Source organism: Amblyomma mixtum, chromosome 2, assembly GCF_055824585.1.
Source record: "Amblyomma mixtum isolate Tamu chromosome 2, ASM5582458v1, whole genome shotgun sequence".
Classification (NCBI taxonomy): Eukaryota; Metazoa; Arthropoda; class Arachnida; order Ixodida; family Ixodidae; genus Amblyomma; species Amblyomma mixtum.
Genome location: NC_143013.1, coordinates 290,663,584 through 290,724,531, shown reverse-complemented (window position 1 = coordinate 290,724,531; position 60,948 = coordinate 290,663,584). Strand labels below are relative to the sequence as shown.

General features: G+C 46.2%; 1 protein-coding gene and 2 non-coding genes across 3 annotated transcripts; all 3 read right to left on the bottom strand.

The window, feature by feature from the left end:
- Window positions 1–8,200: 8,200 nt before the first annotated feature.
- On the bottom strand, window positions 8,201–29,399 carry LOC149364421 (uncharacterized). The gene is made up of 16 exons (XM_089570111.1): window positions 29,277–29,399; window positions 28,984–29,136; window positions 27,126–27,392; window positions 24,092–24,204; window positions 22,077–22,538; window positions 20,672–20,846; window positions 17,332–17,425; window positions 16,106–16,142; window positions 15,850–15,960; window positions 15,077–15,175; window positions 13,120–13,200; window positions 11,138–11,209; window positions 10,602–10,761; window positions 9,713–9,883; window positions 9,484–9,621; window positions 8,201–8,323 (listed from the first exon to the last, which is right to left on the bottom strand). The coding sequence occupies exons 1-16, from the start codon at window positions 29,397–29,399 to the stop codon at window positions 8,201–8,203; spliced, it is 2,379 nt and encodes a 792-aa protein (XP_089426237.1).
- TRNAL-UAG (transfer RNA leucine (anticodon UAG)) lies at window positions 14,541–14,622 on the bottom strand. The gene has a single exon. It is a non-coding gene; the product is annotated as a tRNA-Leu (tRNA).
- Window positions 18,946–19,027, bottom strand: TRNAL-UAG (transfer RNA leucine (anticodon UAG)). Its single transcript has one exon. It is a non-coding gene; the product is annotated as a tRNA-Leu (tRNA).
- Window positions 29,400–60,948: the final 31,549 nt, after the last annotated feature.

The following is a 60,948-nucleotide window of genomic DNA, read 5'->3' as shown; positions in this document are numbered from 1 at the left end:
TTTCCGACACTTGATACCCAGGGGTCAGAACGATGTCTGCACTGAAAGTTGTTGTTCCAATGCCTACGGAAACGCAAGTCAGGTCAGAGCTCTTTGTGTGCAAACACATGCCAGACACCATCATATATGCGCCTTTTCTAGCATGAGGACACCGAAAGACCACGGCCGGCCGCATTCAACGGATGGCGAAATCAGCACGACTTCGCACTGATGAATTCATTTCTTCAACTTTTAGTACGGCGCTGACCAGACGACTTGGAGTGAGTCAAATAACAACAGCGTGTTGTGGGACGAAAAGCTATCTAGAGGATCTCCAACTGTATAAAGAAGGTCACTGCCTATTTTGACGCCTACAGCTAGATAGAAGTGAGTCAAGGCGCATTTCGGAGACGCTGTACAAGATCAGGACACAATGTCTGGAGAAAACTTTGTGCAGCGTGGGACGTGTTGATACATGGCGCGCTTGTTTCGCTTTAGCTGCAAAAATTCTTGTTGGCGGAGCTTTAAATTAAGCACAAAAGAAAGGGGAATCTGAATCCCGCGTCTGGGCTCTGATGGCTGCTTGCAGGTCCTAGGCAAGAAGGCGCCGATGAGATCTTTGCCCTCAAATGGTTTCGCACAATATTGCCTCCGATGTGAACACCGCTGAATTTTTTTTTCTTCCAAGAGTGAGTGTTTCAAATGCAGTAGCCTTCAGTTTTGACACTCATATTCCGCTTCGTTTCTTTCCTTACAGCACAGTCAAAGTGCTTCCCTTGATGCAGCCGTCAAAACACGCCGGAAAGTTTGCAAGAGGCCCACACTGGCTTGACGACCGGGGCTGCGATGCAGATGGTGTTTATGCGAAACTGGAGCTCGTGTAGCTACTGATGCGAAAACCTGATCCTCTCGACCGTGTTTTTGACCTCTCGCTTCCTGTTTTTATAGGCGCAAGCTTTTTTGCGCTGTTTGGATTCCAGTCCAGCGCAAAATGCGAAAGAAAATCTCAGTGAGGAATATGATGAATAATGGTGATCAGGAATAATGGTGTCGACGACGGATAGTAGGCGACTCACAGAAACAACGAAGTATTTTGGTTCATTGGAAGACACGTTGTTGCCGTTAACGAGTTCCAATTCCTGCTGGCCTACTGCACCTCTTCGTGACTCTTCCTTCTTCCTGTTGAGAAAATAGGAATCAATATACTTTTATAAACAAAGGGCTCTTTGCAACATGATTGAAATTCGTATTCTCTCCGTTTTAGCTCCGCAATGCTATCCTAACTTGTTTTTCTTTGCCTTTCAATTATAGCTCTCACGTGCTGAGAAATGTAGTGGAGTGTACAAATAACCAATCGTACGTTAGGTGGAGAGACTGCCTTAAGAAGGAAATGGGACGCAGCCGGGGGAACGAGAGAGTCAGGTGGGGTCACAAGATTAGGAGGTTAGCCAAGATAGTGACTGCGGCTAGCGCAAGGCAGGACGCTAATTGGACGTTATTGGGAGAATCCTTCGTAGTGCAGTGGGCGTAGTTTGGGTGATAACGATGTTGATTTTGTCATGACACGCTAGCCGCTTTTTGCTTCTTTTCGAACTGAGTGAGGTATGACCATAAAACTGTTACTGCTGTACCGTGTCTTCCTGTTTTGAACCTACACGCCGAAACTATACGCCAGACTCTGATGTGGCCTGAAAGCCCGTGTACCGGATTTAGCCTCGTTAACGCTAACAGGCTTGAAAGCGCTCGGCCGAATCGATACAGGAACAGAACAGCCCAACATCTTGAAAACAATTGACTTGCCAACAGTTTTACGTTTATGAACCACTGCAAATAACTCCATGCTGTTCAGCATGATACCGCATAATTAGTTCTGGGAATCAGCCCGCAGATGTGAGCTAGAACGTCAGCATCCAGCCGTGAATCTCGCCGCGGCGTCCTCTAGTCGCGTTTTCTAAAGCCGTACGTAACCCATGCTCTCTAATTATCCCAAGACAAGGTGGTGTTGTAGGCGCGTTAGAGTGGAGAACGGGGGTTTTAGAGTGGGTAAAGAGATGTAGGCTGTCCGAAGCGTCTATTTTGGGTGCCTGTCAAATTAACTGCCAGGACTACTCCAGTTTTCTCTGGTTGGCAGTAAATTCGCGCTGAAGCGCGATAAAACTGTGGGACGCGTGAGCAAGCGTTGAGACCTATCACGAGCACACGTCTGAGCGAAAACTGCTAATTCTGAGTCAAATGCTTAGCTGCCAGAGAAATTATTCAGAACGCCGACGGCTTGAGCGGTAGTTGTCACGTATAGTGATAACAGAGAAACTAAGGCTCTCGGATGTGGTACCATACTGATGACACTGTACTCCCTGGTCTCGTATCAGTAACAACGAGTGTAAGAATTGAAAGGGGAGCAAGAATAGGGCTACTTTAAAAAAAATAACGTTGTAAAACAAACGTTGTCCTCAGGAGACACCTGAACTTAGACCTTAACACTACATTGATGCTATTAACAAAGTATTTCTGTGGAGACCGTGTGCAATGCTTCGCTAGACCACGAACGTCCCGTTTGTTAAATGTAATGGTTTCCGACTAAAGCAACGAACTGCTTTTTTGGGATTTCATAACTTTTAAACACAAATATAAATGCCTTACACGTAGGCGTTTACATGAGAGAGAAGTAAAGCTTTTGCAAAATTACATCATGTGCATTTGTGAAAAGCGGCAACAACCAAACCAACCAAGCACGTATCACGTATGCATGCACATACAAAGCGTAACCACGAGTCAAGTGCACGCAGGCCCTACAAGGCATGCTGTTGGAAGAGTTTGAATGGCTATACGGATGCATATTACAAAAAAGTCACAACACTCGAAACCTCACATGATACTTCAAAGCAAGAACATGGGCGAGTTAGGGAAGCGTTAGGCTAGCGACAAAAAAAAAAAAAGCTTCTGGAGTGGATGGCTTCCATGAAAAATCTTCCCCGCAGCGAAGCTGGAGCTATCAGGGCATTGTAACTAATTTGCGAACAAAAACAGCTCTAAACCTGACACCGAAAATGGCGTTCTCTCATTAGTTTTTATTTTTTTTTTTAATTTGATGTGGCTCTCTTGAAGGATGAAGCATTTTCTCTTCAAACAACAATTTCCGCTCGTCGGCAAATCACCGGCCTCCCACTCCGATACTTTCTCTTGCTGCGCGAAATTCCCCCGGTTAATAATTTCCCCCTGATAACAATAATTGATTACAATGTTATCAGTCTTCGAGCACGATAAGCTTCACAGGATCACACACTATTCTCAAAACGAGCTCTTGCTCACCACTGAGTGGTGATGGTTTTGCCGGAAATGAGCAGGGAAGTTGTGAGTCGTCAAGCGAATGTACCAGGTGAATGTACCAGCGAATGTATCAGGAGAATGTAATAGGTGGAAACTAAGAGCTACGCTGAACGGCCTTCAGGAAGGTCTCCTAATTTAATTTCTTCATTGGCTGTAAACCCTCCTAAGTCCTTGTCAATCAAATTATAACTGTGTATTGATAGGAGATAAAACTGGACCGGCTAAATGTGAGCCAGTGCAACGAAATTATTGACCTTCGGTCCTGGCATTAAACAGACACTGATCGCAAATGCATAAAATATTTGGTTGGTTGGTTTATGGGGTTTAACGTCCCAAAGCGACTAAGGCTATGAGAGACGCCGTAGTGGAGGCCTCCGGAAATTTCGACCACCTGGGGTTCTTTAACGTGCACTAACATCGCACAGTATATGGGCCTCTAGAATTTCTCCTCCAAAGAAATTCAACCCCCGCGGCTGGGATCGAACCCGCGTCTTTCGGGTCAGCAGCCGAGTGCCGTAACCACTGAGCCACCGCGGCGGCATAAAAAAAATATTTATTTTTGGGAAAAATTGATGATGCCTCTTTTTCTGGCTATGTAGATGTTTGTCCGGCAGCTAAAGACGCATTTATTGCTGAGAAAATTTCATTTAAAAATTGACCTGCCTCAGGGTTAACACTAGAGTATCAGCACCGGAAAAGACCAAATGGTGACTGTTCGGACGAAGCCTAGCCTCTGAGATTCGTGTGAAAAAACTGCCATGACGTGCCGCAGATTGCTTGCGGAAACAACGGCCGGTCTAGACGATACCTGATACCTGTGTTTAGTTTGCCTTGACTCTGTATTGACCCGTTCTGTAGGAAATTAGGTGTCACTGGCGTTGTGAGCGAAAGATCAGGGAGAAGCAACCGAGGTTGGCCATGTAGGCCACGTGACATTGTGACGTCATCTCAACCTGCGCATCGCACTGTGATCAAACTGCCACCATGGCAGGTGGCAGTTAAAAAATGATTGGTTGCGAGTCGTTGCTCGGGAAGATGGTCTCCTGGGTTTCGAAAGCTCCACCAATGGCAGCACATACCATCGCAGAGCAGTGACGCACTGCTTAACCGCTGCATGACTGCGCGAGATGTGGTATGAAGACTACCGGTACTCTACGGATGCAAAGTAGTGAATGACCAGTTCTGTATATACGGATATTATACCATTAACGCTATCGCGTCATACCCTTAAGTGCCTCCTCCAATTTTTTTCAGCTGCTGTCAAGCGCTGACCTATTCATGCTTGCTAGGGTACTTCGGGCTTTCGTGATATATTCCTAATGCCTCCAGACCGTAAGTCGAAAGCTAAACAGGTGCAGGGCTTTTGCAATGCTTCCTGAACGGTGAAACAGAAAGAAGCTGAGGACCACGCGTATTAAAAAGATGTTAGATGTTCTTACGAAACACATCACTGGATTCATAAGAAAAAGAAAACAGTGGCAACGGTGGGATTCGAACCCACGCCTCCAAATAGCCTCCGAGATTTCGTCAATTGGCTGGAGGGAAGTGACGCAACCAGATCGGAGCATTCCCATTGGCGAGAAGTGACGCCACCCGACCGGACATGACGTCACTTTCGGTAAAGGCGTCAACAGCTGCTAACACTGTCGCATTAAAAACACATAATGGTGTTTGGTGTCCGTGCGAATTTAATTTTTAAGTTTCACAAGAAGTCCTTTCGGTGTTTATCTTCCTTAGTCCTACAAAGAACAATCTCCCCTCTCTTAATTTTCCTGTTTTTTTTTTTTTCAAAACCTAGCTCTTGCGGAGCACGATACTATTCATTGCAGTGCTCGCATGTGGAACGAATGCTCCATACATTGTGTCGTGCTTTTGAGCAAGATTGCGTTACCTTCAAGTTTTTTTCGCTGCTCTTCCTTCGAGACCCTACCTCCACTGTTTGTAACTCTTTTTATTCAGAACACTATTCAGCCATGCTACCTACATGCGACGCGAACGAAGTGTTATATATTTTAATAATTACTAGCGACATACTCGATACTGCACAGAACAAAAAACATTTTCCAATAACAATCAGGTCAAGCTTGAAAAAGACGAAGGCGTCTCTCACTCAGTACACTCTTGCATATCGCTACTGTCGGCAGTTGCAGTGGTCTTGTAGAAGAAAAAAGGAAAGAAAGCGCTCCAAAGGGGCTTCAAGAACAGGGCTTCCAGAAAATACACACACAACTCTTGACAGTGTTGGGATCTCGGTCAGCGCCCCCTAAAAGGGTAATATTGATCTCATTAAAAAACTAATACTCCTATAAGTCGGCTCATTCCTTGCACAGAGTGCCTCAATCGAGCAAAAAACTAAAGGACATGTTTAGAGTGGCTGAGTGTTCTAGTAAGCTGGTTTAATGCACCGTGCCCTACCGATATGAGTGTTCGAATCCCACCGCTTTCATGTGTTCCTTTTTTTCCGCGTGCGTCTGCTTTTTAAAAGCGCTATCCTCGAAGGCCGCTTGGGCTCAATCCTTACATAGCCGGGTCGTATTATGCGATCCCTTCGTCGTATTTCCTCACTTCTCCGCCGGAACGCATATCAATCTCCCTTGAGACACATTTGTGGGTCAAGAAACGCCAGGCCTTCGGGAGCTCGTTTTTGCCCCTCATAAAGGTTCCGAAAGCGTAGTGCTTTCGGAACAGAGATTTCTTCGAACGTAGCGGCTGCGTGTGTCGATCCATCATGGGATTCTTCGACAGAATGGAGATTATAGGACTGTTCATCCCACCTACCTTTTTTTTCCCTCATTGCCGGCTTGCACAACTGGCATTTGCTGCGAATCGCAGACTCCTTCTTTCTTAGCAATGATGATGATGTTCTTGCGGCCACAGATACAATGTGAAATTGATTGCTCGGGCCTGTTTTTCCTTTTATCCCTGTGATTACCAGCCGCTGCTTATCGTAACGTGCTTTCCTGCTTTTTTTTTTTTTTGAAGCATTGCGAAGGGGCATAGGAACGATGTCTCCCGTTCGTGTTACCAGCCGCGCGCTAAAAATGCGTGTCTTGAAGAGGATGTCAAGCAAGATCAAGAACGCTAATGGGAGCTTATAAATTTAAGCAGATTATTTTAGTATATTTGTATTGAAACCTTGGATCCATACTGGATGTCGAAATGTACACATCTACACTAGTACTGTATGTCCTCGTACCAACAAAGAAAGCAAAACACGCCATTCTGCTTCCCCCCTCCCTCCGTATGCTCTTCTAGAACACTGCACCCATGAAGTGGCCATGGAAAGTTTTTTTGTCGATAAAATTTGCTTCTAAGGGGTTACGATACACCAGTTGTGAAAACGCTGTCGAGTCACGTGGGCTTCTGGAGCACTGAAATTGGAGTAATCATTTTAGGTCTTATTTTAGCTAAAATATAGGCGCTTGTCTGCATGAGTTTTGAAACATTTGTAGGCAGTGACATCAAACACGGGCTTTTGCATATGCAACCCCTAATTTGTCTTTAAATCTTCGAAGGCCCCACCATGCCGCTCGCATATGGGCATGACCATATGGGCATGTGCGTATGGGCATTTGCATATGGGCATGTGTTCATGGCGACAAATGACACCATGCTCCCAAGAGCACGTGGGAACTTTGATTGCACCCAACCAGAGCATGCAAGCATACATGTGTACAAGCAGAAGGGTGTTTAGTCGGCGTGCACTGTGAGCCTGTCAGTGACAAATCACACTTTTTCGGTTGCTTCTATGTACCAAAAGCTTTTGCACTTCCTTTAGGCTGTCCAGTTAATCCTTTCATCATTTCAAAGCGTGGTTTGGGCGACCTCTCGGGCAATTAACACGAAAACGAAAACATTTCCACTTATTCTTACAATTGTTAATTTTCCAAGAACTTGGGAATTACTAACTGTGCAGATTTCTCAAGGTTTGTCCCCGTCGAGCGTACCAAAAGCTCGAGATTACACGTGAGTGGTCGCGTGACTAAGCGGGATATCTAGCACGTCCATTAACACTTGCATCGTACAACTGCGTCCACGTTGAAATGAAAGCCTGAAATTAGGCTTAGTAGATGTGCGGTTATGTCAACCATCGACATATGTATGGCTTTGGTAGAACACCATACATCTATACACCTTTCAGCAGATTAAGAACTTTGCTGCCAATCAGGAACATTTTTTTAAGACCGGATGTAATTAAGAACCAACATGTAGAAATGCACAAGAAATTCACAAGTAAATGCGTCGCTAAAATTCCACTGTACAGGCAGGACGACACTATGTAATGCAGTACTGCACATGACATGCGATGAGCTCAGATTTGACTCGTATCACTGTGCAATACAAAGGCGAGTACAATGGCGTTAATCGGGGTATCATGCGTGTAGTAGACACGAATCCGCTGCCACGCTTAGGCACACACATGCGCATACTAATACGGCTGGGAACGCGACAAAAGCGGACGCAGTAGCAAAGCTGTACGACAGTCCCTCGCTGCAGATATTTCGAGGTCCTTGTGAGGGAGCAGTGACTTCCCCTGCACAACTCGTTATCCTGAGCGCCGCCGTATCTGGCACAGTCTTCGCTTTCGATGAAACCGAAGGAAGCGAATCCGGCATAGCAGCCCAGCCTCTTAAAGAGTTAAAAACTATTGCAGGACGCCAGAAAGAAAACAGCGACAGGCGCGAGGGTGTCCAAGGCTAAGTCGCTTGTGTCGAGGGGTGACCCGGTTAAAGACACCTCGTGAGATTACGTTGAACGCGCTCATAGGCAAAATTACAAAAGAAAAAGACAGCGTTATTATGGAGGAGTCCCAAGAAGCAAGTTCCGATGCGGTCGTTCACTAAACAGTTGACAGGCTTTGTCGCCATCGCCCATCGCTGCTGCTGGTCGGAGCTCAGAGAGGGGTGAAAGTGGTCTGAGTGTCGTTCTCCGCCTCCGGTTGGAACGAGAAGAAAGCGCTGGTGGACAGCGTCAGTGCGATGGTCGTCACCACCTTCAGAAACAGGCCGAGCAGTGCCTGCGAGAGAGAACGCAGTGCTTCCATTACACGGCGACAGCTGTTGAAGGCAAGTTTCCTGGTTCTGAAGCATTTGCGTATGCCGCGATCCGCTTATTGGTCACATGAAGTGACGTCATGCATACCGCCCCACCGACGTGGCGTTAACGCACCACGCTTAGTCGTTCGACCACGGGGATGGTCCAGCCTTCCTTGTGTGCTTGTAGCGGACGGCGATGCCTCCCCTGACTCCGCGCTTCAAGTTTTAATTTTATGCCTCAGAAGTTCGTACGAAGTCAGGCTCCTGTATTCACCGCAAACGCCCATGCCGCTTAATATTAGTTCGTTCTTAAATTTGAGTACAAAGGCTGTTAGGCAGTCCGCTTGCATCCAAATGCACCAGCTGCGACCGAGATCAAGCTCTCAACCTTGCGCTCAGCATGAGAATTTCATACACTGTAAACAAAAAGAAGTTAAAAGGGAATAAACTGTACCCTAGCGCGCTAACGTTTATAAAAAGGGAGTAGGCCAGATGACAGCTTGCTCCTTTTTTACTCCCATATGGGCGCATTGGTCTTTAAGCTAGTGCAGCCACTCAGCCGCCTCTACGGTCTTTCATCTGGTAAAGGACTGAGGTTTAGCACGTGCTCTTGTCATCTCCGACAGAAACTCCAAATATACGTTTCCGGAAGCTTGAGTCCCCAGACGCCTGACGGCAGCAACAACAGTCGGAAAAGCAAGCGACCAATCAGCTACTGCCTATGTAGTCGCGGCGCCGTTGCTAACCATTCTGCTGCCGCCATAGACAGCATGGCCAGGTCACAGGAATATATGTCCAGTCAGTTTTTTGCGCAACCACCGCCCGGTCTCTCCGTAGATGGAATCAGCGCAGATATCGCTAGTAAGGTGCGTTAAACGCATAATCACTCCTCCTTCAATCTTCGCCGTAGGCGCCGGTCCACCAATGCAGCACTGGCATGGGCCCGATTTGTAACCAAGTGGGCATCATGGGAATATTTTTGCCATGACCAGCGGGACGTCATACAGTACTCCTGACAACGTTTCAGTGCAGTGAAAAAGGGCCGAAGACTAAACGAAGGGAAAACCAACTGAAATATTACAAAATACGCCCTCCGGTTTCACCGACCTCCATTCGACTGAAGTGCTTATTTCGGCCGTACCATCTCGCTGAAGCTCGCAGCGGTGTGCTCGTAGATGAAGGTGAGTCCCAGGTGGCAGAAGGGCGTCATCACGGGCAGGTAGCACGCTGCGGCGACGGGGACGGCGAAGTACAGCGGGTTGCCCTGTATCTCGAGGCCCTGCGAAGTGGCGAAGCACAGAAGGAAAGGACGTTGCCGTTCAGCGCTCGTTCAGAAGAAGACACTTAAAGAAGTAGCGACTCTCCCTAACCATGTCGGAGGTGGCGGGCACGAGCTGCGCGCTGAGTGCGCTCGGCTCCTGTCCGCCCTCGTTGACGAGCGAGACCACGGCCAGGATGACGAGCAGCTTCCAGATGTCCGTCATGTCGCGGAATCGGTCCTTTGTGTAGCTGCTCACGAGCCACAGCGCCAGTCCAGAGTCCTGCAATTGTACAGCGGAGTAGTTTCAACACAGCTCGCTGAATGTCAAGAAGCGTGCGACTCTAAACCGTACTTCTACTGTTAATCTAGGTACAGTGGTTATAACTGAATTTTCGACATGTCTAGCATTGGTTTAGTTCTTTTGAAGAACCAAAGAGCTGAGGTGGTCTTTTCTTTATAGTCGCCATTTAGGGCATAAGACCTGTAGCCATGTAAAGGAAGGACTGCTGGGCAGAGGGAGGAGTGGGTGGTGCATAATTAAATTTGTACAGAGTGGAAAATGCTTGTCGAGAACACGTTCTGGGCGTGTTCCGGGCTGAAAACGTGATATATACGATAACATTTGGTTCAAACGTGTCTGGACGTAAACATGTGCAGATAAACTCATAGGATTTCATCGTCATTTTTTTTTCGCCTTCCTGACCTTCTAGACATGTGTTTTGCCCTCTGTACAAATACTGCGCAGTTCTGACATTCAGACAGTATTCCGGGAGTCACGACTGTTTTGTACGACCGACATAGTTATTATCTGGTATTCCAACCTAGTACCCACAGAAGTATTCGGGAGTCGAAAGCCACGAAAACAATAAACTTTCAGACTGCTCTAAGAAGTGATGGGGCGTTGGTGGGTACACTGCATGTAGCACAAGGGAGTACAGAGCTGCGCAGAGTGCATTGTAGCTAAATGGGTTCATCATCAACGAGGAGGACGCGTTTACCCTGACGGCGGCCGAGAGCCACATGCTGCCAGTGTGGATGAGGATGATGTTCCAGGGCAGCTGTGGGACCACGGCACGCAGGGGTACGCCGCTCATGCTGGGCACGCCGAACACCAATGCCAGCGCCACCAACGTGACACACGTGACCAGATCTGCTTGGCTGCAGTCACGGGGAAGAGTTTGTGAGACGGGCAGAGAGCAGCCGAGATATACAGAAAAGTCAACTGTGTACGCGGCCCATACAAATTCATCGATTGCCTGAGTGTTCACAGAGAGGACGTTCGCTTTTGGTTGAAGGCAGTTTTTTTTTAAATTTTGGATTTCAATTCCAATTCCAAAATTCCAATCCCAGGAAAGGACACCGCATCTGCGAAAGTTTCGTTTGAGAGTGCATATATTAGAGCCTCAAAGAGAAACAAAGTTATCGCTATACTTTAGGAGCTATATACCAGTTTAATTCATGTTGTGAATAGCTTAGTACTGATACAAAAGCAAGAAAAACATTGACAACAAAGAGATTCGAAGAGACCACTTACTTGGTGAACAGCACGGCCGAGCATGCCACCGTGGTTACGACGCAAACCGCGAAGCAGACCAGCTCTTGTCCCCTGCAAGAAACATGCTTTGAGTTGGTCGTTTTCAATTAAGTCTAGAAAACGGTTCAGATGGCGTTAAGTTGTTCTTTTAGCTTCGGATTTTTTCTTAAACTCCCCCTATGAAGAAAAAAGCGCCTGTATAATTTTGTTTGTTTGGAAAAGAGAGGATGAAACGTGGCGTGACCACGTGCACAATTATTGTGCGGTTCAGGCCAAGCCATATACTTCTCACGAATTTGGAGGCATACTCAAGACTAGTTTTCTGAAAAAAAAAACAATGTTATACATAGCTCATTCGGCTTTCCTGTATTTCATAAGTGCAGCTTTCTAGGACACAACTTTAATTATGAGGCAAGTGTAGAATATCATAAGATGTTATGAACATATCGAGGGGAAAGGGCTAACCTTAAAATGCCTAGCAGTACGTGGTTTTAAAGTTCGTTCTGCGCTCGCACTGAGTAGTCAAGACTGCCATAGGAAACCAATGCGTGGATTTTCTGACGATGAATAGCAGAAAACTACAAGGTCTCGAGGGGTGAGCTGCGGATATATTGATTGTTACAGACCAATCTTACGATATGAAAAATAATTGCGTTCATAAACAACTTCCCGTGAAATAAAGTAGCTTGTCCAGAACTTCTGGACACGATTTCCCATTTTGTCTTCGCTTAGCTGAATTTTCGGCTATGATATTTTAGCAAGCATTCTCAGTTAACTTTTTCCTGGAACCATGCTTTACTTTTTATACGATGTAGCTCCTTAACAATTGCGTAAGCCGCCGCGGTGGCTGTGGTTATGGCGCTCGACTGCTGACCCGAAAGACGCGGGTTCGATCCCGGCCGCGGTGGTTGAATTTCTTTGGAGGAGAAATTCTAGAGGCCCGTGTACTGTGAGATGTCAGTGCACGTTAAAGAACCCCAGGTGGTCGAAATTTCCGGAGCCCTCCACTACGGCGTGTCTCATAGCCTTAGTCGCTTTGAGACGTTAAACCCCATAAACCAAACCAAACCTAACAATTGCGTAAATATGCGAGATTCTTGTTCAGTAGCTTTCCACTTGTGTTGATAAAGGGGAAAACAATAATTTCTTATAAAGGGCCAAACGTTGCACAATGCAACGTATCGATATCTATGAGGTGAAACACATATTTACTTCTATTTTTTCCGCAAAAAAATCTGAACTGGTTTATGGCGGTTCTAGACATGACGTCACTACAAATGTCAATATTACGCTTCTCTGCTTGTTACTTTGTTAATATGCTTCTGTGGCCTCCTTTATGATGTGTTCTGCGTCTCTCCTATGGCCTACTTTCCATTGCGGTCCACCTCACATAACCGTTTCACAATAAAGTACCCCGATTATGTCCCTAATGCTTGCTGATATCACAGGGATATTGTCACGGACTAGAAGACGACCAAGTGTGCAGTGGCGCGGCAAGGAGCGCTCGCGGTAGGCTCGCCGCCATTCAATGATTCCATCACCATATGTCATGTAGTCCTGTCATCATCGGGCTTACCGTCATGTAACAATATTACTGGAGATATCACAGAACGTTAACTAGGGCCACGCTGTCATAATGATTGTGGGCGCTGCGTCTAAGATGATAATTGGGAGACGCGCATTCTACGAAAGGCATTGTGTGGTGCATGCTACCATACGATGTGGTTAGAGGCTCGCTGGTCTTTTGCATTCGCTGGTAGAGGCACTTCCTGTGCAGCTTGACTGGGGTTAGTTGCTAGAAAACAGTTTTTGCAGCCTGAAGAATTGACTGCGGCGAGTTTTTGCGCACCGAACACATATTCTTCATCCGGTCTTTGTATGCCCGCTAAATAAACGCTGAGGAGCTCAAAAGTGTACCTTCGCGTTCAGGCGTAAAAAGGAAATAGCTTAAATTCATTTACAATGCTCTCCACGAGACTTACTCAATCCTGCCCATGCTGGAGAGCTTCGCTTTCATTACGTCACGAATGGCGAGGGCAGATGATCGCTGTGCAAGTTCGTCACTGCAGGAAAAAGGGGTACAAACTCAAATTATCAAATCTACTCTTACACAAAATCTACTACACCTTGGGGGATTCCCCTAAACATTTGACCAACACTGTTCCCACTTCGAGTTATTGATCAATTCGCTCTCGCCCTACCATAAGCTTGCCGTCCCGGTTAGCTCAATTGGTAGAGCGACTGCTCCGGTGTAGCGGTGGTCCCGGGCTCGAACCCCGGACCAGGACGAATTTTTCTTTAACTACGAAGTTTCTGAGAAAGCTGTATAGCTTTCCTTTGTAGCCGTATGGCTGCGCTCGGGTGGATGCCAATGAGTAATTACTCCCTTATTACAAACTCAAAAGAAGAAAAAAAATAGACACTACATCAGCGAATAACGTAATTGGATTGTCAGCAAGGTGGTGTAGGGGCACTTACGAAGGCAGCTTTCTCGTGCAGCTATTTTACATTATGAGAATACGCAAGCATCTTCTGCCTTAAGAAACACGCCACTTAAAAGCTTGGAACTTGCGCCCGCTAATCAAAGATTAGTGTAGTCATATTTTCACGTGCGTGTCCACCCGTCAGTCACCAGCCGATACTAAGCGTGAATTACTGCGTCAATTCATTGCCTATTGCCGCCTCTAGAGCAACCTAACCGGCACGGTTTTAAACGTGAACAGAAGTGGCATGAAGTAACAATGAAAGTGGCATCCCCGCTTGAAAACTCAGGTTGTGTTGCTACAATTACTTCCCTTAGTTGCCGTCGAGCATGCCAAGTAACCACTCATTTCTCGTCAAGTTTTTTTGTTTTTTCTTCAGATAGAAAACAAGGGTGGTGATTTTAGACACTGTATACCACGAGGGCAGACACGACTGGAGATGCTCGGACAAAAACGATAGTAAGAATGCAAGTGCTTTGTGCCGATCACCTCTTCTTTTCTAGCGGCCGCCCCTATAATGGCGCTTTGAATCGTGCACAGTAAGCTACCAACCGTCGCACTCACATGTGCAAAAAAAAAAAAACAAAAAGCAGCGTCCAAAGCTACCGCAGTGTTCGCACGACCTCAGCGCATCGAAAAATCTCCAGCATGCCCAGTATGAACAATCAAAGTTTGGTGGACCGGAGCACGGCTTTATGATAGAATCAAACAGAGCCTAAAAAAAAGGGGGAAATTATTGGAATCATATTCAATTAAGTTCAGCGCAACACCCAAGAAAGCAGTCTTTTGAGAGCGGTTTCTGATGCTTTCCTAAAAAATCGCAATGACCCTAGTTGCTTCATTCGAAGTTCTGAAGGGCGTGGTAAGTCACGAAAGTAAACAAAAAAAGTGATGGCACTCTATAAAAGAAGGAAGGGATCTGGCAGCGGTGGGATTCGAACCCACGCCTCCGAAGAGACTGGTGCCTAAAACCAGCGCCTTAGACCGCTCGGCCACGCTACCCACATCTCTCCGCTTAGTTACCCTGAGATTCGTTCCACGCTGCCGAAGCTGTTTTGCCACGCATACAGGTTAACCATGCTCTGCGATTCAGAGAGGAACACCACGAACCTGAAGGGATTGAGGGGTAATTTGACAATGTGTTCTGAGTGGAAAGAGTGGGCCACTGAGTACACTCTTCCTAACAAGTGACCATGATTACTCGAGATTTTAACAAGAACTGAAAAACTTGCGCCAACGTCAACGTAGCCCAGTCGAAAAATACTCGAAAAATACAACAGAACATGTTCCGTTGACAAAACTGTTAGTAAGCATGTGAAGCAGTGAATAGTGAGCGAGTGACCGAGCGAGACACTGGTGCCACTTTTTGGTGTAATCGTGGCAGCAAAGCGAATGTTTCTACAAGCGAAAATAATCTTCAACGCTGCGCTAGACGAGTGGTCAGTGCTGTACTTACTATTCGCTGAGGTGCGCGAAGTACAGCGCCGCCCAGCAGAGGATGGTGGTGAAGAAGGCCACGGGCAGCACAATCAACGCGCTCACCTTGAACGAGTACCTGGGCCACAGAGAGGAGGGCGGCGCATTTTCCTCCTCATCCGTGTGACTCGTCATGCGTCGCCATGCTGCTGATGTTAGAACAGTTTTACGTGATAAACCACGCAGTATCGGCAAGTGACAGACGTGAAGGATGTAGTAGTCTACGCCCACTCTGCGTTTTAAGTGGGCATAAGCCGCTTGCCTTGATGTTGAGCTGAAGGGGAAATGCGAAGCTCTAAACACTCTAAGCTCTAAGTAACAAAATTTATACACCGCTGCATTCTATTATCATCCAAGACCTCTATAGAAGATTTCCGTCGCCACTATTCAGCGAGAATTGGGAGTTCGTCGTGAAGTGGTCCTGAAATGCTGTGCTGAAGACACGAAAGGCATAGCGCCAAATTGCCGCTATGTTTTCCAACTTGCCCATACGTATTTGCTTCTGCAAGAGACATACATTTTGACCTCAGACATGACACATTAATGATATGTGCCCTTGGAAGCGCTCAGTTTGTGCTTAAAAAGCATTATGAAATGTTATCACTATAGTGGCGGCATCTTCATTACATTACATTATATTACATTAAACACAATGCGCCTAAATACGTATTACATTAAGTGCACGAAGTAGCGGTGCTCGAGTTCGTTTTACAAGAACCATCCTCATACTTCCGCACTACCGCGGGCTCACACCTGGGAATGCCTGTGGCGATGAGTGCCATGGTGGATTTGCCGCAGGCCGAAGCGAGCGTAGAGGTCATGACGACACCGATGATGATGGTCTTTCGGATGGTGAAGCACATCCTGAAGAGAACCATTGGGCACAAAGACATGCGCTAAAATATGTTTTTCAATAAATTTATCTGGTATTCACATTTGCGGGAAAATACCCAATGCTCAAAAATTCTATGCAGAAATTTATTGCTTGAGTATATACAGTGACACTTACTTTTCAATTGACAGCGCGTCGATGACCTCTGAGTTGCCTGTAAAAGACAAAATGAAGCTCGAGTTGGCGGTCTTGTCTATTTTTTCCGCCTTCTTTATTTCAAAGTAGCCAGACAGGACTAATTTGTATCCGTATTCCGTTTCGAAAACTGCTCCCTGTTTTATATACGCTCCTAACACATCTAACATCACATACAGGCCCTAATGCAGTGCATTTTCCCGGCAAGCTGGAGAACGCAGCAGAACGACGACATGCTACAGCGCAATCACCATTTACCCTGAGAAAGTCCTTTCTAAATATGTGGCTGCAAAAATGTTTCAGTGCACGCCCTTTCCATAATTATGGAATCGCCTTCTTCGTCACCTTTTGCTACATAAGGAGGTGTTGCAACCATTTTTTTTTTCTAAAAGCAGAGTGTAGGGGTGCAGCTTCTGTATTTCCTATGGTGGTCAGTGTTGACATGGTGACGCTGAAGGTACCATCATGCAAACAATCAAGTGATGTTACGTCGGTTTAAACCCTTTGTGTTTGCTTAAATGACGACCACTGCCGTCACTCTGTGGGCGGAAGAGCAGCATTGAAGAGCTAACCTGACAGTAATGAAAACTTCTCCGTTGAAATGTGAGTCATGCATGGCCAAAGCTCTGACGCCGAGTTCTGATCCCGAAGTTTAATTTTGGAGTCCACAAACGCCATGCAAAGGTGCGCTAGATCCTTTCCAACAATGGCTTCTAATTTGAGTTAAAAAAAAAGAAAAAGGATGCAGAAAGAAGAATATAAAATTCCTAGAATATACGTATGCAAGCCTGCAACCTTTTACTCGAGATTATATAAAGACATATTTAGTTTTATTCTGGAAGAAAAGGCTGTATGTATGCTATAAACGAGAACATTAGGAAACGCAAAGTGCTCGAAGACTTTCTACTGAAAACCTGAGATCACTGGCTTAAAACGCCTTGAAATACTTCCTTAAAGGTAAGTTTTCGGAGTAGGTTTCAACCGGTGCGCCGGCGGAACCATTCCATTACACAACATGTATACTTTGCGGTTTGTGCACTCTCAACGACCAGATGATGGGCATTTCGTCGCTTTTGTTTTCACATAATCGTATCAAGCTTAAATATCAATGCGCTCATTCAGACGTTTTACACAGAGCGATTAACGATGGTAATTGTTTAAAAAAAAACAAAGGAAAAAGATTGCAGAGAAAAAAGCGTTACGCTTACGATGTGACATGCGTGCTAGGTCCTCGCGGGAGTAGTTCCAGGGAATTCCTTGCTTCCGCGTACTCTGAGCCTCTGTCGTGTCCCCGAAGTTCATCTGAAGGAGAGACGGCGAACAAGTAGCCTACTCACTTCTCATACTTTCAGTCACTAACCTACCGACGACGGGGGCTACTTTGAAGCTGTACAAGAGTTATTATACGTGCCACACAGGCATCTTTATTGTAATTAAGTGCTTAATAACTTAAGTTTTAATGCTATTCTTACGGTTCCAAAGGCACACATTTAATGACATTAGACCTTCTGCCCTTGGCAGCGCGCAGAGTTCGTCAGAACCCATTCACCCAGTAAATACTTTGTCTCTTCTGCATTCCACGCACAGAACAGCATCCAACTTTGTTAGAAACAAGCTTCTATGAAATAAAAATCGAGTTATTCAAAACTCTGTCCCACGAGACACGAGACAGCTTCAGATAGTTTTCGCAGCAACTGGTGACATTTCTACCAACACTTACGACGCTTGTAACCCACAGACCCACATTTGCTAATACGTCAGATTGTGCAGGGAATACTGTTTTCGAGTTGTCATTCAAAAAGAGCAGCATTTTTGCGAAATAACCTTAAATATTTCAGCCGTATTGAGACATTCTGTGTCCACGAACACTTCTTATAATTATGTCAAATTTTTTTTTGGCTGGTTTCCAAGTGTTATCATCACGGCCTGTCATGACATCAGGAAATGTAGCATTCGCTCCTAAATTAATGGCGTAATTAAATATAAGGCATTAGACACAATGATTTCTCGTGCCTGCGGCGCACATGCGTCGCCGGTTTGATCCGGTGGCAGCACATTTTCGCGGAGCCGTAATATAGAAACCTCCCGTGCGCTGAGACTTCAGTGGGCATATATAGAGTTCAAGTCCTGAGACCAATACGTGTCTCGTAACACACATTGTTATACTGGGACTAAATCCAATATTAATTAATCTCAGTGACTCCGTAATTAGGCAGTTGTGCATGAGCCTTGCGGTCGGTTCCTTAACAGGCTGCACTCACTGTGCCATGCACTTTCCAGCAGAATATAGTGCCGCCTCGGTTCAAGATAAAAAATGTGGTCACTGACTAAAACAGTCGCTGGAGCAGGGCAAAGCAGCTATAGACCTTGAAAAAAAAATGGTCATCCCAAATCAGTCGACTCTGGCGTGCATCTCAAAGCGACATATAAAGTTGTCAATATGCGATTGCACAACTGATTTAACTGGGCACAGAAAATCAGCAACTAAAATACAATTTCGCATGATCCTTACAACAGGATATGCAGAAAAAGGAATGTCAGATTTAGCCAGACTTATATAGCATAGTTCAGTCTAATTTGTGGGTGTTTAACGTCTCAAAGTGAGTCAGGCTATGAGGGCAAGTCGACATTTCCACAGCCCTCCACTACGGCGTTCTTCATAGCCTGAGTTCTATGTTAAGCCTGCTACACAGATGGTAACTGCACCACACTGCATCAAAATTGTCAAACGCATCTAACAAACTATTATTGTTACCTGCAATAAATGACTATTTAATGCCACGCAAGTGCAGGCCAAAAAACAAAAACTGCACGCTGTGCTGTGGCAGCGGTGGGATTCGAACCCACGCCCCCGAAGAGACTGGTGCCTAAAACCAGCGCCTTAGACCACTCGGCCACGCTACCGACGACTGCTGCCGCGTTCAGCATTGCTCCTGAAATCTCACAGTAGTTCCAGAGCCGCCAGGAATAACATCATTACCCGAGCAAGGGAAAAGAAAATTGGCTGAGGTTGAACCCGGCTGAACCTAGCAGGCGAGACCACAAATGCCTATCCTGGATATGCGCAACAAGACACCTAGTCATATACTGTTAGTCTCGGGGGTGTGTGCCGTGTTTGACCTTGGCCGGTCTTCAAGGTCAAACACGCAAAACCAGTCGCCACTCTGAGTTGTACCTCGAGTAGTAGAGCCTTCGCTCTAAAAGCGAGTATTTAGCAGACCTGCGACTAAGCAAAGCGATCCAACAAGGGTAATCATTATCCCATTAGGAATGCGAAATTATTTTTCACTTTAAAAGTGAAAATGTCGCTCCTTTGATGCGAAAGCATAAATAGTTTAGTCACTATGAGAGATCGCCAGAATCTTTTAAAATAGCTCTACACCAAGCCGAACTATAAGCAGAATGTAAAGCCCTTTTTCAAGGAAATGTTGGACGAATGACAAAATTTAAACCGTAAATATGTCTGAGCATCAATGCGTAAGTTTGAGCTTGGGGTTCCCTCATGTTTTATTAATAAGCATTACCGGGCTACGAGGGACGCCCAGAGTTGCGGGCTGTGCGAAACGCGAACGCGTGCACGGCAACATATCGTCATAGCGAATGAGTCAGCGCGAAGGGCAAGGTTCCCGGTTGTTGACTGTAAAAGTCGTCATACGACATAGCCACGCTGCCTCCAGCGCGGTGCCTCATCGTCTAAGGCGTTTTTCAGATAAGAGATCGCGGATTTGTTCCAACCTGCGGCCGCCCGGCAGCCAAACTGCTTCGCTGGGACATTTTTTTACTTTCTTCATGGCTTCTACATACGGTGACGAGGCAGCTGCCATCAGCCACCTCAATCAATCAATCAATCAATCAATCAATCAATCAATCAATCAATCAATCAATCAATCAATCAATCAATCAATCAATCAATCAATCAATCAATCAATCAATCAATCAATCAATCAATCAATCAATCAATCAATCAATCAATCAATCAATCAATCAATCAATCAATCAATCAATCAATCAGCCAGTCAATCAATCAATCAATCAATCAATCAATCAATCAGCCAGTCAGTCAATCAATGAATCAATGAATCAATCAATCGAGCCTTCCACTACGGCGTCTCTCATAGCCTTAGTCGCTTTGGGACGTTAAACCCCATAAACCAATCAATCAATCAATCAATCAATCAATCAATCAATCAATCAATCAATCAATCAATCAATCAATCAATCTGCATCAGTCAAAGGGATGTTTGGAGCGCGACGCTGGGAACCTGTTCTGGAAGACTAGAAGCTTCATCGTGTTCGCGGTTATGCCCCAAAGGTGACCGAGACGCAAGCATCATGAAGCATTGGAATTAACTGCACTTTTTTTTTCTTTCGAGAGGGTGGGGTGGGAGGAAATATTTGTGGTTGGGATCAGAGTTAGTTTTCCCTAATTCTACGTCCTTTTTAATGCGCTAAGCAGAAAGTGTGCTTATGTGCCTATACAATAGCTTAGTTAACTAGAAGGAATGCAGCCATCACACTGCTCCTGTCGTTTCGCGTGTGTTTGCACACCTGCTGGAGGCTGGAGGCCCGGTGTCCCCTGCGCCTGTAAGGTGTTGCGCTCTCCGCAATGACGCTTCCCGAATCGTGGTCCTCGGGACCAGCCTCTCCGGGGAACACGATGCTGGTACGCGGGGCCGGGGAAGCTACGCGCCGGGAGCGGATGGGACTAAGCCCCGAAGATGTCCTGGAGACACGAGAGAAAAACAGGAGTTGCAAGGCATAGATCGTGAAAGCGCTGTAAAAGACAAGGACACACAGTAAGCTTGTGCCCGTCTTGTGTCCTGGTCTTTTTGAGCGCTTTCGCGATTTAAATACGGTTAGCAAACTGCCCAAAACGCTGCCATTGACAAGGTTAAAGGTAGGGAACAGCGTACTAAATGAAAAAACAAAAAATGCCGGCGTTCACAATAATTGAACGCGATCATCTTTCGACGATACCAGTGTCCATATGGGGAAACTCAGCATGATCCTGCACTGCGAGCACATTTCTGTTGTACGTAAGATATCGGAAGCAAGCAGCTCGAACACGAGGCTGGTTTCTGTTTTAACGTGCGGCAGCGTTCGCGACAATGTGCCTAATCTCAATTTTCTATTGGAGTACAGTGCAGCGTTCCCGAGCTATGTACTGCCATGCACACAAAGCGCAAGTGGACAGCAGCTGTATGCTGAAGGTACGATACCCGGGTTTGAGGGTTTGTACGGCAATGTCCCTGCTTTTGAGCTTAAAGCATTGCCGCTGAGCACACATCAGTACGTTTTCTCGCACCACTCCCCCCCTCCCTTTTTTTTAAGGACGAAATTACATATCGTGTGAACTGTGGTTATGTTTGACCACGATGGATGAAAACTGCGTCAAGTACTACACGCCTATCACTGTTCATATTGTTGAAATCGCGCCGCATCAGGGCAAAACATCCACCATGAAATATTTGAGAACAACAAACCTAGTGCTTTGCAATGATTTTGTCTTCCCCAGCTTGTGTACGTATACGCTGCATAAAGACTAACAATAAAAAACCCGAAAGTAACATTTTTGGAATAGCCTTCTTTGTAAGGAATGACTGGAAACAGCTTGATACCATACGTGCAAAATTTTATTTCTGCCAAGAAATATTTGGAGAATTCAACACGAAAGTCTGTCTACAAGAACTACCCGCCTAAGCGTACAGTGATGTGTTAACTGATTCGAAATGCGGCCATTTAGACATCACAAAATAAACAAGATGCCTATCCCACAAAATCTTTGAGCAAAATTTGCAAGTTTATATCGGAAGCACCAATAATGATTACTAATAAAGTCCATACCAAGAATATTCCCAAGGTACTTCACGGCGTACTTAGTTGGACTCTCCATGCACGATCTTTTTCTTTTTCGTGAATAGCATTGTCTACTCAGTAGACTCCTGTGTCGCACCTGGCAGGGATCTGACTAGGGTCCCAGGGTTCGAGCCCGAGTCTCCTGCGCTCAATCGCACTCCAGCGTTCGGTCGGCCGAGTGGACCGCTCGACTGCGGCGTCGCGCTCTGTGACCGGAGGACACGATGTTTTCCGTATCTTGCGGCGCGGTGAGGGCTTCCGGGGAGTCGTTGGAAGGCTGCCACGGCGCTGCCGGTCGAAAGGAGAGGACGTCGACGGGGAAGGCGAGGACTTCGCGGGCATCGTCGTTGGCGTCGACGACGTGGCGCCCGAAGGAAGCTCTTCAGCGCTAAGCGGTGGCGTCGTGCTAGGCGACAGCGAGCCGGGCGTCGCGACTCCACCAGGAATCCACGAGCCCCCGTACGCCACCTTGCCGCAGATGTCCGACATCAGGGACGCCATCTTGCGCAGAGATTTATGCTCGCTCCGGCCGTGCGAGGAGGACACTGCTGCCCGGGGACTAAAGGGGAAGTGAAACGACAAACTGTGTAGAGAAAGTTTTAGCTTGCAGTGCAACATTTGACACTATACCGCTTACAGTGACCTTAGGTTCCTAGCGCATGCGCAGACAGAACCGAATTAAGGTATATAGGCTAGCTGCGGATGTACCCGGCGCCTTGGGGATAGCTGCGCATGGGCGTCGGCGGCTGGCGGTCACGGTAAGCGATAACGCTATGGGCTATACGGCATACCACATATATCGCCGGGCTCTAATATATCGCCCGTTTTACCAGCGTTAATATTGACTCCTTATGTAGTAGAAAGCTGTCAGTAAGACAACGTAACCCCAAAAAATTGCATATTTTTGTTGGAAACATTGATAAGGGCAAAAATAAATATCGCGATAATGCACGCCTCCTGACGGTCTCCTGCCAGTCGCTGTTAGCTGCTTAGCCATGCGACACAATTATTCCGGTAATGAAAGAAACGCCGCATTTATAGGGGGGGGGGGGGGGGGGAATCTTTAGTGGGGTGTGTAGAAATTAGTGTGTCGTCTGCCTGGGAAGTTGACAGCGGTCATGAAGTGAAACACTCAATACATAACATATGGTGCATGTTTCACTCAGGACCGCCATGTACCACAACGAAAAAATTGACAACATTTAGGGATGTTATCCATTCACATAATTCAGTGAGATCCAGTGTAAAGGTTTTCAATTTGTAAAATTTCTCCCCTTTTAACCGGTTCCTCGATTCCTTTCTTGATGGCACGGCACAGGAGTGTAGCTACTGTGACAGCGCTACCGTGCATTTGCTTTCGACTATTTATGAACTGCGTAGGTGCGCACACAACGTAAGTGTTCTTACTTTGACGCTCGTGCCTCGAGCTATGCTATGAATCAAGTGCGGCGCGCGGCTATGCACTTCCGTTGAACGTAACACAAACAGCGGAGGAAGGGGTAAGGGGAGGAGGTCATAACTGGGCGATTTTCTTGGGTAATGAATGTAGAGGAATTCAAACACCTGAAACGATGGCGCATATTCCAGGAGTCGTATTGGCATTAGGCGGCTGTTGTATTTACCCGTTTCTTTAAACGCAAATAATTATTACTTGCCCACATTGCTATATCTTGACCAAGAGTGTGTGAACCGGTTTCACGCCTGAGAGTGATTTATATGTCGTAACATCTCTTCGCACAAGACACAGGTTTGTAAACGCGACAGGATGTAAAAAAGGATAATTTTTTTCTTGGCTTTTTTTGAGCGCAGTCTTACTGCTTAAGTGCAGGGCTATATGGCGCCACCGCGGAACAGGTTTAGAGATTGTGGATTCAAGCTTTTCTATCCACGACTGCAATTCGAAGCACATCCACACGCTTAAATCTGTGCGTATGTGGTACAAGTAAAGCGTTGTGTCTTTCGCAGTGTTTAATTAAAAAACCGTATTCCAACAAACATATATACGAGCATGCCATATCGTGCACAGTGAAAAGACACATAGCAAAGTAAAAAATGCTTTCGTCTTTACGTTCAGGTACGGGTTTACCAAAGACCCAACTATATTTGACATACCTCGCCCTCTCCACCGGAGACGAGCACTGGATCTTCCGTTGCAGAATGCTGTCCATCTCCTGCACCAGGCGCTCGTAGTGGGTGGGCGACAGGGTGGCACGACGCTGCGGGCTCTACGACACGGACACAAAAACCAGACTGCATTCTCTTTATAAAATAAGTGTGTTCGAAGAGACATTCTCAGCTTGATATTACGAAAACAGGCAGTCAAAACGCTGCTTGTATGCGGAGCACTAATAAACGGACACTGCCGTCACAGTGCATGTCTACAACTGCGTAGGTTTCTTTGAAACGAGTGCAACGCATAGCCTCGGTGTTGGTCGTGTGTGTAGCTTCAGTAGTTTGAAAAAAGCGGAAAAGATGTGAAATCCACATTCCACAACCTATGTGAAATCAGTTGCCCCGAGTTGGTAGCACGGGTAAGCAGTCTTAAAAATGTGGCTTAGGGCACAGGAAACTAGAATAGAGATTGTAGCGGGAGGGGGTCACCGCGTGACCCCAGCGGCGTCGCCAGTAGTGGCGCGCTTTCAACAATATCCGATCGCAGCGCCCCCAGAAATGGATGGATCACCACGACGTTCGAGTGGTTTCGAGCGGTCGCATTCGCCTAAAGGAATCTAGGAGTGACTACGCAAACGAAAATGAATATTTTGTCATTTTATGCTAAAGGCAAGCGGCGCAACGCAAGCTAGTACTTCTGTTTTCAGACGAACTCACCAACGCCCCAGCAGCGCGTTTACGAGTGAGTGACTGCAGCGCCTCTGTTTCGGTCACCATTGGCGGGGTCATGCATGGCGTCGGCCGATTATCATGACCTTGCTAGCGTAACAATGCAGGGAGTGGCAGCTGAAAGGGGATAGTCCCCTCCCTGCATTGTTGTGCCGCTCCCTGCCTTGTGAAGCTCACAAAGACATCAGAATGGGCCGATGCCATTGGCTGGAAAAAGGTACTTTTTGACAAGGAAATAGCGCGGCTTGAGCTGTATGCGACTATAGTTTGGTTTATTTGGCTTTAAGTCCCAAAGCGACTCAAGCTAGGAGGGATGCCGTAGTGAAGGGCCCCGGAAATTTCCAGCACCTGGAGTTCTTTTAACGTGCACTGACATCGCACAGTACACGGCCCTCTAGAATGTCGCCTCCATCGAAGTTACTCTTCTAAGGGCATAGAGCCCCTATGTCGTCTTAGGCCTGCTGCGAAAGCTACAGAATCGAAATAGGCTTTCTTTCTACTGAGATGTATAAGATCTAGGTTGCAGTTAATGGTTTATTCGGCCGAACAGTGTGATACAACTGCACATTTTCGACGTTAGAGTCATGGCTGAGAACAGTCTCTTATCGAAAGCCTCGACAGATTGCGCCAGCTACACTACCGGCGGAGCGAAGCAAACATTGAGCGAGGAATGGACCACGCGGCTGTACTGTGGTTGAACTAATGGCGGAGTGATACACCTACACACAATCCTTCCCTCCACCTTTCTGTTCGTTACCAAAGAATGTTGGCGCCGAGTATAGGAACGCGCAGGCTACGGAGTCTATGGAAATGCCAAGCCCCAAACACATGCAAATTGCCGACTCTCAGGCGGGAACAATGCGGCTGTTGGCGACCTGTTTTGGCGACCTATTTCTAGTGGCCTCACTACACCATAGAATGACGTCTTTTTGAGCGCACTCAAACAAATCGAGTGTGATTTGGCGTTAAACTTGGGTTTAAACTTGGGCATTAAAGCTTTATTGGCATTAAAGGAGTAGAGACATGAAGTTTTCTAGTCTGTTTTACTCTGAAATGATGCGCACGAGATTAGAAAACGTGGATCACCACACAACAGTTGTCAGAGCACAATAATTTTTAATTTAATTTTTTCTCCCTCTGTAATTTCAGTTTTGGCTTCAGTGGCCAAGACGGTTTGGTTTATTGGGATTTGCCGTCCCAAAACAATTCGGGCTATGAGGGACGCCGTAGTGGAGGGCTCTGGAAATTTCGACCACCTGGGGTTCTTTAACGTGCTCTGACATCGCACAGTACACGGGCCTCTGGAATTTCGCCTCCATCGAAATTCGGCCGCCGCAGCCTTGATCGAAGCCGCGTCTTTCGGGCCAGTAGCCGGGCGCCGTAACCCCAGCCACCGCGGCGGGCCAGATGACGGTTCCGTCGTTACAATTGAATATGAGATCACGTGACGCATGCAAAAAGAGCAGCATAACCACTGCTTTGTCGTTTTATTCATTAATATTGCAGCGCTAAACTTCTCCAGAAGCTGGAATGAGAGAAGTTGAAAAAATATCCACTATATTGCAGTTATTGTATGCCTCATGTGATGTGGTGCTCATGTGCGACGTCGCCGCCGTCTTTCGACTGCTGATATCGAAACTGAAACTGCCAGGAGAATTGCATTATAATTTAGGTACAGGGCGTAAGAGAATTTGGCGTTGTGATTGATGTTTACTAAAGACTGCGCCTCATACGGAAGCAAAAATACACTAAGAAAATGTTTAGGCCTATACCCCTTTCAAGAGAGCTGATCAAAGCTCGAGGATATAGATGCGCGATGACTAGTAGCGTCATTAGGCCACTACGCGGCGCTAATGGTATTTCCCATACTTTGTTGGCCAAGCATCATGGCAATGTTTTCCTTGTACCAGAGCTGCTAGTACCATCAAACATCTACAGGATGGTTGCCAACGCGTAACTCGATATACAGTGAAACCTGTTTTTGCTGATAAATATGCTTAATCATTATTTGTCCTCCTCTGCGAGAGCGCGCTTGACGCCACAACGCCACACGCTGCCCCTCGTGGCCTCAATGTGTTCCGACCTGTCATCATGACGCGCTGTCACGGTGCTTTGCAATGATGTTATACGTGACGTCAGCTGACGCTGTCCAATCAGTGTGGCGCATTGCAGTGACACAATGCGTGAGGCCTCTGAATGCTGATCAATTAGTGTAGCACGGTGTTACACCAAGAACGTCGACACCCAGAAGCGAGAAACGTGGCATTAACAGCTGTCGCTGTTAGCGAAAGGTACGCACCCTGGCCTGACTCGGTGCTCTGAACTGCTTCGAGACGAACTTAGAGCGCAGATGCAGCACGGCCTTCTCGAGGACGGAGCTGAGCACCAGGGCCACGAGGAAGTCCGGCAAGACCAGGGAGCCCAGAAAGGAGGCGGTCATGAAGGTGAGCACCAGCGGACGCAGACGCGCCCCGGACGCACCCAGAAGCCACAGCGCCATGCGCAGCAGAAGGCTCGTCGAGTCGGCGGCCACGAACAGCGAGAGGGACGCGATCAACAGCACAGAGTCCACCTGGAAGTGGAGAAACGCCGAAGCGCCCGAAGGGCTCAAGTCAGTCCCAGTTCAGCACGGGCCAGGCACTTGAGAGTGCATACTGGGCCTCAATAATAACGATTTTATCCTTCTCATCCTGCGCTGCTACAGCGAAGCTCTTAGTGGATCACTGCTGGCGAATTCGGCGTAGGCGTCGTCGGCGTTAAAGCTTATCACCGGACTTGGGGCACCCACGCGATAAGCGTTGGTCATATAACCCTTGAGCATGACGTCACCGCAAGACCAGGTGCTTCCTTCTCTCAGGTCAGGCGATTACTCAATGCTTCTGATTGGTTGCACTACGAGCGCCCTCATTGAAGTTGGCAACAGTAATTAAAGAGGTGGTGGTCAGTATGGGCCAGAGGTCAAGCGGCGCAACGGACGTTAAGTGCGTCAGAACGCCAAGATGCCACAGAGTACGTGCCAGAATTGGAAAACCTTACATGAGCCTGCAACAGCTAAGCTAGAAAAACGCATTACGGAGGAAGCATAACCATAGAGATAATTTTTGTAGGCTGCCACTGTCGTCGCCATGTTGTCACTGGCTCCAGCGACGCCGTGCAAAGCGTTGTAGCAATGGGGAATTCGAACTGGCTCATGTCGCCTAGCCAGTGAAAAACGCCAACGAGAAAGAAAAGCATGACGGTTGCGATGGAGGCGAAACGCAAGAGGCGCCCGTGTGCTGTGCATTGTCAGGGCACGTTAAAGGTCCCCAGGTGGTCGAAATTATTTCAGAGACCTCCACTGCGGCACCTCTTTCTCTCTCTCTTCTTTCACTCCCACCTTCCCTTACGGCGTGGTTCAGGTGTCCGCCGAGATATGTGAGAAAGATACTGCGCCATTTCCTTTCCTCAAAAACCAATTTATTATTTATTATTGTGGAATATTCCTGGCGACGTAGCCGCGACAACAATAACGACGACATGTTGTGTAAGAGGAATCTGGAAGAAGATGGCACAGATAGCGAAGACTGATCAGATTCATTGCTTAATTTATCCTGAAAATGTTCACAATGCCTGCAGCTACCACGGTGCCGACTCATATGTATCCTGATGTTAACAGCGCAGAATGTAGACGGGACACGAGAAAAGAAGCACACAACGAGCACCCGTTGTGTGTGCTTCTCTTCTCGTGTCCCGTGTATAAAATTATTCAAATACTCAACTCCTTGCACATGAGTGAGTTTGTATCCGCTATGCACCATGGCCAATCCCCCGCCATGGGTAGGCACCATTAAGCCTGGGGACATCATCATCTATATTCTGCGCTGTTAACATCAGGGTGGAAAACCAACAAGCCCAAGTCACTGTTCTGGCTAACTATATATACAGCACTCTAGACTATTAACTGCCTTTCATATCAGACAAGCTTGTCGGATAACAATCATATCGGCATGTCCTGCTGGCAACGTCCGTCGTTTGGCTAAAGGATTAATGTGAAGCTGAACTATTTTTCACACTACAAAGTCTTGCGTACGTGTCGCCGCGTACGTGCGCGTTTAAGCATGAGGCAAAACACCGTGGCATCAGCCACGTTCCTTGAGGACCTTAACGTTTTCCTCCAAACTCACCCCGAAGCCCCGCACTGCCTGGTCCTCTTGTGCCTCGGCACCCACCAGCGAGAGCAGGAGCAGCGACAGCAGGCACGCTGACACAGGAAGCGGAAGCAGCCGCAGCACCCACATACACAGCACCACCAGAAGGCAGTAGGCGCTCCCAGACTTCTGCAAAAGTTGAGTGGCGTACGGGTTCGGCGCGTCAGTGTTCAGCGCGCCGTACAAGCTCGAGACGGTAACAGAACCTGTCCCGAGTACTGTGGCAGAAACAGGCAGAAGTAGAGTACAGAGAGCTCGGCCCATCTTACCGTGTTCTCGAGCAGCAGGATCGGGCTGAGGCAGACGGGAGGCGCGGCGCATCTCAGGACGTACACCGCTAGCATCCACATTCTCTCCCCACGTCTGTTCCGCTCCGAGATGCGCACGGGCATCTGGGGGCCGTTGTGTTAGCGTCTTGTCTTTGAAAATGGTCAAGGCCAAGACCAAAAGGGCGCCTGGCAGGGCCTAAGGCTGTTCCGAGCGCTTCAGGCGAACGGAGCGCGTGCGTAGCGCGTGAGAGAACGTGCTTCTTCTGCTTCTTCTTTGTCGGCTTCTTTTTCTTCTTCTTCTTCTTCTTCTTCTCTATATGAAAATGGCACATGCCTTTCTCCGTCAGCTTCTTCTTCTTCTTCTTCACCTCTTTATAATGGCACATACCCACGTGGGGGGATTGGCCAAGGTGTAGTGGTATACATAAGAAAATTTTCATAGGATTAAACGTGAATTTTGAAAAATGTATTCATGAAAAACGACAGAAGAATATTTGAAGTGAAATAACAAAGAACATTTTGGCGAGAATAATAATAATTAAAAAAAAAACAAAAAAAACTCCGAGACTTTTAAAGGAGTTAGCAAATCAACCTACCAGTTGCAATTATGTAATCATGGAGATTCCCACAAATTGAACTCAATGCAAAACCTTTGGCGCTCGCTCCGAACGATAACAACACTGGCAGAGATAACGGGAGCCCTAACCTGGAGAGAGAGACCTGCAGGTAATTCTTTCTCTGAAGTGCGAACTTTGAACAGTAGAGCAGGAAATGGTCCACAGATTCAACGTCCCCGCATGAGTCACAGAGGTTTGTCGGAGACCACCCACATCTGCATAGGTATAAATTTCAACTGGGAATCCTGCACCGCAGTCGCGTCATTGCTACCTCACACTGCCTAGTTTTACACGAACGGACGTTCCATTTATACGCTAAGTGCTGATAATCAGTGGTATTTAGTAAGGGATCGCGTAACCCGGCTGACATGTGTTGGAACCGCTGAAACCTAGAGATCGCCAGCAGACTGAAATTCGGGACGGGATGCGTTACTGGCCCATCAAGAGCTGACCTTGCTAAATAATCAGCCACCTCGTTGGAATGAATGCCTGCATGACCAGGAACCCAGACAAAATGGACCTCCTTTAAATTGGACGGGACGAAAATTCGCAGGAAGCGGCACAAAAAATATTTTTGGGAAGTTTCAAGGGAGACTAAAACTGATAAACAATCAGCCAGGATGATAACGTCAGATACATGATACGGAAGTTTGTGCAGGGCCATTCCAAGAGCCCAAAATTCCGCAAAGAATATGGGGATATAATCTGGGATGCGGACAGAATAGCTCCATGCCAAATTCTGCGAAAAGATGCCAACTGCAGCTTTTTGGCAGCTGATGGAGGCGTCAGTAGAAAGCACCACATGATGAGGGAATTCCGCTATATGACCAGAAAGAATGACGTTTAAAATGTTTGTGGGCATGTGTTTCGCATGAGATGGGAAGATGTGGTCAAAATGGAATTCCACTGCTGCCGGCGTGTCCTCAACCCACTGCAAAGAAGTGAGATCAGCACCAATCGGTGTTAAAAGTTTCTGCGTTAAGGAAATTTGTGGCATTTGATATCGTGGCCAATGATGGTAAAAAAATAAGGCCTGCTGAGACACAAAAATAGGAGTACTGACATTAGTCATCGGGTCCAACGACCTGAGGAAAGTTCGAACTGTGAGTATTTGAAAGCTGGAAATTAAATCGGGCATACTGGCTTCGAGATAAAGCAGAGCGTTTGAAACTGATTTTGGGAGACCAAGGCAGAGACGTAGAGCATGCCTTTACAGTAAGATTAAGGGTTGAACCTTGTAGTTTGCGCTACTAGAGAACAAAATGCAACCAAATTCAAGTATAGGTCTTACATAAGCTTTATATAGTAACAATAATGTGTCGCGGCGCATCCCAAACCTTTTATTGGCGATTCGTGTCAGCCGGCCTAGAGCGCGTTCTCCTTTACGCACGTTGTTCTTGATATGAAGGCTCCAATCTATGGTTGGATGGTAAGTAACACCTAGATATGTAACAGATACCACTTGTGGAATCAGATTAGAGTGATGGGCTAATGAAATGTACAAAGGCGTGTCTGGAGGAAATACCAGAGTGCCACATTTGTTAACATTCAGGGATAAATTAATACGGTGCAACCAAACTCCAAGAGCATCCAAATATCCCTGCAGAATCTGGTAAAGGGAATGGATATCCGTGGCCGAGGCGGAAAAAGCTATGTCATCTGCATACACAAAAACTATTACATCAGGACGGATGGGGATGTCACTGACCAAAATATTAAAAAGCAGCGGTGATAGTACCGAACCTTGCGGCACTCCTCTTGATTGATGGTAAGTATTAGAACATAGGGTACCCTCTGCGCAGTAAAAGTATCTGTCCTTTAGAAATTCAGATATCTATGCATAAATGTAGGTTGGAGGATGTAACTGCGCAAGTCTGTCAAGTAAAATAGTATGTTCTACACTATCATAGGCCTTTGCTACATCAAGAGTCACCAAAGCTGAAACTTCTCTTCTGCGTATCGAGAGCCGGATTCTACTCTCTAGATCCGCATGCTCGGTTCATATAGAGCATCCGCGACGAAAGCCAATCTGTGCTGGGCTAAGGCCATTAACATCCTGAACATGTTTTGTGAGACGACGGTGCACTACCTTTTCAATTAATTTGACTAAATTTGAAGTTAGCGCAATTGGCCGAATATTATCTAAAACGTACCCTTTACCTGCATCTTTCCTGAATAAAATAATTTTCGCTATCTTCCAAATGCTTGGAATCCACGCATTGCTCAATGAAGTATTGACAATATCTAAGAGGTTGCTTGTGAAATCCTGGGCTAAAATTTTAATCATACCAACAGTGACACCATCTTGTCCGGGAGCCGCAGGGTGCATCATTGCCAGGACTGTGAGGAGCTCTGACGCATCAACCTCGGTATAATCTGAAGAGGGTGTATGCGCGCAGAGGGACATTTCTTTGAGTCTGGAAACGTACCGCAGTAGGACTTTCTCAGCGGTTACGAGCCTCACCGCAGCCGGCATTGTGTGCCGTGGTCATAAAGTCTTGCGATCTCTCTTTGGGAAATGGCAGTTTTAATGGCATGGCCCTCAGCTCTGATAGCCTGGAAGTGGGGGTAGTCCTACAGTTTCTCAAGATAAGCGAATGGGATGTCGCCTACGCCATCGAAATGAGCGGGCACTAAACTTCTGCCAAACGTATAGTTATAAACCATAATGAATTAAGGAGCGGGGCGATGGAGTAGACCGAAGACAAGCGAAAGAAAGAGAAGCGAAATGAAGAAGAAACGAAAAATAAAAGAGAATGAAATAGTCAGGAGACTCCAGTGTGTAGAGACGTAATCTACAGAGGTGTATATCTAAGAACGTGGGCTTAGCTTTATTCTTATCTCCATTAAAATCCAGGTGGCGCTGGCACTGTGGGACTGGTGTGCTCATGACCAGCAGCAGAGCGCCTCATTCTAGCTCTTCTGGCTGCGAAGCTCATAAACTGCTTCTGCGTTTCCGCGAAATCCTAATTCATTATTGCGACAGCCACCGTCTCTACCCGGCACCTTCCAAGGGGCTGAGTAAGGCGGAGGAGCGAACTCTGCGGCGCCTGCAGATAGGAACTCTTCTCTGTCCTGCCATAGCAAAACACTTCGATCCGAACACAGATGGCCGCTGCCCGCACTGTGGAGAGATCTGCGATATCTTTCACATGGTGTGGGCATGTACTCAGAATCCTCCCCCTCCCCCTTACCCCACCCCCACCCGAGAGGCGTGAACATTATCTTGCAGGGGAAATATCACCTCTTGCCTCCCAAATTCTAAGACGCGGTCCCGCCGATCCAACTCGCACAAAAGTGATCTGCGCTCCTGGCCACCAGGAGGCACACAAGGGCTTCAGTAGTGCCTCACATCACTGTCAGCAAATCGGAAAAAGGTCGGTGGCAACGCAAATGCTCGCACATTTTATACGGGTTGACACCTGAATAGAAATGCGCTGGAGTGTGTCCTGTACCACTCTGTTCGGCGCTGAGACAACCTCGTGAAGCATCGCTGCTTTACTGCTACTGGTTTGATAAGTTTTGAAATGCTTGATTACCTTAAACTTCGGATGTGAAGGCTCTAATAGAGAGGGTTGGCTGTGTGACGGAGTAAATATTCAAGTCCTCAACGTCCAAGTGGACGCCGTTGATCAGGGTAGCGACGGGCGCATTTGGTCACCCGCACTATAAAAAGAATTCAAGGTTAAAATGTCACAATGCAAAGTGTGCTGTTTTTTTATATTATCAACATTTACTGGAGCCACGAAATTATGTCGCCTTGCTCTTTATTTCGTCATGGCGGGGTTTTACTGAACAACAACCGCGCCAGAAAAACAGAGCGATCTTCGTCCTGTTTTTTTTTCTTCTTATTCTTGATAGTATCCTTCAAGAATATGTTCAAAAGAAATGGAGGAACTAAAGGCCCTTGAAGACCCTGGCATGCATGTTACATAACACTACGCAGGCCGCTTATATAAGAGAGTGAATGAGAGGCGCGGGAACCCTGCGGAAGATGTCATCAGGTTTGTGCCTTTACCCGAAACGCTGCTTCTCGTTCATGGTGCGGCTGCTCGAATTCCATTAATCACACGGAGTGCCCGCAGTATCCGACAGTCGGAATCAAAGCAAGCCCCCTATAGAGCGCCGCTAGAGATACTGCAGTTTGTTCGCGGCTGCATTGGCTCACGACATTACATGGAGTGCAGTTATGCATTCGAATGATGCACTTATGGACTCTCACAAGAGACCACTAGCTGTAATGGCACAGCATCCGATGGTCTCCTGACGGTTTTGGGGTGACCTTGGCGTCGTTCGTGACACTCGAAAGCAGCGCTATCAAAATAACGCGTAGCTGTGAGAGGCGCCAAGGATACGTGCGCCTTATATATTACACGCACTTGAAAGGTCGTTGACGCGGCGGTAAGAGGAGCTCATTTTACTGCTCGTATGCCCTTTCGACACTTGCTTAAGGAAATAAGAATCTCGAGAAGCATGGGTCTGCGCGAATACCCGGTGGCATTCAAAGTGATGTAAGGATGACATAATCTTCTCTTAGGTTCTTATGCGCTGCCTATCGTCCATGGAAACGAGGCCTCAAGATGGGGTACGCTTTCGTGCAATAAACTGCCTGACATGACGACTCTCGGCGCATAGCTTTTGCGTGGCGCCGTTGTCACGCTAGTGGAAAGAGTTACGCAGGCAGGGTGTCAGGCTGGGTGTCTAGACGCACGCGCAGACGTCTGGCGAAAACGCCTGGCAGAAAGTGTGATGTCAACGCTGGATTGATTGAAACGACAGAAGAGCGGGCTTGCGTCATTACGGCAAGGAACGTGACCGTTCTCCTCACGTCGGCGACGCAACGACGTGACGTTGCCTTCAGGATCGTTGGCGGTTTATGCTTCTTGTCTCTTTTAACGCGAAGTATGGTACAATGCACATTTCTCCTCTCTATGAAGCGAGAAAGCCGGAATTCAGGAACGGGAGCATCCGGTTACGGCCTGCTTCTGCATGAGCTTAGAGATTTTTTTTTTGTGAAATGATTTATGCCGCATTTGCATGGCGTGTCCGCAGAGCACACTTCAGCAATAGGGAATGTGTGGCGTCGCGACTGACTTCGCTTCATTGGTAGTACGCAATTTATGCACGCAGATGGCTGACTTAATCGCGTCGATCTACAGACAATGGCAGCCCTGAATAAGCGACTAAAGCAGAGAGGCACTAAAAGCTCCGGAAACTTCTGGGCTACAGTCGAATGGTTGCATAACGAAAGGAATGCGGCACGTTACGCAATTAAGAAAAAAACACACACAGTGTGACACAAAATACGCTACATTACATATAACCTGCCTGCGCCGCCACAACACTGCAGCGGAGCTATAGGGCTTTTGTGTGTCCAAAAAAGTTGTACAGCTTCGCCTTAGAGGCTCAGTCGAAGCCTACCAACATGAGGAGCAGGGAAGAATGGTGGGCCTGTTGGTAAGGCATGCCAAGGGAGAAAACCAGCCAAAAAAGACGGAAACACAAGAAGAGAACGACACAGGACAACGGCCAGCCGTTGTCCTGTGTCGTTCTCTTCTTGTGTTTCCGTCTTTTTTGGCTGGTTTTCTCCCTTGGCTACCAACATGAGGTGGCATGCAGTTGTTTCTTCATGGTTGACGCAGTATGCGTGCGTCAAATAGGAAGCCTTTCAAAAACCTACGGGTTCCGCTACGATAGAGCTAAAAACGAAAAAAAGTAATGCTTGCGCAAAGCAGGGAATGAGATATATGCGACGAAAGTGCAAAGAACATGTGTCGACAGCGGTGCTGGCAAGCTCGACATATGTATGGGCGCGCTCCGGAAAGGTCGACACATTTTCGTTTTAGAACAAGGCGTGGCGCTTCCTTGTCGACGCCGGAAATAGCTTTGTATTGTGGAATGAATCAACTAAAGAGAAAGCGAGGCTGTAGAGGCTTCCCGTGGCGGCGTTAGCTATCGGCGGAAACGGGATCGCAAAGATGTAGAAAAGCTGTATTGTAAGACGAATGTATCGAAGGTAAGGTCTCTGTAACGTTGGGATTTCTCTGAGCTTCTAACTCTGAAAGCTTTGGCTACAATGCAGATCTAATCTTTGTTCGTGTCGGTACACACCAATGTAGGTCGCCCGTTGAGTCACGCGTTGCACGTCAGGGTTAAACCTCACAGTAATATGAGAATGTCTAGCTTCGGAATCAATGTGAAATCAGGCAATGGAAGATGCTGGCTGTTTACGACTGAAACATTCATTAGTAAGACTAACTATGACTGTATTTTCACTGATGTGGGAAAGGAGGAAAGGGAGAGAACTGGAAGGATACTTCATCCCGCAGTGTACTCGCCATCAGCTCGCGGGGACACCAACGAACTAGCACTGCTAGGGACTCTGGTATTAAAATTGCATGCCTCAATCCAGACAAGACAGAAAGAAAGGAAGAAAGAAATGGAAAGCAAACAAGTTAATCAAGATATTACACAGCATGCTTTGAGCCGCAGGGGTGTTTTTGTGTGCACCATTTATTCATTTTGACTGTACACTTAAGCTTAGACGCACCATACAAAAGTGTTCAAATGCCTACTTGCCAAGAGTGCCGTGCGATGCCTCGTTCATAAACGGGTTGACATGCGTCACTGCCACAGGTTAGCGTTTCTTTCACATTCTTTATATGGGGCGTCGACACTGGCATAAATTATTGGATTTAATTACAGGCTAAGTTGGCGTATTCATTTATTTTGTTTACCGACGGTGCTTTTGTTAATTACGTGTTCAAGGTCCTGAGTGGTCTTGAGTGCACCTGTTCATATGGAGACAAGCTAAGACCTTCAGGAACCGATCCAAGCGTGATTTGAAAGAGTATAGTAGAAAAAATGCCTTTCGGCGGTGTCTGTGGCCACTGCAACGGAAGCCTTCAGTTCATTTTTTATATCATTGCCACAACGCGCTTGCTTTGTTTGAGCGTTTATTTAAGCGTTCAGAATACGGGCCAAACTTTGAAGTCATATGGGACCTATAGGAATAGTGGCACAGCTTATCCCAGGCTCTCCATTCAGAACGTGAGGAAATTTGGAGATGGAACGCCAAATTTTTTCATTCTAGAGCCTGCTTCAAATTCACTATTAGACGTGCTTATAGTACTGAAGTTGAACCAAAAGCAGAAGATGTATAAGGTGTGATATTCGTGCATTCGGAGCTTTAAGGATTGTGCAGTGGAGTTACATGCAGAGGGGTCAAGCCTTATTGCATAAGGTAAACTTAATAATTAAGTAGCGTTATTGAATCGGGATATCAACGTGACATGAACTAAATTTTAGCGATTACTTTTCTCAGCGAAGTCGGCCGTCATTGTTGCTCAAAGCAGCATGGCGTCACAGAAGTAGTGGCGGAACAACAGCTAAAGTAGCACCGTCTATTAATTTTGGTTTCCGCATGGTACAGAGCTGCCGCTGTACTTAAGTCTGCAACGCGCGCTATGCTTTGCGTATTAATATTAGCCGCGTTATGCATGATTAACTACCTTATTTTTTAAAGCTACACTTTATTCTATTCTGTGGCTGCTTTTTAACAAGTTTGAAAAAGGAGATGCAAGCCTCTCATGCAAAATTCATCGTCTTTGTTGCCAGCTTACCGGTTGCGAAGCACACCGCAATGAAATTATATACGCCTTTGCTTTTCAGCCCCAGTGAAAACCATATAATGCTTTTACGCAAGAGATGCCTGTGATTGTGGATACACACGCAAAGGCGATGCGGTGCTCTCTGACACGCGCAATTAAGTCACGGGCTCAAAGATACAAAAATGCACCGGCATGAAAGCCTGAAAGCTATTTCGGCAGTATAGTGCAGACGCGGGTAATCCTATATAGTAAAAAAAAAATTACTTCGCTCGTGGACGCGAGAAAACGAGTGTTGACCCCAGAAGATCGTAATCAGATAACCACGCTTAAGCAAGGCTAATTGTGCTTTCCTAGGTGACCTGTCTTAAAGAATATGAGAAGAAAACCTGAGAATGCAAAAGCACAAACCAGAGGCAAGGCTGGCAGGACAGCAGGGGTACATGCTGTACTTTGAAATGCAGCTGGCAGAAGAAAACTAAGTGGAAGGGGTAAATGCACGCTTCCAAAGACACCAACCTACTGAGTAGAAGGCAGGAATATTGAGCGAATTCAAGGTACGTGGTAAAAGTGTGGCCATGTTCAGGGCAGACCTTTCTCGGCTGGCACGTTTTCAGTTGAGACGTAGAGTGCTGGGTGAACTGACGATGAAATATTTAGCTTGAACTTGAAATACAGGAATGAAGCTTGAACATGTGGCTGTAATATTAAGGGCATCATCTCAAGGAAAACTTGAATTGTTCAAAGCTATAGGGAAAAAAGTTTTTTTCTCAAAAGATACTCTTTGTATACATGACACCTCTAGGAAGGCTTCATTGAATTATAAAATACTGAAAATGCTCTGCGCATAACTGCCGAGAAAGTGCCGGAGTGTAAGACAATACGCGCAGGTTTGTTCTGAGAATGAGAGACACGAGTCACTGAATTTATTTAGGATGAAAAACTATGCTGAGGCGATCATTTACTTAACTGTCGGCCTGCTCAATGACACCTTTTGCTGGGATTCATTTCTGCTTTCCTATCGCTGCTCTCTTCTCAGAGGAGTAGGTAATAGTTCACATGGCTGTCACTATGCAGCGATAAACTAACTCTTTCCCCACCAGGGAGAAGTGGCGACAGAAATACTAAATTTATTCACTCGAAAAATAGGAAAATAAGAATTTTAGAATACATGTCTTGTGCGTTACTGTACTACAAATGAGTATTTAAAGTAACAGGGGTCTCCATGGCAAACTTTTAGGTCAGCAATAAAGAAAAAGTGACTCGCTTGCGCGTAGCGTTTTGGGCTACTCCATTCTGCAGAGCCAAGATGAAACACGGACTGCCTTGCAGATAACTGTGTCCGCTACACTGCTGGCGGCATGAAAGCGTTCAGAGCATTCCAGTGTGAAGAAGAAGATGGACCCTCTTCCTCTTTCGTTCCTAATCCCTCGTTCGGCTGACAAAAAAGAACGTCCTGATTCTGAAACTGAAGTTCAGTCCTTTCGCAGCATAATTAAAGGGCAACTGCAGCACTTTTTTGGGAATTTCTCGATATTCAAGGATTAAAATCTATAAAGGTTACATGTAAAGCATGCCAAGTGTTTTTGCACTGGCATTTAAAATAATGACATTATCAACGATTGAATTTTGCGCTTCTCCTCAATGTACCGGAGGAGTGCAGAGAAACTTAGCATGACGTCACGGAAGGTATGATTTCAAATTAGCACTGTCGTCAGCCACACCGTGCCCTGACTCGTTAGACGGTGCCAAACAACTCTCGGCAGGGTTCGCCTTCGATGGCGTTGGTGTTTTCCCTTCAAAGCAGGCGTTTGTGCGTTGTAAATGTACCGATACCTTCGATGACGTCATCATGCGCCCCCCACATGGCGTTGTGCGCTGAGGAGAAGCTTGAAGGGCGTCCGGATTTTAATCGGCGATTACTTCATTATTTAAAGTGCTAGCCCAAAAAGACTTCCCATGCTTCACATGCAAGTTTCACACATTCGACCCTCTTAAGCTCGTTGATTTCTAAAACCTATGCAGTTTCCCTTTAATGACGTTACTTGGCGAAAAGTGGCCCGGGTTGCCCAGAATGGTGAATTTTGCTTAATTGTTTGAATGAAATGATATTAATAGGCACGGTTAGGAAAGGGGTAATCGCTTCACTGTGCACACTTGCCACTATGGCCGTAGAGTCCCTTTATTTTATTTTTTAACTGGCCAACAATACTGGTTGCCTGAATTCAGGAATCGAGACGTTTAATCAGTCTTTTTAAAGCAAGAGCGCTCAGTGTTTGGCCGGCGCGCGAGGGCTGGCCCATCACCGCAGTAAATGAGACGTGGACCCAACACGGATCATCTACGACAAAAGGTGTGAAACAGCCTTGAAATCTGCTCAATATTTCGCGAATTCTGTCCCTAAAGGTGCGTTTTTCAGTCTCCTCTTTGACGTCCAGCGAACATGGAGGAACTGAGTTAAATGTTTATGCTCTCCTCCACGTATACGCAATGACCTCATCAAACTTCGTTTGTGTTGAGGTATATGAATTCAGTCAGGTATTTTTCAAAGGTAGGGTGGCAGTGGTGTTAGCAGTGGCTTTGTCGAAAAAGAATGACAGACGATCAATGCGATTGATCAGGAAGAGTATGCGTTAGCATTCGTGTTTATTTATTTATTTATTTATTTATTTATTTATTTATTTATTTATTTATTTATTTATTTATTTATTTATTTATTTATTTATTTATTTATTTATTTATTTATTTATTTATTTATTTATTTATTTATTTATTATACCCTCAGGGTACAAATGTACATTATAGAGGGGAGGGGCGGATGCAGAGGCATACACATTGTACACAAAAAAGTTATTAGTAAAAAATATACACAATCTCTGTGAAACCAGTGCTTCGTCTCTCTGGACGAAGCAGGCGCTGCCCTAATTGGTCAGACTGTTTGAATGGATGACGTGATCTAGTTCGTTAATCACCGTGTGACACACCGCGCCTCTGCTCCACAGTCTCTATGAAAAAATGAAAGAAAAATTGGTTTTTGAGGACAAGAAATGGCGCAATAACTATGTCACGTATCTCGGTGTACACTCGAACCGCGCCGTATGGAAGGGATTGAAAGAACAGAGAGAGAAAGAGGTGCCATAGTGGAGGTCTCCGGAATAATTTCGACCACCTGGGGATCTTTAACGTGCACTGACGTCGTACAGCACACGGGCGCCTTTTTGCGCTTCGCCTATATCAAAACGCTGCCGCCGCGGTCGGCCTCGAACCAGGGTGTTTCAGCTCAGTAGCCGACTCTCCCGCTCAAACCCAGCAATCACTGTTTGACACGTCATACCACCTGTCAGCTCTTCCCTACCAGCCATCTGTCTCCTCCCATCCTCTCTTCGTCTTTGCTCTCCAACTTTCTATCCCCTTTCCCTCTAAAAGTGGAGAGGGAAATTTCTGTTTATCCGCATTGCCGCCTGCCAACCGAGGCTCCAGACACAGAGACGGATGGAAAGATTTTTCCCACAGCGGGGTAGTAATGTTACCACATTAATAAAAAATTACAAACGATAACCGACAGTCGCTGAAGCTGCTACATGTCCTTCAGGCACCTGACCAGCGGATGGCGGAAAATAAAAGGAACAGCGATAATGCATCGGTAGGGGGAAAAGAAGGACTGAATTAGTAGAGTAACGGAGGATAGTGGGGACAAGGGAGGACTACATGCAATTGCTTACAAATAACACCATTCACGTGTGCACATACGTGTCAGGTGGTCGGGAATCGGATCTACAAAGCTTTCCGTGCATGAAGGAGGTTTCAAAGTTGGTGGAGTTGATTTGATTGATTTTGTAAACTACCGATGGGAGTAGCCTTGTGGATTCTGCCCGCAATTGCTCCTCCGTAACGACCCTTTAATGTTAAATAAAGTCCACGAATCATGCAAATCCCTTAGTCCTGGCTGATTTAAATCGCTATACACGCAGTCACCCATAATAGTCAATGGTCAACTGCTACTTCCACCATCTAGAGTCCACATCCGAGTCCTTGGGCCGACGTGCCCTCTTCCTGCAGTCGTAAAGTGTGGTCGTCAGAAAAGAGGTTAAATGCAGGAGACGCATCTGAGAGACTACATGGACATTTTGAGGCCACGTGGTGACTCCTTAGGAACAGTTCTTGCGTCAAGAAAGCTTCGCAAGTGTCCTGCATACTTATACGATGCTAGTGTTAAGTCTCGACAACATGGCACTGTTGGGGTAAAGCAGGGTGAAGAGCACTTTTGATAGTTACTTGGGCAATAGGCACTTGCAGTGCATAGAATTCGCTACCTTTTCTTTTTTGTACTGAAATTACCGAAAAATATTGCAACCGAGGAAGGAAGTTACTTGCTTGGGAATACGAAGAATTTTTTTCCTCTTTATAAATTTGATATCACTGGACCGAAAACCCAAAACGTTTTCCTTTTTCGCGAAAATAGTCGAGTAGAGCGACGTTGCGATGCGTGGGTGGCACTGCGCGGCCAAAATCGTGTTACAACAAGACTTCAACTTCTAAGAAACCTGGGTGCCTGGCATCGTCGGTTGAAGCGGAAAGAAAGGGGTGCGGGAGAGAAGGGTGACTCACTCACGGAGCTCTCGTCGACTGGCAATCGAAAAATTTCTGTTCCGGAGCGAAGGCAGTTTTCTGTTTGCACGCTTCGGCGCACACCTGCGCTCCACTCTCTGCAAACCGGAGCGGAGGTGAACGCAATCAACGCATTTCTCTCTACTCGAGAGAGGTCTCCACTGTCGGCCGCGTTGCGGTAGGGTTCTCTCAGGCAAAACCTGCACTGGTTTGCTTTTCTGCGAACTTGAAGTGTTGAGTGAAGCACTCACAGCTGTGTACGATGTTCAAGAAAAAAAAAAGAAAACTGCAACGGAGAAACAACGTTGCTATCCCGCGTATTTAGACTACGCAGCAATACATCGTACTCTGAATATTGCTGAGTGCAAAAAACAAAACAAAGAAAAGCTTTAGATTTTGCTTTCTCCTTTGAAGGAAACGGGCGCATCATCGCACGTCTTCAAGTGCGCTGAGCGCCAGTTCCGAGAAAAGCGAGGAGCGAACAATTTCTATGTTTAGTTCTGCCGGCGCTGTTTGGTTGCGTACGATGCGGTGTGGCACCGCGCATATAGCTAGCAATCTGCAATGCTGCGTCGGCGTTACGCATACTACGTGCTTTTTCGATGCAGCTCGGCCAACAAGAAGGAAAGATAAAATCATTGCTAGTATTCCAATGTGGAATTCCACAGCCATAGCGCTCATTGTAAAGTGGTTCCAAAGGCTACGTAAATGTAACTTTCCTATCGCTCTTGAATAGTGAGATCTGTAACGAGATATCAGAGCACGTGACTGATAGAAGCAGCGCACCCAAAACACCTCACTTCAGTAGACGCTGTTTAGGATTCTTTCCAGGGAAACAGTCATCACACCTGAAAACACATATTTGCTGAATATTGAAATTACTATTGTAGAAGTTCGTTTAATATGAAAGTTGGTACAATGAGGCACGCGCGGTTTAAAGTCTTGATGGTGCATGTTGGATATGAGAGACGCCTTAGCGAAGGACTGCGTATTCATTTCTACTACATACTGGATTATTTAACGTTCACTGGCATCCTGCAGCACGCGGAAGTTTCCATTTTGCTTCCATCGAAACGCACGCGCCGCTCCGGGATCCAATTTCGTCACTTTAACCTTCAGCCGAACGCCAAAGCCACCCAGTGACAGCGCCGGTTTATTTTACATGAAAACATAACAAATATGCAAGGGGGGAGGACAACAGTGCATCAGTACTGGAGAGAGTCTAATAGCATTATTATTTAGGTAGCTCCAATTTTAATAAAATTTCTTCTCATCCTTGGGTGACCACATCTTTCTCTTTGTGGGTTTTTCGTTTACATGTTTACGGGTTTATGACTTATCACCAAACACATGTGCACACCGCACCGTGAATAAAGAAGCTGTCATGCTGTGATATGAGTCACCTTTCTGTCGGCATTCTTCCCCTTCTCTAGCATCTTGCGTCAACTCGCCCAACAGTCTGTTATTCTAAAGTGCTTCTGGCTAACATTGGTCAATATTGATAAATCTGTTCAACCCGGCCAAAGTATTAATAAATTAAGCTACTTAGCCCAGCCAGCCTTTATGTGTTTTTCTTCCTGCTAAAACACTTCTCTTAGTCGTATTCGAGCTTTGAATGATTTTGCTTCCACTAGCACTACGCCGAGTTTTTGGTTAAGCTATTGAATACTTAAAAGCTTGACATTATTGTAAAAATGACGGCTGTTTTCTCTTGCCCTTTTAATTTATGTTGCTTATTGTCGACTGCACCCTAGCAATGATTTGTCGAAAAAATATCGGCAGTAGGCTTCAAGTCAAATAATTCTTTGACAGCTGCCTCCCATTGGCTCGAGCAGTTGCCTCAAGCCACCAACTACACAATCATCGCGGTCGAGCGGAGTGGTGCACGGCAGTAGTTTTTTATGCCAAAAAGTGAGCAGCCGCCATCAGAGTAAGACGCACAAAACGCCAAAATTATTTGTCTGTTTGCATGTTCATGTTATCGAGTGCTTATTTTAGCGGCCCCATCATAGAGAAGAAATTGCTCACCTGCTCCGAAAAAAAAGTCATAAGGCATTCCATGCTGTAGCTCTTGCAAGATTGTTTTCTATTTCCTGTGTAGTCACCAGATATATCCACCGAACTAAATCTATCACACGATTGAAGTCCCACTGCCAGGGTTATATCACAAGGTACAGTTGGTGTGCAGAAACTTGATGTGGGCAAAAGTTTACTGGACAAGTTTCTTAAAGATCCATGAAGGAGACAACTTTTTAAAAACTAGCTGTCACGTTCGTATGTCCCAAAGGCGTTCGAAATACCTTGCATTCAATAAGCTTCTACAACGGCGATCTGTGCAGGTAGTAGAAAATCCAGAAGTTTGGGAAAAGAGCAAAAGTTCCAGTTGTCGAGATTTCCTCTCCGCCAAATTTTACAATGAAAATTTCCGCTTTTTGGAGAAATTCCAAAATGGGGAAATTATCGGGTCTATTACAACGGGAACTCCCAGATGCCTTTGCCTGCTATTGAGAATATTTTCTTCCAGACTGCTCTGGATAGACTTTTATTAATTTTAGGCCACATGCTGTTAAGATTCTGCGATCCATAAAAAAATTTAATGCTTGGCCTCCAAATTATTACCATTTAGAACGGTCAAAGGAATCAGGAGACCCAATGGCTTTACTGTGTGCTGGCGCTCCGAAAGGGGGTATGAGAACATCTCAATTTCACAATTTGTGAGAAGTTCCGGTGAAGAGCGCACTGCAAGTAATACATCATAGACTTTTATCCTGGCCAGTCGACCGAACAATTTTATGAAGTGTGAAAGAGGAAGGACTGCACAAAAGGTGAGAGAGATGCTCCGGTGGTTCGCTATGTAACGCTTTGCAGAAGTACTCTTAACCGGTAACCGCATGAGGCGATATTCCTTCGCGATGCGTCGCGCGATGACGACACCGTCGCCCATTGCTGTCGCTGGCGCAAACCGCACGATGCGACGGGACTCAGCGTCGGAATGGTGCGTTTTCAGTGTTGCTCGATTGCTGCCACTTCAGTGTTCAGTCATTTTGCGTTAATTAACGCGTAGAACAACGTTCCTACGGCTCCATACAAGATGAAACACCATAAAAACCCCAGGGACGCTGCGATGCGGCGCCAGGCATCATTCCTGCGCTGTTGCGACTTATAGTGCGTGTAGGACATAACCCACAGCACCATTTCCTCTTCAACCTCATTAATGAGCCTTGCATTAAATTCTTGTATACCTGCCATAGTGAGGGGTACATCGGCTGCGGCTCCATTGAAAAAAAAAAAACAAAAAAAACAACGACTTTCGCCCGCAAAACGGCTCGGAAGTTGCGCACCCGCAACAGACCTACCGTCATTGGCTAGTCTCGAACGCCACTTCCGGGCAATGGGCAAAATTTTCTGCAAACCCAGAAACTGGGCGACGCGATGAGCGACAGTGGTTCGGCGGCCCTCAGCTCATAGCGCGATGTCATCGCGCGGCATGTCGCCGCGAATTATCGCCTCATGTGGTTAGCGCTTTAATGGGCCGAGTTCTTTGTAGGGTTTTAAGTAGCGAGACAGCAGTTGGTTGCAGTGACAGTGGAGTGTGTTGAATGAGGTCATTGGCCTGCTTGTAGTGTCTTGTGCCTGAATACTCACATTCAATTCTTTTTTTCAGCTCTTTCTGAAGTCACGCAATGCTTACTGCCTGATAACGATACAAAGAGCAGCACTGCTTAAAGCGCAAAGCTACCTTGCTCCCTCCTGAGTAAAAATGTCGCTTCTGTTTTGTCTGTTCTGTCGTGCTTCTTTCAGTGAGTAGCGCATCCCTGACTTGCCCCTGAAGATAGCAATCTCAACTAAGTTGATATTCTTAGCCTTCGCCGCCTTCACAGAGACCTTGACGGCTTCGGAGTATAGCCAAATCTCTGACAGCAAGGCGCATAAAAGACAAGAAAGGTTTGAGTTACAGGCTTTAATACAGGTCTCTGACTAGATGAGGTACTGGGTCACCAATGCAGTGAACTGATAGCAATGTGAGGAGCCTCTAACAGTCTCATGCATTACCCTGCAAAAGAGAAATTCGAGAAAAGAATAACGGACTACGAGAAGTAATACTGGCGGGAGTAATCCTCAGAAAAGGCCGCTGACCTAGCGAAATAAGGGGCGGGTTAGTATTCGGATAAGAGAGACAAAAAAGGTTAAGAAAGAAAGAGTGGAAATCATTTCGCACCGCTTGTTGCACAGCTCGCCAGACGGTTTGCCACCTTGCTCTTCACTTCGCCAGTTTTCTGTCTTCTCAAAAACCGGCATCATTTTGCCTTGGATGGCCTGTGGACGCCATGTGGTGAAACAGCTGCCATTTTGTGGCCGGGCATGGGGTGCCGGCACTAAGGTAAGGCTGGACGGCACATGAGCGCCCTTTCTTTTGCTAGTAAGCTACGACAGCTTCGAGCTTACTGAGTCAGTGTGTTAGTAATGGCCGTGAGTGAACGCCATGGTTTTGTTTTATGTGTTTGCATGTGTGCAGGATTCTATTCAAGGGGGAATAAAAAAAAAAGATTTGACAAGTTCACGTGAGCACTTGCGACTAGATTTCCTCCAGCATGAAGTGACTCTGGGCTATGTTCACCAGGATTAACGTCTCTCGACGCTCAGTAGCTTGCTTTGAATGGTGCATTACGATTCACAACGCCGAAAAGCGAAGAAATTTGCGCGCCACTAATCGACATGGGAACATAACTGTTGAACTCCTGCTAACAAGGTAAACGCTCTGCCGATGAACCAATAAGCGCCATTGAGAGTTCGGCCCGTATTTTCTAGCGACTGATTTGAAGATTCATCGCCATGGTTCTTTATCTCTGGTAGCTGCCGGTCACGACATTGTTGTTCACTACACGCCTATCACAGACTGCATCGACCAATGACAGAGAAATAATAAAACCCTAAACCAATTACTTGCTAATTATAATCCTTGGACAAATAACCCGTTACTCTTTAGTGAACGTATAAAAACACTGCCGCGCATTCAACCTACCAGGCTACTCCAGAGGATAATATGCATGATGCGGTACACCCGCATCAAGGTAGAGCACAGGCTCAGGCAGCACACAGAACCCTGCGCAAAGTGAAGAGATATTACATGACATATATCAGGCCCGCCCTATAGAAAGACAATTACTATGGCCTTAGTCGGCTCTAACTCAATAGCGATGTTTCTCAGAGGTCTAAGAACACCGATAAGAATTAAATAGAAGGCATTGCGAAATCTGCGCGCTGTTTTGCGAGTAGTTTCTGTTGCTGCAAAACGGTTTCACGTAAACACAAGTTGAAGGCCTTCGTATCATTGCAGGCCATGCACGCTGAAGTCATCTACTGTTAAAGTGTTGGATGAGACAGCGCTGCTTGTTGAATGGGAAAAGAAGATGGTGATGTTCGGTTTACTCAGCGAACAATACGATTATGGCAAAAATCATTGAGTTAATGGAAATAATTAATACCGGTTCTGGGTTTAGTTTCAAGGCGCAACATGCTTGGAACTGCTTCCGGCTGCACAGTATTGCATTTTTGTCCTCATTAAGACAGCTGTTATTGCATGATCCTACCCTTTCAGCATCACATAAAGAGCGGAGAGCGTCGTTATTTGAAGATTTTGGAGAGAATAGGTCTGCCTTGCAAGTGTAACTAATTTCAATAAATCAGCTGAGGATGGTATAAAAGTTATTAAAAAAATTTATTCATCATTATCTTCTAGTTTATTATTGTAACCCAGACCTGAATTCTTGGTGACCGGAGTTACTTGAGCTGCCATGTAGTTATTGTCAGTTCAATTATTAAATAATGAATCAGGAACAGTGTCCTTGATTAGGGGAATATTGGTTTTGCTATAATTTTCTGTACTTTCTGTCGCCTATAAGGCTCTCTTCGGAGTGGATGGATGCCCACCTAACAAAGTCCACCTCTGCTTTGGGGAGTGGTGAACATGAACGTTCGTAGAGACGGAGATGGCTCCAGACGAATAGGAATTCTCTTTCTTTAACAAATTTGAGCACAAGTGTTCGCTCTGTTGGCCGAGTGTCCAATTCGTGGAAACCAGGATTATATTTTACATGCAAAATGGGGCCATTTATTAATATATTATGGCAAAGGCGATAAACTAAGGGTGCTTTCTGACGAAGAACATAAGCCGGTAGTCGATACATGTCTTAACCATGGCACAAAAAACGAAATGTTGATAAACGTGATAAAATTTAATGAATCAAATCGATGTCACATACACCCCCCTGCACAGCAAGGTCCCCATTGCACATGGGTGCAGCTCGCTTCACGGATTAATGCGACCTTACAAGCATTGACAATTCACGCAGTGAGCTTCGAATCGAGAGAGTTGGAGTTCTTGTAGTTTCATGGCTGTGTTTGGTCGTCTACAGAGCTCAGTTTTTCTTCGCAATAACGTGGAAACCTCGATGAAGTAACTCCTCGTGTTTTGCAGCCCAAACTGGTAGTGACAAGAGTTATTCTTCAGTTTAGTAACGGATGAATGAAAAGCTCTGCGTCTCCATCAAGGCTCTCTTGCCTCATAGTTACAAATAGGTTGGGGCAACCGAAAAGGAAATAAAAATAATATGCTCCTGCCTGCACCACGTACGTACAGTGCAGCCACCTAATTTCTATTACAAATTGCACTAGTTGTGTTGCGTTCAGTTTAATGGCGCATAAGCGGCTAAGGCTATCATGCGCCATAAAATTGCTCTAGTAAGTAGCACTTGATGCAAAGAAATGCGAAATTCACCCTTTCACTGCAACAAGGCAGAATAGAGATAAGATATGGAGCCATAGGCATCTACCAACTGCAGTGACCTGCAACGTTGCACTGAAGTTCATTAAGGTTTGCAGCCATTAATAATGAGACTGTTGTAATTAGCGTCACTAATGCCTTGGTCAAAAGTTTTCGACCCCCAAAACATGATGAAAACAAAATTATTTTAGATCAAAGTGGTTGTAGCAAGGGGCAAAAGAGAACAGAAGCCTTACTACTATACTGCATCCACACGGTTTTTCTGGGACTGTAATGTAAATGTATGACAAAATTCGCATCTCTTAGCTCACGTTGAAAGCTGCTCAGCCTACGAGAGTAAGAAATAATCTTTTGTTACGTTTGTACCAGGCAAATGTAACAAGTGAAACAGGACTCTCTCTATTAGTTCCTGATCGAAAACGCTCCACATCATCGCTTAAGCGCGAATGAAAAAGCTTCATGCTCAATCCCAACTTGCACTGCGCTTTACTCCAGAACGAAACAAAGAGGCTGGTACTCATACAATCCATTGATAATTTATAAGATCAACTACAAACATGTCATTCTTTGAGAAAATCGTAGGTACGTGAGCCATTAACTAATCACCTCAGCGAATAAAGAATAACACAAACACGCAAAAATACAATCAATAAATAAATCACCAAACAAACAACAGGTTATTAAAGAATATTTACTTACTGTATCTGAAAAGAAATCCCTTTTGTTTTGACCTGCACGAGGCTAGTACCACAAACCTTTCGTTTCGCCATTTCAGTTCGAATTTAATTTATTTTATATGACTGGTTACTTCGCATAGACTTCCTTTCACCCCGCCAAAGGGCATTCCTTGTATCGGATTTCGGGCTATAATAAGGCTTCTGCCAATCAATGTGGGTGTGATACATAAACGTTGTGTCTAGTTGTTGCGGCGCTCTCGTGTACTCCTACCCACGCGCACTGCCTTACGTGTAGCTAAGATTACATACGTTGCCAGCAGCTGGGAGATTAAGGCTCGCTAAGCTGCGGAAAGGAATGAGATCGAGACGGGGTACGAGCAAACCAATGGCAGCTGCCAGAATCATCCCATCCGGTCGTTTCTGGCGCCTTGCTCACATGAAAGGTCGGGGGTTAAATAGGAGTGAACGCATGCCGTACTAAAGCGTTTTTTTTTCTCTTGTTTATATCTTGCCAATTAGAAACAATATTATACTGACACTGTAGCAGGTTTCACTCAATTCTGTAAAGCCCGCCAATATGGTAGTATGCAATTACTGCTTGCCCAAGTCGTCCGTAGATCGAAGTCGAGTGCGACGCCCCTGGTCTTGAGGAAAAGGCGCACTTCTTCATTTGGACATGTTTGCCAAGATTTGCCAAGTTCACATAGGGTCATACAAAAAGTGGAGACAAACACATAAACCGCTAGCCAGACGTTATTTCGAGTTTCAACAAAACCGTCTACAGGAACAGAAACTACAATGTACCCCATTGTTGCTCTTCAGCCTCTACAGATGTCTCCCTGGTTTCGGCACGGCCTGCGTCAAGGTAATCTGCATTTTTCCAGGTGTACACTCTCAAGTTTATGCAGTAGCTGTTGGAGCGCGCGCTGCACAGCTGCTATAATTGTGCTCAAGGTTGTTCATGCGTGCACCGCAATTTTATTCCCGTTATAATGCTATCACTTTTTTCAAGAACGGCTTCACTTTTCCTGAAACAACGAAGAGGACATTATTACAACCTACCGTTGTAATAATGTGCTGTTTGAGGCCAGCCAACTAATGTGCTGTACCTCCTTTGCCGAATTTTGTCTGTACTGACCCGTACGAAAAGTGCGGCTCCTGTCACAGCCATCATGTCACCTTGATCACGTGACCTGGTTGTTTTCCACAACACCGTATGGATGGCGCTGACGTCACTCGTGGCGAAAGAGCGGTGCTTGCCGGTGCAGGTGTTCCGCGTGTCCCCGTTTCGCCACCGGTTCAAGCGAAGACTGTTCATGGCGAAGACTGTGCCCTGCTATTTAGGCAGTAAAGTTTATGCTCGTTTTTAACAGACGAACACACCTGAGGCAGGCGTGTTGTGGAAGCTGCATGCATAGGGGAATTTGCAGTGCCCACACGTGCCGCGCCCCTAGCAAAGGATAGATGTGGAAAGCGTAGTGGGAAGAGAGATGAGGGAGTCTTGGTAAATGACGACATTACTTGCAAATCACATTCTGCGGGAGCTTTTGGCAATGTGTTGCGTGGGATGCATACTCTACAGTAAAAATATCAGGTGGAGCTTCAATTCACACAGACAAAACAAATGGCTAAAACGCCTCATACGCGACATGCGGAGCAGGGCTCCAGCCGTGTTTAACACTTTAGGCAGCAGCGCGTAAGCGTTGCGTAATTTTTGACATTTAAGTGCGCAAAGCAGACCATTTTACAGGGAATTTTCGGTTTGGCAATTTAGAGTACCATTTTCAGGTGGAATCTACCGTCATCCAGAGTAGTATGAACAAATCTTCTCCGTAGCCTTACGACAGAGAGGTTGCCGAGTGGGAGGGAAGTAAAACCTCTTTCGCATCGCGCATTTTGCGACGCCCTAAACGAATAGCTAGAGTGTTGAAACGGCCGAGGGACTCTACACAGACTGCGGACGCCAGTCGGCCCTATAGGGTGTTTCTTTAGATACATGACCTCAGATGGCTAGAAGGGAGTTGCCACAGTATGGGCGCGTATTATAAATAACCCCATTTCATTAGTGCGGCAAAACCCGCCGCGGTGGTACAGTGGTCACAGCGCTCGGCTCCTGACCCGAAAGACGCCGGTTCGACCTGGCTGCGGCGGCTGAATTTCGATGGAGGCGAACTTCCAGAGGCACGTGTGCTGTGCGATGTCAGCGCACGTGAAAGAACGCCAGGTGGTCGAGATTTCCGGAGCCCTTCACTACGGCGTCCTTCATAGCCTGAGTCACTTTGGGACGTTAAACCCCAATAAATCAAGTCAGATTAGTGCGGCAATGACCGCTGCTTCCCCATGGAACTTGGTGTATGGAGCCTAAAGGGGGGATGTGCTTCTCGCACTGTATTTCTTCAACAATAAAATAAGAGTTAGAATGGAAATCAAATCAAATTAGTGCGGCAATGACCGCTGCTTCCCCATGGAGCTTGGTATATGGAGCCTAAAGGGGGAGATGTGCTTCTCGCACTGTATTCTTCAACTATAAAATAAGAGTTAGAATGGACTGAGAACAATAAAACTAAACACACACTCACAAAAGTGAAAACGTTTAGTGGTAAACCTTGGCACTGTGCGCACTCTATTAGATTTTCTGGCATACTTCCATGCCTTTCAAAGCAACGATTAACCTTAAACGTTTCGCCCGATTGTTTTGTTATTCCTGGACATTTGAAGAAAATTTAGGATCTGCTCGTCCTTGCATTCCGGGTACATGAATTTTTATGCTTCAGAAACAGCTTCTTATTTGTGTTACTTGGTTAATTTTTCTTTTTTTTATACCCTATCACAACTAAGGTCTACATGCTCGGTCTGCCCGTTCTTGCCTCCACAGCAGACTTCACAACACCGTATTGAATGCGAGAGCAGCTGCAGAAGCCCACATTCGTTAGAGAGCCCTATGGGTTGTACACAAGCCAAGGGCCGGATTTACTGTTATGGATACGGCAACGCCGCGTCTCTTCTGGTTGCGCCATCTCTCCGCAGTCTCTTCCCCTAATATACGGCACCGCAGCTAGCGCCACCAAAGTTACATCAGCTAAAACTCAGTACTGAATAAGCCTCATGTGCTTGTTTTATTCTCGAATGGTTGGTTCGTGTCCTAAATGTTTCCTACAACACCCAAACATAGGTTTTTCTTTTAACGAAATCCTTCTCCAGCTTCACCAGAAGCGAAGTGATAATTTTCACACTATACGTGGTAAAGAAGCAGAAGTATATAAAGATAAAAGATTTTAAATTTAATATCAGGTAACCACACTCAGCACTGGTGTCAAATGGCGAGGCTGCTTCCAGTTCAATTGCTCCTTGCTTTCACTGCACTGTGTTGAAACCCGAGGTACGTTTTACGCTAAACTATTCACATAGCTTCTATCTTAACATGCGCGTAAACATGTGGTAACAACGTGCAACATGCCCATTAATACAAATTGCTGCAAACATTTTTCCCTGCCGCACAGTAGACACAGCAAATGAAGAATTCGTCCTGCGAACTTTCACCCATGCGTACAGAACCTATTTTATAACTGGCTTGACAGTCGACGTATCGCAATGCCAGCACAGTTCGCAATGCCAATGCTGAACGTTCATTCGGCTCTACGCCGCTCTATGAAGCGAACACAACTGCGCTTAATTATTTCTTGAACAATAGCCTCCCCCTTACGGGGGCTCACCAGTTTCTTTTCTCTTTTCTTGCATGGGTTTTTCACTGTTCAAAGCAACGCGTCATTGATCTAAAAGCATGTTGCACTCAATAAGAAGCCCCGAAAGGTCTCGCTTGTCTCGGGAGTAACCGTGCCGACTGAGAACAATGCGACCTCCGGCATGTCGCGTTAAATTTGTCCCCGGCATAAACAACCTACGTGACCTACGTGCGTCGCGTTGCGTCAGACAGAAGCCCCAAGTGAGAAGGCGCCAAGCAAGCCGGACAAGTTTTGCAAGTTTCTCGCAGGCAGTAGATTAGTTTCGTAATCCGAGGATGTCGCCGCCTTGAGTGTAAAGGAGGCAAACCGCGACATAGACACAAAGGCTACGCCACCAAATATACCCTGCGTGCGTCTCCAAACACAAATGAGACGATGTCTTGGTTCACGCAGGAAGTCAAGCATTGAGACCGAGAACATGCTCTAGAAGCCTATAAACTTCTAATGACACATTATCTCTTTGTCACCACTTGCGCCCTAGAGAGCGTTGGAAACACGGCATACGGTAAGAAGAAATTAAGCCATTTTTTTTCAGGCACCATCGCGAGTTACTCATGCCCTTCAAAGATAAGCAAGTCGCTCTCGTGAGTGGGGCTTCTTAGCTCAAATAAAGCCCGTCGTACCAATTTAGAGGAGATCGTGACTTTTTCTTGTCCAGGCAGGAAGTGGCTGAGCGTTGTGTTAAGTCTCAAGACGAGAAAAAGTGGAGATGTAAAGCTTTTGTAATGGGTGTTAGTCAATGCAAAGCAACCCTACGAATAAGGAGTCCTGCATTGCCAGCGTATGCCTTTGAAATGCGATCACTGCTTCCTTTGTTTTTTTTTTGTTTTTTTTTGCTTCTACTCACGGCTCTGTGCCAAATGCTGTGGATATATGAAGGAAGTCAAGAGTCACCAAAACTAGGAGAAGTATGGGAAAATATCCTTTACAAAATTTGTGGTGGTGATCAAAATGAAAATGAGCAGTCTAAAACGCTACTATTTTAAGTTATCATAAATTAAAAAAAATGGAAACGCATTCCGGTATTTTCCATGGTTTCGGCGACTGTTGGCTTTTTGTTTACAGATACCAACAAAGGTTTTCGGAGCATGGACCTTTCAGAAAAGCGTAGTTTGTTAACGTAAGGAGTCCTCCATCTTTCCCCTCAGACCTAGTTCGCAGAGCAAACCGTACAAGATGCTTGTGAGCAATCGTTTTGGGTAGCTGCGTGCACTCACATTGTGAGCCCTTTCTCTCCGTGCTGAGAAAACCTTGAAGGGACGCTGAGCAGAAATTAGGGCTGGCCTGTATCAATATATTAGTGAATTTTAATTACAAAGAAAGAGGCTACCCCCACCATAAACGGAGCTTTTTGTAAACTAGAAAAGAGTAAAAATTAAAAAAACAAGTGTCGCCAACTCCGGCCGATTCCACATGTAAACAGCGTGGGTCGACAGAGCCGGTAAAGTTTTTAAAGTTAAATTTTCGCGCTCAATTTTGCTGTCTTACTAATGTTAACAGACCGAGAAAGAGCCAGATAATAAATTTTTACTAAGGACAAATATTTGCGAGAGTTGACCTGAGTGTCCTTCAATGGTGACACGACATTGGGAGAGAGTTCTCTAGTGAATATGTGGCAGTGCTTTTGCGCAACCCACTGTGAATATGCTGACGTAAGCGGCAGCTATCCCTCACGACTGGGAGGAAAATGTTCACAGCACACGTGCTTAAGGAAAAACGATCAGCTCATACCAAGAAATCGAAGCGTATCTGCGTCAGACAATTATAATGTCCGTTTCAAAGGGTCGAGTATAGAGAAGACAGTACAATACACACCTTCATGCGAGCCTTTGGCACCTGCGACGCCTGCCTTGAGCATTACTCGATAGTCGTTACTTAGCAACATACTCTCACCGCAGAAGAGGCTTTTCTGTCGGGTCTGACTAGCAGGCTGTCACTTAAAGTTGGCGCCAGGCTGAACCCGATGCTCGCCTCTTGTTTTCGAACGCAAAAGCTGGAGGAACTTGCTGCGTATCCGTAGCGGGGACAACAGCTGTAAAGTGTGCTTCCATTGTGTCTTCGCATCTACGGTGGTCGCACGTGTCTCATAAGCCATCCTATTCACAGCAGAAAGCGCAACCGTGAACGACTTTGCCAGCCAGTTGCGATAGAAGTCTTAGGCCGCAGCGTGCGCTGGGCGGTAACTCGAGTCGCAGGGAAAGGTTATGTCTGTAATGCGGCTGCCTGAGTTTGGCTCATTGTTGTATGAAGCCGGTGTCTTGTTGCCGACGTCTATACGAAGTTGCCTTGTTGCGTCACTTTTGAGAGTAATATTCGTAGATGTTGTGGTATCACATAAAGCGAAAGAGCACTGTATCTCGAAGCTCATTAACGACATTGCCGTTGTGGCTACAGGCAGGGAAAATTGGCATCGCGGCCACCGAAGAAGAAAATTCGTAAGGGATCAACGTCATTAAACCGGGTATACATGCGAAAGCAGATGTTAATTCTTCAGCTGGAGAGACACTTAAGCTCCGCCTTAAGGTTACGACGTGATATATTTAGTGGGTGAATGCCCATATATGCAGAAGGGGTCATTCTCTACTTAGCATTCACAGATGGCGGCCAGTCCTCCTACCACTTTCACCGCAGTGACGTAGCGTTTAAACTATGCGCCACTGCACTGGCGGTGGCTATTTCTATCACAGCCACCGGCAGGGATCATGCAATCTACGTTGCTCGTCCCGAGCAACCTGTGGCGCAGCTGGCGCGAAGCTGCTCCGAACTTACCGGAGCTTAACGGAGTTACCACTCGAGCTTACCCGAGTAAGCCGGGTAAGCTCGGGTTGCAAGGCAACGGCACAAGAAAGTATGCACGTACGTACGTACGGTAAGCGTATGAACATTTTCGCACTAAAAGCTATAAGAAGAATAAGAATTAAATCGAGAGTGATGCCGCCAACACCATCATCTCCGCGTCTGACAATGCGGCTTTGCAGCACTCAGCTGACACCGCATCCCACCTTGCCCTCAACGTGCAGAAGCTCGTCACGGCACGGCAAAATAGGGCGCAAATAATGAAATCATTGACTAGCTATTGAGTCCATTATAGAATTGTTAGTAGCTTCGTTTCTCCGCCTCTTTTTGCCCGCCTGGTTGCGGCGGTTCTTGCGCTCTATTCCAGCATTTTAGAAACAGTCTTGGAAGCTGGTCTGCGCTGCTCTGCGGTAGTTTAAAAACGCTAAGAGAGATAAATACCAAACTTCATTGAGAACAACTTTAGGGTTTCTTCCTGTTTTCTTGGCTGGGAACGTAAGTCCAGGGCTCCATCGGTTTTTGGAATTTCGCTGGCCTGTTGGACCAACTGTCGCTGCTCTTGCAAGTCCGAATTGGATAGAGCAGGCTCCTAGGAAGGAAGAGTGAGACTGGGATAGGGGATGTAGCCCAGGAATTGTGAACACGCCCAAGTTCAGTGACACATGGAGGGCTTAGCGATGCACTAGGGACATACAGGAGAGTAGCGCCTGGTGTGGAAGAGATGTTTGTTAAAGGGACACGAGGAGCAGCTAGTTTGCAGTTGCCTCCAGACTGTATGGACTCTGCTCGGGTAAAGGAGGGGGGATTATAACGGACATGTCAACTATACTCCCGGTAGTGCGGGCTAATGTTTCGGTGTAGTTTAGTGGTGGGGTGCACCGAACTGTTTCTAAGGCAAACGATGCCATCACTGTCATTCTTCCTCCTAACTGAGAAAAAAATGTTTTTCGAAGGATATAAGTGCATGAGGTTTCTGCAGGGTATGAGTCCATCTCCAAGGTGAACGTCGTTGGCCTCGGTGTATAAGGATTGTGTCAGCGAACACTTCAAAAATTTCCTAAAAATAGAAAATAGGGTTGCTGAAATGGAAAGAAAAATCTATGCGACACTTAATTAGATCACCTGTTGAGAATGCGAAAGGATTAAAGTGCTAAGTTCACTCGGCCTGCTTCTCGTCCTCTGTCGTTGCCTGTCGCCGCACACTCTGAACCTGTGCAGCCATTGATACTCCATCTTTGGAGATATGCTTCCGTGGTCACCCGCTCAGCTTGCGGGGATTTTCCCATATCGAAAACGCGCGTGACGTTGATTTTGGCTTCTTTCCAACCTGATTCATAGAGCTGCGTGGACACGTCTTCACACAAGCGAGCGCACCTGCAATTGATGCCGAGTCCGCCACCATGCTCAGCCATGCCACGCAACCAGCACACCTACTACTGCCACCTGCCAGTTGGCTGCGCATCTGCCAAGTAGGATACTTTATCTGCTCAATGATCGACCGCCTCGTTATGATTGCAGCCGAAAACCGTACAGGCTGCACGGGCAGGGTTGACGGTCATGCCGATGACCAGTAAGTACATACCCCCTTGTGAATGCAACACGCTGAACAACAGATTACACGGTAACAGTGTTTGCGCAGGTGCAAGCGAGCTCGGTGCGGTAAGTTTTAGTTCGAACAAGAAGCCCTTTCACCAGCAGCCGTCTACAATAACCGACCAGTACTGCAGCAGAGCTGTGCTCGGAGGTTGCAAATATGTGCCGCTTTTGTGGTAGAACGATATTTCGCTTGCGTTGCAGAATGCTATTTGCATATGTATAAGAGGCCGACTTTACACGTCAGTCCTTGGACCATGTTGTGAAACCAACGGTCGACCGCATTGCTCGCTAGACGTGACTACCCACGATAAAACATGAATTACAAGTGCGACCAGCGCAAGCAAGCATGTAAACACACGATATGCTAGGTCTGGTTTGTGGGACTCGATAGAGTTTGAGTACTGAAGATGCATCCACCAACTGCCAGATCAGACAACAAGCGCTTTGTGTTTAGGCTGACCAGCATACTTAAGTGTGTGAAAAGTGGTGAATAAATTGTATTGTATTGTATAGCATTGTATTGTACTCCGAGTCAAAGCATTTTCAGATTTCACCACGGAGATCTTCTTTTGCTGCCACATACAACCTCGCCGACTTTTTAAATCTGTGCATGCGTCATTATGCGCAAAATCGGCGGAAGCACTCGTAGTTTTTACATCTGTAACCAATGAACGGACCGATAGATAACAAATTAAGTCGCTGCCTCACTCCAATTTTCTGCCTGTGGGAACACCTCGCAGAAATAAAAGAATAACATAGAGGACAATGGAATCAGACGTTTCACGAGAACACTGTCAGTTGTGTAAGATTATGCAAGACCGTATAAAGAAGACCCTCTTCGATAACAGAACAAACGAGAGATTCGCCCATGCAAGCAGAAACTGCACAAGTTTTCCGCGGCTCATTTCTAGGTATTGGCCGGAGCCCGACTGATTGTGATCCAATGATTGCACAAAACAACCTCGAAAAGTGTGGCAGTCGCAGTCAGCGCAAGCCCCTTTCTCCCCACTGCGAGATCCGCTGTCGTTCATTCCCTGCAGCCTCGCTTCACGCCATTACACGCCGTGCATTCATGCGTTTGACACGGTATTTATGGGGCTCATATAGCGCGCATGTGCATTTATACTTAAGAGTGCGACCCAAGCAGTGCTTTCGACGGCTGTATAGCGGCCAGAGGCCTCAAGAAGGTTTCCGAGAAGTGCTTTTTGCAACCGTCCTCGGCGTCGTGGCTGGCTTTAAAGCTCTCTCAATCAGGCTCCGCTCTCAGGGGTACCAAGCGGTTCGCTCGTCTTATGTACAGCAAGCACTCAAAAGATCACTGACTCCGTGATAAAAAGAGTTCACTTGACAGCTTGCACTCATTTTCAGCCGGCGCGCTTAAAGAAATAAAAGCGCCGAAGGTAAGGGTATTGCGGCTCCATCCAGATTTCAAGCGGTGACTCATTGATGACGTAATCTTTTCATCAGCTGTTATGTGTGTGAAGCTCCTTAGCGACCGACAAGGAACCTCTGGAGGGCGCCCTCAAATGCAGTAAAGAAACGGAACGGCAAGACGAGCGGCGCATCGTTTAAGGACCGACATGTGTTGCGCGTTGTTGCCACGAGAGTGAAGGTCAGGCACTGAGACGGCCGTTTCGAGGGTTGAAGAGAAAGTTAATATAAGGCAACGTAAAGAGAGTGTCGTACAGGGTGGAGCTAGACAGGGGCTCCTTGCCTTTGGGGCAGAGAGCGTGACTGTCATTAGTTGCCGCTGCACTAACATGGGGAGCAAGGGGCAGTTGCGGGAGATTTATGCATTGCGTCTTTGGCAACGCGCATTTTGCGAGCCTCTAACTCACAGCTGGATTGCCGATGTTGGTGAATTGCAGTATACTGACTGCAGACGCCAGTCTGCCCTTTAAGAAATTGCTTTTGATACATGCCCTCGTGTGGCCAGATACGATTGTCCACTGTATGAGGTCTTTTGAATGAACGGGGTTCATTAGTGTAGGAACGAAGGCTATACTGTCCAGGCTTTTGGTGTGCAGACGAATAAGGGCAGACGCGCTTTACGCACTGTGATGAGCGAAGAAAACTGAATGTAAAAAAAAAATCTGGAACAAAACGCGAACGTAAGCTCGAGCAAGTTTACTGCTGAATTCCTGCACTGCACCGCATTAAGTTAGATTTCCAGACGTATTTCATTGCCGTTCCAAGTAAAGACAAGGCTTGAATTTTTGTCCTACTTGCGTTCGTCACCCTGGATGTTAAAGAAATCATCAGCATATATTTTGTGGAGCATTCGGGGCACCTCAACTCAGTGTTTCACAAATACCTTTGCACTTGTTTTACATAATTTATTTTTAGTTTTTAGTTTTTTACCCTACTCCTACTGGTGTGTCGGCATGTCGGCATGTCGGCATCCTCGTTTGACTCTTCCTTCCCTCTGCAGCAGCCTTCACAAGACCGTCTTGATTTTAATAGCTGTTAAAGAAGCATATATTGTTATAGTTAATTCAGCGCTATCGCCAAGCGAAGAGCTGCGTTGATTTGATTTACCGAGTTTGAAATCTAGTTTTATAAATTTGTAATAAATTTCTCATTTCGCGCTTCTGTAATTCTCCAACGTGGTGAATAAGCCATTGAATGGAGAGAAGATTTCAAATAGAATATCTAGGTGTCACAATCAGCGCTGCTGAGAAGTCTGCGAGAGTAACTGATTTGTTATTTCGAGGCTTTTAGTTCAAACTAAAAACGTCATAGCTATTGCTTGTTCTAGAAGCTTAACTGTCTCTGAAAGTGAGCACAAACTTCGGCATAACTGCACCATGGCTACTAAAAAAGGTTATTGACAATATTTTCACCTAGCACGCATCAAGCCCTGAGAACAAAAAAATTCGTGCTTCAACCCTTTCGGGGACTCGCGTCAATGCAAAGACAAGGCCTGTTCGAACCGCTGAACAGTAAACTGAGCATTTGGAGGATCACTTCAGGAGCGCAGTGTGGAACAGCAGTACTTAATGTTGCCAATTCGCATCCATCCCGCTCTGCTAACAGAACATAGCTGCGTTTGCATATTTCTTGAATGGGAGCGTACGCCTTACAGCGACTCATTAGTTGTTGCTTGTTTTACACAGATTCTTTACTATTCAAAGAAACACGTCACCGGCCCGAAAGCACGTTGCATTCAATAGGAAGCCCTGAAAGTTGGATTCTGCGTTGCACCAATAATGAACGTGCCGATGCATGACAATGTGAGCGCCTC

Bases quoted from the DNA above. Each gene is read 5' to 3' on its own strand.
- LOC149364421 (XM_089570111.1), bottom strand. From the start codon at position 29,399: ATGCCCGTGCGCATCTCGGAGCGGAACAGACGTGGGGAGAGAATGTGG. The intron at 27,393-28,983 runs GTGAGTTTGGAG...CTCCACTTCCAG, and splicing joins AGGCAGTGCGGGGCTTCGGG to GTGGACTCTGTGCTGTTGAT. The intron at 24,205-27,125 runs GCCAGGGTGCGT...TCCGTGTCGTAG, and splicing joins AGTTCAGAGCACCGAGTCAG to AGCCCGCAGCGTCGTGCCAC.